Below are 51,345 nucleotides of genomic sequence, written 5' to 3'. Positions count from 1 at the left end.
GTAGACGACGTAACTGGGGGGATTCCCGTTAACCAGGGAGAATGACAATTACCATCCAGCCACCTTTGCCCAGCAGAGAAGAGTACGGACAAGGAGCGATGGCCAATGAGTCACCAGGAGAGGAATCACGGTTTAGCGTTCTAATGAAGCTCATGTCCACTGGTGATAAATAATGGAGGGCAGTACTACGTCTCTGGGGAGGTGAGGAGGAAGTGGAGGTAGGCACGCCGGGTGACGTAGGTTCACTTTGTAGACACAGTGTCCACATGTACGCACCGGACATAGACACCCCCTTTGTCGGGGATAGTTATACTCACTATGTCTCTTCGTCTGACATCTTATTTCATTAGTCTGTTTCATTTCCCCCCCGGCCCTCTCTACCTCTGTCTATTAAATTTGTGTTTCCAATCTGCCCACTTACTGTCCTCTATTTTGAAGTCTCTGTTCATTCCTTTCTGTGTTTTCTCCTTGGGCTCATTTAGGGTCAGCCATCTTTTTCCAAGACTTCCAAATGCTCTGTCTAGGTCATTTTTAACATTAGTATTCACAGCAGTCATTTGCCTCAGTGGTTCTCCTTCCAGTTCTGGAGAGTGTCTGGTTTCAGCACCATGGAGAGCGCCACAGACTTTTACTTCCACATCAGAGAAGGAATTTTACAACCACATTTTTGTAGTTTGGGTGATCATTCCTTTGAGTTTTGAGAACATTTCAGTCACGGACTAAATTGTTGAGATCTGGTGACACGGAAACATTGCTACAAAGGCTTCAAGCAAGTCTGGTGTTACCACGTGAGGATAGCAGCACCACACCTGCACTCCTTAAACACTAATTCTAACTCTGAGTTTACAATTTTATTTTCTACTTGTGGCTTTATTCGGCTTTTCCTATATAGAGAATACATTAGTTGTGGCATAGGGGATTTATAACTGATAAAGAAAATCATTTTTATAAAGTATCTAAACTGCACATTTTGCTGTAAGAGGACTGGCAAGCACCACTTTCATACAATATGTAGTTTTCAAAGCAATAACAAATAAGGACAGTAAATGCAGCTCTTAAGAGGCCAAATGATTTGTGACCCCAATTTCTAGTGCATCTGTCCAAAGAAATTGCTAAATCATTAAATATATAAAAGGAAAAATATCGACATCTGCCAAAACAAACGTCAACAAAGATGAACAGCAGTCACAAGTTAAAGGATAAAACATTGATATTCTAAACAACAGCCTTTTGTTAGCCTTTTCTAAAAAGCAATATCATTTTAAACATATTTGTGACCCATTTCTAAAGATGTACGTCTTCAGTAGGTTTTGAGAGATGGCCTTAAACGCTTTGGATACTGGGATACGAGAGATTCAGCATTTCCGGGGGTGCTGAAATTGACTTGCAGTGTTTGCGATGTTGTTATTTTACTCCCTGCATGCAGTTGTTAGTTACAAGATACAAAATCAAACAATTCCAATCCAAATGAACAGAACACCTCTTCTGCCTGATGGTGAATATGAAATAATATTGAAATGACAATGTCATTTTAAATAGAGCAATTTGTCAAAAGCACCATTAACATAATTCCCAATTACTTATTTAGACAGACCAAACAGCTCGTTTAGGCTGCTGCTGGCAGCTTGTCTGCTCTGTTTAGCGGACAAGTACAAGGTACTGACATCAACTACAAACTTGGGAGCATGCTACAATCACAGCCCTCGATAGGGATCTGCTCGTATGGCAGCTTATTTGATGCACAGCCTGCCTGCAAGTGCTCTTGGTTCGTTTATCAGCTACAGTGAGAGTTTATGCCAATGTAATTGTATTCACACAGGCTTCTTAGTGTGAGATTGATGTGGTGGCTAGACCATGTATGCAAAGGGGAATGAATGTCCCTTGGCCGACCTTGTTTCTTAATTTATTTGTCACTAGCTTTGTTGGCTCGAGAGATGATGGCGGAGCAGTGAAAACAGAATTACTGCACCTGAAAAGATGTGTGGTTTGGATTTTTTTCTACGCTTATTGTGTGGTGGAGCAATACATCAGAGTTAGGTCAGGAACAAGCATCACAGCTTTTTAGCATTCTAGGTCCTAACAAGGACAAGTCCTGACAAAAAGGCAGTTTGGATTTGACAAGCTGCAGGGTGACATTTTCTCACTTTGTAGGGAAGATGTACATGTTTTTTGAAGCTAATAGAGTGTAATATAATTTTGTGATATGTTCTTGTAGTCCAAACTGAGACTTGCCCTGGTTACCCCCTGGTTAAACCTCAGACACACACACACACACACACACACACACACACACACACACACACACACACACACACACACACACACACACACACACACACACAAACACCATCTCGCTCCCACGGATTGCACTATCCATCATCTGCCCATGAAAATCTCTCCTCCTCCACCAGCACACTTTCTGTGCCTCGCTTTCTGTCACTTTACTGCTTCCATCCCTCTCCTCTCGCCCCTCCCTGCTCTGTCAGGTGAGCTGGGTCTTCACTTACACACAGATATGCAGTAGAGTTTTGATCCCCTCTCTTTGAACAGAGACGGTGATTCTTGGAAAATTAACACTGACGTAGATGTCAACCTTTTCTTCTATCTGTTTTAATATTATTAGTTTTCTTTCTTCTCGTCTTGTTTTTAACCTGCATTTGCCCTCCAAGCTGCATTCCTCTTTGCTTTCTTCCCATCACGGTCTTTCTTCTCCCTCATCTCCTGACAGCCTACCTGCCTCAAGAGAATATGGTTCACTGCAGTAGAATACTCCAATGTTATTTTATACTATTTTAATTCTGCTATTTTAATTCTGCTATTTTATCTGCTATTTTAATTCTGCTATTTTTATAATGGTACTTCAGACTCATTTACATCAACACTGTGATTATTGTACTGTAAATGCTCTTATTCTGTCCTTGTACTAATTGTTATGTTTTTGCTGTGAAGCACTTTGGGCTGCGATTCTTTTATGAAAGGTGCTATACAAATAAAGCTTATTGTTACTGCAAAATCCTTGATGTTATAACGGAGTAAGATGTAAAGTTTGTGTAACAGAAGTGCGGCACAGCACCGCCAGATAGATATCAGTAGCCTATTTGCTTAAAGGGTTAGAAAAGCTTTTGAGTTTGTCCTTGATATATGAAAGCAGTGGGAGTGGTAATGGAGGGACTAGCAGAGCCATCATGCTTCTCCATTTCCTCACTTCAGCGGCTTATGTGTTATACTAAGACTATACTAAGAGTCTACAGCCATGCTAGCAGCTCAGTAGGGCTATACTGAGGCACAGTGCTGTTAGCTTAACGCTAGCGTCAGCATGCTAATATGCTAACAATGACCATGCTAACATGCTGACGTTTAGCAGGTGGAAAGTCTATCGTGTTTTCATTAGCGTGTTAGCATGCTAACTTTTGCTAATTAGCACAAAATCTAGGAAGTTTGTGGCAACCCATTTAGTGCCAAGATTAACTCTCTGGGGACCTTTAAAGATATTTCAATCAAAACCCAAACTGTTAACCCCAGGGGGTCCGCGGAGGTACTGCAGGGGGGTCGTGAAATTATTTGTAGATAAAGCAATTTTTTTTGTTTTTGCTTTGCGCATTCGCATTCGCATTCCCTCCTACGCTGTGTTTCGCGAAGGGCGGGACTTCGCTCCTGACAAACACACCTACAGTCAGAGAGAGCGGAAAGGGGTGAACTAAAATAAATCTCAATAATCTCAAAGTGAAATTTACTAACAATTACTAGTTACATTTCTTCTTGTTAATGTTAATTAAAAAAGGTTATGAACTACTTGACTATGAAGCTGCGTGCAACCATCCTCTCTAATGGTCCTGAGACTTCATTAAGCGGTCATATATAGCAAATGAGATTATAATGTCCTATCAAAGTTCATTGTCAATGGGAAGCATCATTCTTTAATGCAGTTTCCACCCTCTAAATCATCCTCCTTAAATTAAACAGTATATTTAAAGAAACAAGGGCTTCAGTGTTATTAAGATCCCATTGGGTCGGTATCAAAGTTTAATATCATCTCACTTAAAGACTTTCCAAGCTTTAAGAGTCTTAATCCACTCTTAAGCTTTACTACACCCACTATCCATTCACACACACATTCATCAACCCCATCCACCAACTTTATCCTAAAATTTCCTCAAAGTCTCCAAAAATAGGCCACGTTCGCCTTTACGTGTACAGTTTAAATATGTGGACTGGTACATTCACAATTTCTCACTTCTTCTTCAGCTCTGTCACCCAAGTTCTTCATGTGATGGTATTTTTATCAGCGAGTTTGCACACATTCTCTCACTGTCAGATGGAGTGATACAGTCTCAGATAAAAGGACTGATAGCATGTGACCGCGAAATGTGTTGGGACTGTACTAGTTTGATAAAGCTGAAATAAAATAGAGCTGGATTTTATGACTTCGGAAAGTGTTTTATGATCCCAAAACAACAGGACTAAGAGTCTTAATGGTGTCCCGGATACAGTTTTTGGGGCTTCTGAGTTTCAGTGACAAATATTCAAGGATATTTGAAACGTCAACACTTTTTTTAAAGAAAAGATTATGTAAATATTGTATATCTGTTCGTTTCATGTATTCATTTGAAGAAGGTTACCAAAGTCATCAAAGCAGCATATATGTTGTCTTTTGTTTACGACGATTGCGAGGTAAACAGTAGAAATATGGTGTTTATGTTACAAAGTAATTCATGAGGAATGAGCGCATGCATGTGTGTGATTGGCCTTGACTAAAAATGGATATACTGGTGTAAAGAATTTTATTTCTTTTCATCACTGTATCAATTGTACATTGGTAAAGTTAAATCACACTTTGCATATAAAATCACATACTATATTTCAACTTGTTTTTATTGAATGAATTTTCATTCATAAACTAAATCAGTATTTTTCAGAAAAATCTGAGCGTGTAAACCGATTCTGTTGTTGTAACCTCTGCGAGTCAAATATTGATCTCCTTTGCAATCAATCATCCAGTGAGTGCTTGTCAGGGTCAGAGGAGACACTAATATGTTGGGCAGATGTGGATTTATGGCTGCATATGTCTTTTCTTGTCCTCCCATTTTCACTGCCTCTGATGTGTTTTGACGGTGTTTGTTGGTAGCAGACACAAAGCTGCACTCCTTTCATAGAATGAAAAACCTGAATGGCTTCTTTCATTCATCCTTTTGTATCTCTTCCTCGCTGCCATTCCCCTACATGCTGTTCTCGCTCTCTTTTCTGTTTTGGATCCCTGCCATCCATTCACCCCTCCTCCTTCCATCATCTTTCTCCTCTCATTTTTTCTGTCCCGTGTGAAGAGCTCCACCGTCCTGTCCTCCCTCATTTCATTCATCCCTCCTCTCGTGCTCATCTACAGTCCATCCACACACGTTCACCTCAATCTCATCAGAGCTGCCTGGAATTATTTACTGCTTAATGGCCAACAGCAGCTCAGCCCAGCCCAGTGGTGCTTTGCTTTATTTATTGATTTTCATTCCTTTTGTCTTAGTTTGTGTGTGCGTTTGTGTGTGTGTGTGTGTGTGTATGTGTTTGTGTGTGTGTGTGTGTGTGAGAGAGTGAATGTGTGCGTGAGCAGGACAAGCACATTTTAAAAGATATAAAGCTCAAGGACATCCCTGCACATTGAGGCTGCTGGTGAAATGACCTGTGTATTGAAAGATTGACTGGTTGGATGTTCGAAGGCTAATCGGGCGTTACTGGGTGATTCATCTGCTATCTGTGCTTCTGTTTAAATTATGTGTGCATGTGCCATGTGTGTGCGTGTGTGTGTGTGTGTGTGTGTGTGTGTGTGTGTGTGTGAGTGCGTGCGTGCATGCGTGTAACACTCGCTATCTTCTATCATTAACAAGTGATTAATTATCTCTGAGCAGTGTGAGTGAACACATTTTCTATACCGCTGGGACTTTTGCCAACATTGATTTCTTTAAAAATAAGAAAAAGAAAATCAAGCTGTATAGCACAGCATTACATAATGAAAACATCTGCATATAGTCTATATTCTACTACTAATTAAAATACTATATGTTTAATATAAGATGGTTTAAATACGCAGTGGCTTGTAATTTTATTGCTGATGAGGTAATAAGTCTTCAGCAGTTTAACCCCTTCTATATCAAACCACACCTTTGTAAGATAAATCAATAACTTTTCACCCTTATAATTTTATACGATTTCCTTAATAGTTCATGTAATTATTTAAGGGTTTAATGGATTTTTAGATGTTAGATCATATGTTAAGTAAGGAATATACACATACTGAAAGGTTTATGGATGAAATAATTGATTTAAGTGAGAATAAGGATGACCTGAAAAAAGAAATCATCCATCGATTGAATGCACTCTAAAAAGAGTTGGAACAGCTTATGGATCCTTGTCCAAGGAAATATTGATTTTTCAGATTATTTGACTAAGTAATTTAGGAGGCCTGAAGAGGTAAACTGATTTTCACAAGGAGAAAAAAGGGACAGAAGTCACAAAAAATAAAAGTATTTTTGTTTCGTAGACATGTTTTGTCCTCTTTTCTATGCCATCAACAATTCACAACTCTGACAGCTTGAAGAGATCACCACCAGGTCACAAACTACTGGTAGATAAGATACTCATCTAGAGATTAAATAGTGACAAAGTATACTTTGTCAGATGACTTTAAAGAAACATGTAGGTATTTGTAATTGCTTTAATTAAGTATTTGTCAGAGAAGTCAAGTCATAGATCATCCGTTGGGAGCATTGTGGGTCCATGACTGAAGAAGGAAACCTCTCAAAAGAGTGCTAATCAGTAGCTGCAAGGTAATTCTGCCCTCTATGATCTGTCAGTCTCCTGCACTCTTTTGAATACTGATAACAATGGCTTGGAGAAGAAGAAAAAAACATCAAACCGCTGAAAAAAACATCTCAATCTAAAGCTTTTGTTATCAAGCTATTTGCTGTGATGCTCACACGGCACTGCAGCGCCTCAACCTCACTGCTCCCTCTGTCCTTGGCTGGCTATGAGAAGTATTTTTGACATATGTGTGTGTGCGTGTGCGTGTGCGTGTGTGTGTGTGTGTGTGTGTGTGTGTGTGTGTGTGTGTGTGTGTGTGTGTGTGTGTGTGAGAGAGAAAGAGGCTTTTACCAAAATGACCATTTACATAACACGAGGCAATAACTAAAAGAAGACACACACACACGCGCACATACATAGTGGTCCAAAAAAAGGATGAAAGGGAGAGGTTTCTATATGTGGATGGCACCAGTGTCCCTCCACGCCCCCCCCTGTGATGATGATGATGATGATAACACCACCGCACCATCCTCCCATTGCATTTTCAGATCAATGAGAGAGAGAGAGAGAGAAAGAGAGAGAGAGAGAGAGAGAGAGAGAGAGAGAGAGAGAGAGAGAGAGAGAGAGAGAGAGAGAGAGGTTTGTGTATTTTCAGCCACACGCTGACAGCTGTGCAGCTACCCCACGTACGTGCTCATATCCTGAGAAACACGGAGAGGGAGGCAGATATTCCTCTTTTCTGTGCATCCTGTGCTCTGCAGACGCGTGCGTGACATATCTGCTCCTGGATTTCCCTTCAACTTTTTTTCTTTTGTTGTTGCGGTTTTTATACTGTTTTCATTGTCGCATTCCATCCGTGTCTTTGGAATGAACTGTTTCCCCGTCTGCGTCGTTTCCATGTCAGCATGGGAACCGCCGTGTCCAAAAGGAAGAATTTAAAAAACGATGCGATTTCCTCTGTGGCAGCAAAAGTTAGGTGAGTGACACACATGGTTCTCCGCCTTTTAAACACGTTAAATCAGAAGCATCAGTGAGACATGGCAAGCATTTTAGCCTTCAGGTGAAACCCAAGCGAAGTTACCCATGTGTGACAGCCGAATGTTCACTGCGCTTTCCTGGGTACAGCCAGCCCTTCTTTGTAATGCGCAGAGAGGCTCTTTGCGCTTTTCGCACGTCCGTCGACTGTCCCGTCTAGCCCCGGGGTGTGCATCTGTGCATGTGTTCTTTAAATGAGCCTTTATTCCCTCCAAACTGCACCTGTGATTAGCAAATGTAACCAGCTATATTGATATTATTGGTTGACCTATAATTCAACGAGACTGTTATATTTGGACTAAATATAGCTGGAAGAGGATATTTGCCCGGAGCTTTTACTGATGTTGTGATTGAAGCATCATTGTGTAATGAAAGTCATGCAGAGGTAAAGCGAGGGCTGTTGTGACTCACGGTCCCCTTCGTACATTTTCTCACCTAAAATCGGCTATCATCTGCTGTGAAACAATTGCCTGCCATCTTATTGTTAATGGTATTTTAAACAAAAACGGCTTTCTGTCTGGCCGCATCGACCCGAGCGCAGCGCGCAGCGACGAGCCTGCCTTCACATCCCGACGGGCAAATGATTCAGCCGCCAATTAATCAATCACTGAATCGATTCGGTCGTTTGCAGTGATCACCTATCACGGTCAGTTATTGGACCGGTCACAGAGGGCAGCACTGGTAAGCGGCTGTTAATTTATTCAGCCTGGAAATAGAAGCGGGACTCAGACTGTTTGGCAGGTGTCCAGACCGTTAAAAGCTGTTAACGACTCACTCTTTCACTGTATGAGGCTGTATGGATTTCTTTTAAGGCTAAGTCGGCATCCAGCTGTTGAAGTACCATTTACACCCTGTGCTGGCTGCATGGCTGAGGTTGAGCTGAAGCTGCAGTTTGCCGAAGAGAACGTGTGACTGTTCATGTGTCCACACATGAAGTGCAGACAGCGAGCTGCGATCTTGACTGAGATCAGAATACAAATGTAGCTTTTCTGCGCCTCAGCAGTGGCCTCGCTGCAGGCCCCGTTGTGTGACTTTAATTCAATCAATGAATGACCTTGACTTGTGCAGACTCCGACGTGGGCTGATGTACTATTACGTCATTCTCTCAGTGTGTATGTGTCTTCTTTTACATTGGACAGCCCGTACATGAGCCTTGTTTGCATGCATTGCATTGTGTTTCTTATGTGTGTGTGCGTGTGTGTGCCACCTTGAGATGAGAATTTGATGCTCATACACAATGGCAAGTGACTACAGAGGGTGCACTGGGCGGGTAGCCTACAGTAAGTGTGTGTGTGTGTGTGTGTGTGTGTGTGTGTGTGTGTGTGTGTGTGTGTGTGCGTGTGTGTGTGTGTGTGTGTGTGTGTTACGATCTTAAAGCTGACAGTGTTTTTTTTCTTCATGTCTTCAATGGAACTACTGAAATACTATTACACATCTGATACAACTGGTAGCTATTGACACACACACACCCACACGAACACCTTTTGGATTATTTATACTCCCCCTCTCTCTTTCACACACAAAATTCAGAGTGTAATTTTCTCGGGGTTAATGGCAGAATGGACCTTGCCTCCTGTAGATGAGGAAATGCAACTGAACCACATCCAAAATTGATCAGCCTTTCACCCGCACACGACCTCGCGAATGTGGAAGCAAGCTTTCAAAGGTGGTTTCTCTGCATCTCTCCACCTCACACTCAAACATATCTATATGTATTCAGGCAGCCAGGCACGTGTTAACACACACACACACACACACACACACACACACACACACACACACACACACACACACACACACACACACCGCTCTCTCCATCTCATCTACATATGCTGGCTTCCTTTTCACATTCTGTCTGAAGGGCAGGCTGGACTCTAAATCTTCTCTGCAGATTTTAAATGCTAGAGCTCTGTCTGCAGCGTCAAATCTATGGACTTCCTATAGATTTCTATGGACACCCCCCCCCCCCCCCCCCCCCAATACAGCCATTTATGTTGCAATGTACTTTATATTATAGCATTATACCTCTGAAACACAATTTCTCATTCAATTTAATTTTCAAGAATATGTTGCATTTGCATACAGTCTGTACATTTTGTGCTCACCTTGTGTAATACCAGAATAAACTTTGGCAACAGAAAAATTGAGCAGCTCAGTGAAACATCTGGAAACATCTGGAATATCTGCACTGTAATTGTTGGGATTTAAAACGATTTTCCCTCTCCTCTGTTTTAGGCCAGACAGCTTTTATTTTCTTCTTATAATATGCAGTGAGGCTGTTACCAGTTTACTGCTATTTGGTTGCAACTCATGAGGAAAATAGACTTTTATGTTTGTGAAATGATTTTTGGATTATAGCAGGTCAGACAGGCAGAGCTCTATCTTCCTGCATGCTGGGAATTGTGAGGCGAGGTGCATATTCACGCACGAATGGTGACACAAGGTGGACACACCCACACACACACACACACACAGACACACACACAGACACACACACACAGCTGAGTTTTTTTATTACTAATCAATATGTCATCTGAAACTGCAGCTAGTGTCCAGTTAGCAACATGATACAGTGTCACCTCAGCTTTCACATCACATCATTATATAAATCACTGCTGGTTGAGTAGCGAGACTCAAGTTCACACACACACACACACACACACACACACACACACACACACACACACACACACACACACACACACACCTCTCTGCCAGTTAGAGCTGCAATGTTTAGTCAACTAAACGATTAGTAATTTTTTCATGCACAAATTGCAGAAATATTATATCATATCATAAGTTAATATCTTCGGGTTTGGGCTGACAAAACAAGATATGTAAAGACATCCCCTTGGATTTTGTAAAAACTGGGATGGACATTTACACTATTTTCTAATATTTTATAGATTAATGGATTATTTAAGAAAGTCATTCGATAATGAAAATAATCGTCATTTGCAGCCTGACTGGTAGTGTAACCTCCTGATGATGCAGTTTGGCTCCTTTCTTTTTCCTTCTCATTTTTGCATACTGTACACACAAAGACACACCCACATTTTCCTGTGCATTCAGAGTCCTACAGGAAAATGACAGCAGGCGTATGTGTATAAAAGTCTGAGTAATCATCCTTTGCCAACACATCCAAACATAATTCCACATTATAAACTTATTTTTCTTCTCTTCAACTTTATTCAATCTGTTTCATAACCATAAGCACTTCAGGCATGACCTTAACCTTTTGACATCTAAATTAAGTACCTCCCTAACACCATGGCCTACTTACTTTAAACCAATTCTAATTCTAACACTAACTCTAAACCCAAGTCCTAATCCTAGCCCCTTAAAGAAATGTCCTCCCTCTGCAGGTATAAGACTCACACAAACACACCCACATACTGCACATTAATCTACACAGAACATAAACTCATTTATCATTCCACAGCTTTTGTAATCTGTTTCTCTTGCATAAACCTTAGTCTGACAGAAGCTCATGAAACATTTGATTGAGTTTCTGGAGGTCACGGCATGGACTGAGTTAGTTACGCTTCAGTTATTTGCACAATGAACCAGCCAGTGCACTGCTTACTGTGAAGACAGTAATTGCCGTTTATTCAAGTGGCTAAAAATATGTCGTATTTACTGTATGTTTTCCTGACTGCTGACCCCTTGTGGCTATGCAAAGAAAGACTGTCCTCTCCCAAAGCAGACAGAAAGTAGGCAGCATGTTTGTTCAATTTTCAATAGCAATTAGGAAAATAACGTGATGTAAAATATATACCAACTCAAATTTAATCTAGATATTTGTAGAACTGAGCATAAAAGCCTCTGATATTTTAATATGGGAGACCAGTGTTTGCATCCTGTTTTCTATCAATAGTCCGTGTTGGTTTCTTTAAACCATGAAAACGATGTTTTTTTTCCATCCTTAACCATGAATATTATCTTTCTTTAACTCCAGTCAAGAAGTTCTCGTTACCAAAACCAAACCACTCGCATGGATATCTACAAATTTGATGGCCGTCCCGTAGTTGTCAAGACATGCCACTAAAACAATGAAAATATCAACCTGCTTGCTACAGGTTGAGTCAGGGGATCACCAAAATGAGTAGACTTCACCATCTGGGGACTACTAATGGCTGTACCAAATTTGATGGTAATCCAACCAATAGTTGTTGAGATATTTCAATGTGGACCAATGTCAATATCCAGAACGTCTTTGTCCTACCGATAGGTGTGCCAGATCATAAAACGATCATAAGAATCATTTAGGAAAGCGGATGACCATTTTTCATTGAGGTATGAGGACTTGTTAGCGGACACCACACAATAGAGAATGAGCACATTCATACGAAGGCATACAAGCAACACACAGGAAACACTAAAGTGACACAAGCTTCTTGTTGTGTTCGTGTGGCATCTTATGCATGTTTGTAGATTGCTGGTTATGAAACAGGTCACACTCTCCCCTCCAGCAGCTCATGAGAAGTAGCGAGCGACTGAGAGTGAGGTGGGGGAAAAAAAGGATGAGATTACCTCCAATTTACATACCAGAATTCTGCGACATTGAGTGAAAAAGCAAACGCTTTGATCTTCCTATCAGCCAGAGAGGAGGGGCTGTGCTGTGGTTCGGGTGAAGGGCTCCGGACAACAGTGTTCACAGAGCTGTGGGGGTGTGAAAGATGAAAGGATTGGTTTTTATGGACGGATGCGAATGAAATATAATGTCTTATTAGTTTAATTATTTTATTCAGGGAAATCGACAGGTGGTACTCTTTGTTGTGTAGACCTTCAGTCACTCTGTTCGTGGGGGTCGAGGGCTGTTACGTAACAGTTTTGTTTATTAAATAATAAGCTCAACAAAGGGAGACTGCGTCTTTCTTTTCTAAAGTTCTTCATTGTGCTTTCTTATTTTGCTTTTTACTCATGTTTTCAAAAATATATACACTGTGTATTTATTTATTTATTTTGTAGTATGGACCATAAATATGCTGAGGAAGATTTTATTGATGTCAGTCTGAAGAATGATTAGGGCTCCAGCAGTGTTGTGAAATAGTTTGCGTGAGTCCGTCTGCTATCGCGCAGTTTCATTCTATTTTCAATGTATTCTTTATACAAAAAAAATCAAGTCAAGTCAACCCAAGTTGAAATGTTCCTCTTTTCTGAGCACTTTTCTACAATGCAGTGACAACTGAGCAAGCGTCATTTGCATATGAAGACATTGTGATATCACCAAAAGCTCCAGAACGAGCGAGTAAGTGGACCTTGAGTAAAGACTGTATTGTCAATTGCAAAATATTTATGACATTTGACAACTTTTTTTCTTTCTATAATTTAAAAACTACTCTCCTTTTTTATATAAAAAAAAAGTCAAAATATCTGCTGTGAAAAAGGTCTTTTATAATTTTTTTTTTTAAAAAGCATGTTAAAACAGAAGAGTGGTGTGTGTGTGTGTGTGTGTGTGTGTGTGTGTAAATGCGCTGTACAGTACACGGTTGTGTCGCATCACTAGTGTACTGATATTTTAATCAGCTCCCACGATCAGGTGTTTCGTTCCCAAATGTCCCATAATGCATCACACTTTCAAGACTTGTAATTAACATTCCCAAATCCCTTTGGCCCTCAGCACACACACAACAAGCCTCAACAGGTTCTCATCACCCGCTGTGCATTTATGTGTGTGTGTGTGTGTGTGTGTGTGTGTGTGTGTGTGTGTGTGTGTGTGTGTGTGTGTAGGAAACCCAATTCAATTAAGACCATCTGAGAGGAGGATTCGATTAAGGAGCATTAAGAGTGAGGAATCTCTTTGCTTGGCAGCCCATTGTTTACAGTGGAGAGACGCCCAGGGAGACATCAGCTCTGGTGATATTCAAACCGGTGGGAACACTCCTACGGGGAAGTGATGGCCTGTTTTCAGCTTCGAGCCGCTTGTCCTCTAAAGATATATGGTCACAGTGTTAAACTGCATGAGAATCGACAGGGAAAAGGCATTATGATTAGATATGGGTCAATAAAGGAAATAAATACTGTATGTAGCAGGCGCAGCATTGTACTACATGGCTCTCCCATAAGTAGCATTATGTCTAAGAGTCTTCAGGGTCAGTTTTGCAGCCGTGGAGATCATTTGGTCAAAAATTATAGCTTAAATTTAATGAATGGCAAAAAAGCACTGCCTTCTTATCTATTTGTCACATGAAAGGGTTAAGATATTTTTCTCCCATCTTATTATCTTAATGAAACTGGGCTATATTTTACATTTAATTTCATTGACTTTCTACAATCCGCACATTACATTACATGTCATGTGTCTCCATGTGGGTTAGCATTTCATAGTTGTAAAAGCACCTTAAAAAAACAGGACAATTGGGAAAAAAAACTGTCAAATAAGAAGAGAATAAAGTAATACTGGAATAAGTAATGAATAAAGTTTCATCATCTGTCTCTGCATTGGTGAGCACACACACTTGAGAAAGATGAAGGGTATGTTTACAGTTTTGTAATGTTCCCATCTGTCAAGTAAGTTATGCATTGTTCTGTGTAGATCCATTAAAAACAATGAAATGCTGAGGTGTATCTTCCTGTTCTTCAGGATCCTTTTATGCGTCTGCGAAGTGGTAAGTGGAGTTTGCGTCAGAAAGTGTTTAAGGAGGAGTAGAGTGTGTGTAATTGTGTCTGACTCATTCAGCTCGTGAAATGCTAAGTACGCTTCAGTATGTGTTGAACTGTAGACCCAGACAAGATGCAAAATATGCTCATATTCACTCTCACTCGCTCACTCAGCAGGAGCTCCAGGTTTCACCCACAGTAGTTTATATAACAAACTTAGAGTTACTCTTGGAGAGGAGCTCTGTCCAAGAGAATTAGCTCCCTGCATGGCATCGTAGTTGGAGACATGTCACCAAATGACCAAAAACGGAAAATGTTTACGTTATAGAGACCGAGCTTACTATATATTTATTTTTATTATTTGTACTTATAACTATTTTTTTTCTTCTTTTAATGATTATAATTATTATAATTATTATAATTATAATTATTATAATTATTATTAAAATAATAATAATAATGAATAATAATAATAATAATAATAATAATAATAATAATAATAATAATAATAATAATAATAATATATATTATATTATTATTATTATTATTATTATTATTATTATTATTATTATTATTATTATTGGGACAGGACTAGTGGCTGTAGTTATTATTACTGTTGTCCATCGCAAGTCAGGTGACGTTATCTTTTGAGCAACAAGTCTACATACAGAGATGAGAGAGCTCTGTATGTTTCTCGTTTCCCGCTGACTGTTAATATTGGTTTCTTTTAACCACAACCACGACTGTCCTCTAACATTAGCCAAGTAGTAATTTGAACCCAAACATGATGTTTCCCTAACCAAGTGGTTTTTGTGCCTACACTTAACAAACCACAGTGTTACTGTCACATGGCAGATAGGTGCATCAGATGAGACATTTCTCATTTCGAAGGGCAATAACAAACAAGGTGTTTTGTCATTTCATTTGGGGACTCTTTCCAAAAACCTCTGGTTGTTGTGTTCAAGGACGCTGTGACATCTAAGTTGGCAGCTGAAACGCATTGCAGATATGCTGTCAGGATATCTAACTTTCATTCATGTGAGACAAACAACAAAGCAAACATGGATGAAATGGAGAATGTGAATTATTGTCATTATTGTAAAAGCTAGAGTTCTGGGCTTTTAAACTAAATAATACAGGTACATGGTACACCAGAGTATGGACAGTATCAGTATCAGTATGTGAACAAAACCCAACCTTACTCACTGCACTGTGGAAAAAGTGCTCAGAATTTTAACTTTCAACTTGGGTTGAATATAAAATAAAATAGATACGCGTGATAGCGGACAGACTCAGACAAACAATCACACAACACTTTTGGTTTTGTGTTTCCCATGAGCTCATAACAAGCTACCATGGAACATTTTTAAAACATTGTCGCAATAACACTTCAAGTCTTTGCAAACAGGGAGGAAACTCATACAACTGAGTTAAAGGTTCCGTTAAAGGTTACAGATTTCACTCCCACAGAGCCTGTCTCCTCCATCACTGTCAGAATATCTAAACTGATCTGATTCCAGGAGACTGAACTTGAACCTGTTCCATCCATCTTTGTCACTCCATGTTTAATAGCATTAAGAAATTGTACTTAACAGGCCCATTAGGAGGTGAAAGGACGCAAAAGGATTTTCGGGTGGAGTTGATTTACAAAGATGCAGTTATGAGGAAGAAACAGAGTCTGTTGTCTTTCTTCTTCAATGTCCTGACTGTGCTCTCTCTGTCTGCCTCTGTTTCCTCAAGTTTACTCCACCTTTCATTTTTAATATGCCCCCATTCTCTCTGTACACGCCTCTTCCTCTCTGCTATAATCCCGTCTCTCCTCCTCAGAAACTCCCCTCCCTAACTCGTTTCTCTCCCCAAACCCCTGTCACATGTCTGAGAGCATGCAGGACACATTTTTATTTATTCTGCCTGTCAGGCCCTCTTCTTCTTCTCCCTCTCTTACTTCTCCTCCTTTCTGTTTCACAAGTGCACAGGGTATCTCTCCCTTGCCGCCTCATGCACCTGAGTCCCCATTGTGCTCACATATCATATAGAGAGTGGGTGCAAAACAGTGCTATGAGACAACAGAGATAGAGGGTTTGTTTAATGGATGGATTGTGAGGCGTTTTGCTCTATCCGTTTCCAACTCAGTTTCCTCTCATGTATAATGGATGATGTGAGTCTCTTGCACCATTGTTTTCTGATTCTAATCAGAGTGCCTGGCCTGTTGAATAATAAAACAGGAGGGCAAAATGACAATTTCTCAGAGCTTCAGAAGAACACCTAGCGTAGACAACATTTATCACAACTGTCCTAATGGGACTAGTTGCTTGTTACATTACTGCATGCAGACACACAAACAAGCAGTCTCTTTTTCTGTCCTTTCTTCTCTTTTGCCCTTGAATATATTATAAGGAGACAGACTCTCTCTCACACACACACACACACACACACACCCAAGTGCCTGTACACACACAAATATCAAGGCTTGTAACTTTAAGGTGACACCACAGACTGTCGGTGGACGTAGTCACCGTGACGTCAGCCGTTGGTTTGTGGACTATAGCTTTGAAACCTCAAGTTTGTTTTTTGGCCGTCGCCATCTTGTTTCTTTGGAGACAGAAGTGACCATATTTAGACGGGAGCGTGGAGCTGAAGAGGAGCGAGTTAGTGAGGTCATGAGCAGCTAATGCTAGCACTAGCTAGCTAGTGTGGTTAGTAAGGTGCATCCGTAATCCATGTTAACTGTGATATTATCTGGGTACTACATACCCTGCTTTATAGTCCGTTTTACACAACATAGGACCGAAATTCACTAAATTAATGCTGTATTGAAGAAGACTTGAAACTAGCGATTGAGACCACAAACTGTTAGGAAGATGTTTACAGGAGGTATTAAAACAGTAGGGTCATTAGACTACTATACAATCTGATATATTATGGATATATTATTGTGGACTCGCCCCCTGCTGGCTATTAGAAAGAATGCAGGTTTAAGGCACTTAAGCATTCGATTAACTTTTCAGACAGGTCAAATCTGGTTTTAAAACCTAAAACAAAACAAAAAAAAGGCTGTGTAGGTCAAATTGTATCTCTGTCAACAGGGTTGAGTTAGTAGGAGAGAAGGAAAGATGGCGCATCAGAGAAATGTTTAAAAGAAGTCGGTTCTCACTGCACTCCTGCTCTTACTGTGTGTGTGCCTGCTGTGTTGGACAGGCTTGAATAATTGACAGAGCTGCCAGGAAGGAAGCGTTCACCCACTGATTCTCCTGTATTCAGTGGACTCTCCTGCACAGTCACCTCCAACACTAGCTGCATGAGGAAAACAGGCCACCTTCCTGAATGTACTGAAGGATCTAAACACTTAATTGGCCCTTGATACTGTATCTGCAGCTGTGGACACAAAGGTTAATTTAAACTATAGCACTAATTAAATAACAGACAAAAGCTGCAGAATTCCTCTGAAAGGTAGTGGAGTGAAAGTATATTGTCTCACCAAATGGAAATAATGAGTAGCACCAGTGCCTCACAAGTATACTCAAGTAAATGTAGTTTGAAAGAGATTGTGCTTGATTGTCAGACCAACTGCAATTGGAGAAATCTAATCATGATCATTGCAATAGGAGAAACTAAATTAATAGCATACGGTATTAGAGTTTCTCACATTTTCCTCTCCTCTCTCCACTCGTTCGTAATTATAGTCATGAATCGTTATTCCTAATAGTTATTGCTGCGGTTCATTTCCTCTCAGTTCCAGATTGACATTGAAACCACATCTTCGAAGTTATTTGTCTTCCTTTTCCCTGTCTCTCTTGGCTCATTTTCCTCTCCTGTCACACAGAGGAACATTAGGAGGTCAGTGTCATTCAATTGCGAGACCTGGGGCTATTTTATTAAAAGCTGGAGCCCTCTATGATATTGAGTTTTAGCTATATGTGGCTGAATGGAAGTCTGTAGCGTATTATTTTCTGAATATTTCTGTGTGCGAGCAAAAGAGACCGAGAGAAAATGCAGTACTGTGGTTATGGAGCTCACAGCATGTATTTCCAGCACATTGCCAACTAATGTTCTTCAATTCTTGTCAAGGTTAAGTATTTTTCTTGACACAGTATGTACAGTATACATACACACATAAATTCTGTGTGCGTATGAAAAAAGGAAACAAACACACTTCTGCCAACTGCAATTACATCCACCGACGCAAACTCAGGTTACACTGAGAAATGAAGTCGAACAATTCTTCACTGTATCTCATCCGGCTGTCTCATATTCTGTCTCTCTTTCAGTCTGAGGCTGCCTGAAGTGTGGAGATAAAACAGCTGCATCTCTAATCTGTGGGTGGCAAAAGCCTACAAAGAAGGCAATTAGGTTTATCATTTACAATTCCCTTGCCCTTCTCTCCTCTCTACCCTCCCATTTCCTCTCCTTTCAACTCACCCCTCCTTTCCACCCATGAATTAATGTCTTTATGTGTGCCATGTGTGTGTGTGTCCCCACAGAGCAGCGCGGGCATTTGGAGAGTACCTGTCCCACACACACCCTGAAAACCGAAACGGATCAGGTCAGCGTCCCAGCCATCCAGCCATTTGTCCATCCCTCTATGCTGCTCTCCCTATTCCTTTGTGCTCTCCGTCCTCCACCTGCTTCACATTGTCCTCTGTTTAAATGCCAGGCTGCGATCATCGTATCACCGCAATAGCTGATAACCGAAGAAAGATGATTCTCTTCTCCTTGGTGTCTTCGTCATACTCTAAACACTCATATTTGTCTTTTTTGCCTTTATTTTAGCTCATCTTCTGTGTGAAACCTTGGTGGGTCCCGACCCGGAGTCGCCAAGTGGCACGATTGGCCCCAACAACAACAATCACCTCCATCCCTGCTCCAACACCACCAAGGGCTGTGAGGACAACCGGGAGCCCAGCCTGGTGAAACCCCCGCTGGGCTTACACCAGCCACCTCCCCCTTCCATCACCATCTCTACCAAAGCATCCCAACTGTCCCTCGAGCGCAGCTTCTCAGCGGAGGAAGACCAGCAGAAGTGCGTCGAGTGCACCCTGCAGCCTGCCCGCGTGTACACCATCACCACCCAGCGCGGTATGCTGATGAGCAGCGGCCGGGGCAGCAAGGAGAGCCTAGAACTGGACGTCCTGAAGGAGAAGTCGGGGAGTGGCGGGGTGGGATCCAGAGGTGGCTTGATCCAGCCTTCCACTTCCCCTTCCTCCGCCACGTCGTCTCCAACCCAGTACCACCATGCCAGCAGCAGCCGTGGCAACAGCCACCATCACAGAAACCATCACGAAACTCATCACGGGAACCATCACGAAACTCACCACGGGAACCACCACCACCACGGCGTCTCGGGCACCAATGCCACCTCCAGTAGTGGAGGAAGCAGCGGGGCGAGTGGAAGCAGCAGTAGCAACCAGCAGCAGTCTTTAGCAGTCGCTGGATCCCACTCTCATCATGGATCACACCACCACGGCCACCACCATCACCTGTCTCAACCCCCACTGCAGACCTCCGTCAGCGCTCACAACATCCGCAGCTGGGGCGAGGGTGGAAAAGGGGAGGCGGAGTGCAGCGGGCTGGCCTGCGAGTCATGCACCAGCGCTCCCTCGCGGAGCCAGGGCTCCCTGGACCTGGAGAGCGCGTCCCGAGAGGCAGGCAAGCAGCACCGACGCCTAGAGCGGATGTTGAGTGTGGACCGGATGACTGGGCTGGAGAGAGGTGAGAGGGCGGAGGACACAGAGGAAAAGAGAGGCGCTGAATCCCAAACGAGGGCGGGAGGGGGCCAGGGTATGTTCATAAGACCCCGTGGAAGGGTTTGGCGGGTTTGGTATTGGACCAGAGATGAAATAGCATTTGACTAAATTCAATCACTTGCCTGAATGCTTTTTTAGATAAAAAAATTAAGGATTTAAACTTGCTTCCCCATTAGTCTAGTATTTGTGACAGTTTAATTATATTTGTTTACAAGTAATGACTCTAGGCTTCGTTCAAGGACCACTTCAGTAAAAGCATCACACGTAACCCTTTAGTGAGCATTTAGTGAGCAATGACTAAGACACTTTGCAGTCAGTTTTTCATTTTAAGTTATTTTACTGTGAAAAGTCAGTCTAATAAAATCACTCAGATGTTACACCTAAGTGTGGTTTAGTTAAAGTAAAACATATTTTAAAGTGAGTAAGTATTACAATTCAAATCTATTTCTTCTCAGCTCTGGTGGGGATTGAGGGTTTGTTTGTTGGATGTGACGTGGTGGTCTGTATACCTGACTCGTCCCCCCGTCTCTCTCCTCTGCTGTCTCCTTCTGTCTGTCTCCCTCTCTCCATTTGTGGAGTGTTGGACTGTGAAGTGCTGGTGCCGTCGCTGGTTTTGTGATTCCATATTTCTAATATATTTATGACAATGTTAGCCAATATGACACATAGAATATTTCAGTTGTTTTCTACTTAACCCTGGATTCATAATGTTTCTCTCTAATTGCAGAAGACACTAACTGGTTCCCCAAGGAAAATATGTTCAGCTTTCAAACTGCCACAACAACCATGCAGGCGTGAGTGTCCAACCTTCAAGCACTCATAAGTCTTACATGTACATACAGTCATAATTATGGTGTATGGTCAGTCTGGTGTGTGAGTCAACGGACCTCACTGGTGTTTTTGAATGTTTTAGGCCATTAACTACAAACTGCATACTTTACATAAACAGCAAACCCTTTTCCAAAGCTTGCTACTTTGGATTGATTTTTTACCTTCCAGGCTGCCATTGATTTTCATTTCAGTGAGCTATAAAAACAGCTTGAAGACCCTTGAAGTTTGCTCAAGGAGGACAATCCATCATAGTGAATGTTTTATCAATTGTAGTTGAATAAGTGATGCATGAAAAAGTAGTTGTAAGCTAGGTTTGTTTGAAAGCTCAACTTGAAGGTCCATTCGACATCTTAGATTAGCATATCTCACTATCACTGCCACAACGTTTGATTTGCAAGTTACAAGTATCTGCAAGTTGATTTTTTTTATAACGTGCTTTAATAAACCAATGATTCCCTTAAATCTGATTAAAAAAACAAAAAAGACTAAGAGTCTGCAGCCATATTAGCGGCTGTGTGAGGCTGTACTTAAACATAGTGGTGCTTTGAGGTAAACAGTCGTATCTAGATGCTAACATGGTTACAATGTGGCTGTTTAGGAAGCATAATGTTTACCATGTTCACCATCTTAGTCTAGTGTGTTCACATGTTAACATTTGCTAATATCAGTAGCAATATATGCAGGTATGTGGTAATGAATAAAAGTATTGGATGTACTGGATGACCTGAGGGTGGCGCTAGATGAAAAGTCACAGGATCACCAAAGTTATTAGAATTTATACATACAAAAGTTTTGTGAGATATTTTAGTCAAAGTGGTGGATCGAACCATCAACCGACCAACATTTCCTCCCCAAAGTTATGTTACTAGCATGGCTAAAAATGTGAACTTGATTGGCAGTAATGTAAAGTACATGTAGTTTGCAGTTCATGGGCTAAAACATGCAAGTGTGTTTCTTTAAATCAAGTATGTAGTAGTAGTAGTAGTAGTAGTAGTAGTAGCAGTAGCAGCAGTAGCAGTAGTAGCAGTAGCAGTAGCAGCAGCAGCAGCAGCAGCAGCAGTAGTAGCAGTAGCAGTAGCAGCAGCAGCAGCAGCAGCAGCAGCAGTAGCAGTAGCAGTAGTAGTAGTAGTAGTAGTAGTAGTAGTAACTTGTGTGTGAGAGTGAGAATGAGTCTGTGGGTCTGTATAAAAGTGCTTGAACACAAAGGCAGACTCAGTCAATATATAAAAGTGGTTGTTCATCTGGCCAATTAAATAAACTCAGACCAGTAGCAAGGTCAACTATGACACATACTTTTTGTCTCATTATGCCTCTCCCAGTTCTTCCTTTCTGTTTTTTTGACTCATTACTCACTGGTGCCTAAAATGTGTTGTTTTTCTCTCCCTCTCCCCTCTTCTTGCGTGCTAATTAATCACGGGACACTCAAACAGGATCTCGTGAGTATACTTCCCCGTCTGCTTCCTTTTCTTCTTAGCTCGCTTACCTCTTGTTCTTACTTACTGCTGTTCCTTAACTTTGATGTCTAGCATTTAACCTTCATTCTTGGGCTGGGTGATTGAGTTTCAGCTGAATACAAACCATTACAAGGTAGAACCAGGAAGTGACTGGATCCTTTTTTTAGGGTTATTCGTCAGGTAGAAACCTAGGCAGCACAAATCATTTATTTGAATTAAGGTTTTTTTAAAGGCAAAAAGGGGGAAAATTGAGTTACGTGATGTTGATGCAACAGCAGGGATATAGTCCAGTGTAATACAGTGACCAAAACCCAGCAGTTCTGTCAGTTTGGCACACACACCTGCCCTCACACAACGCTAGATAAGAGTTTGGCAATTTAAGATTGTTGTGGCAGTCATGTTAGTGCTCTAATCTGGCTCCTTCGCCATCGCCAATTATCACAAAATTTGTGCTGGCGGACTTTAGGCGTTTTTGGAACTGACTGTGGTAATTGGCTCTGGAGAGATTTGTTAAGAACAAGTATTTATAGTGCTAACATGTGATCCCTAGTGCCTTCTGGTAAAACTATAAATCAGTTGTTGCTTAAAGAAGTGAATTATCAGTCAAATTTCAGCTATCAACTCACAGTAAAGATGAAGTTATACAGACTGACAGGTAACTTGTAATTGGACAGTTTTGGTGATTGTTATCCTTCATCATCAGGAACCACGCAGGGAAATCAAAGTCCGGTCACTTAAAGAAGTTTATGCAACACTTTATGCTTCTGATGTGAATATTTATGCCCTTTTGCTGGTGCGGACAGGAGCGCAAAGACGCATGAGGCATCTTGTACATTAATGATTCAGGGCTTATTACTGTGGTATCACTGTCACACTTTTTAATGGACTTAATGAACTGTGTAGGATACAAGCACAGCAGTTTTACCAGCTTTTAAACCTTTTAATCAGGGAAAATACCTGCTCTGACGTGCATAGACTATGCGTAGATGTGCATAAATAGGTTATATTCATGGCCTTATACAAAATCAATTATGAGATCGCTTCCTGAAAAGATTTCACGAATGAGGCTTGGAAGCAGACTGAGACCAACCTTTTCAGGCGGTCTCAGTTCAGTTGTTTGGTCATTACCAGGGTTGGATTGGCAGCTTTCACTCCAGCCCCAAATTAACCGTTGTAACTGAGCAAACGGACCTGAGTTTGTTTTAATCGAACCAGAACAAGTTAGGTGTTAAAGGTTTGTACAGGCGAGCTGAGAAATCGGTTAAACAATCAGATACATGGAAGTTGATAACAGCAATAGTGTTTCATGCCTAAACCAAACCAAGTCTTGACATGAACACAATCGCATCTCGCCTAACTAAACCCAACTAACCCAAGCAGCTTATAAACGCTTTCAAGTTCTTTGTATGTTGACCAAGCTAACCTCTGGCTGCTAGCTTGAAGTAAGTGTTGAGGGTTTATTTAAGATTCTTACAATAATAAAAAGGATAAATCTGGTGATATTCTAATATTGATATATTAAAGGTGATATTCTATGTTGTTTCCGAATGTGAACAAATCCCATGAAAAGACCAAAACCAATTATCTGTGTTGCCGATGCATTTATTCCTCTGTGGTATTCATTGTTGACCAACAAGACCAAAGGTCAACTGTCATGCTAGTGGTTATATGAGGCTATACCATGTATATATTAGAAAATCTGGATACTGGGCTCCAAAATGGCGCCAATTTAATTGAATAAATTTGTTTGCCAAGCACATAAGCCATAACGTTTTCTTACTTACAAGTCTACTTCAGTGTGGTGCGGCCCACTGTACATGAGCTTTAGGGTTCCTACACCTAGTCTTGCCCATGTATTAACTTTCGCCCCATAGACTTTACATTGGGAGGATGTTACACACTTTAAAAAATGGGAAACTTTTACAAATATATAACCTTTGTGGATTAAAGATCTCTTTTAAAATAGTGATCCTAAAACTCCATGGGCTATACTTAGGCCCATTGGTGCTTTGAGGTAAATGTTATGGCAGGATGGCAGCATAATGACAATGCTAACATTCTGATCATTAGCAGGTTTAAAAGTTACGTCGTTCATTATCTTAGTTTGTCAATAGTTTTGAAGCTATTTAGTGATAAATCAAAGTATTGGACAAATTACAATTTTGACCTGATGATGATTCAAAAGGCAAAAAGCCACAGGGCTTCATCTTGTAGCGACTATGAATTTCTGTACCAAAGTTAATGAAGATCCATTCAATAGTTGGTGAGATATTTAAGTCTTGAACAAAGTGGCTGACCAACCGACAGAGTGACCAAACAACATTGCCATCCATAGTGCCAGGCCGTTTGCACTACTGGCTGAGAAGTCAGGAAGTATTGAGAGACGGACTGATACATTGTTGGTTTTAGTCTTTAGTAAGAAAATCAAGAAGAATGCCAGCTTTGACCTTTAGGAAGAAAATGTTGTTCTTTGGGGAATTTTACAGGCTACTTCCTACAATTTACCCAGAGTCAGTGAATTATGTTTAGCATGGTTAGAGACGGTTTATCTGCAGCTCCGTCTCTGCTATGGACAAATCAGCTTCACAGGATTGTTGGGTCACATCTTTCCTGGTTAACAACAATAAGTAAGTCTGTTGAAAGCATAATCACACATCGACAGTGATGAACTTCGCACCATGTTTGTACTTTGACACGTAAAGTGGTGTCGCTTTCTGCTAGCCAGAAGATTTTTGATATAAATGAACGGCAAGCTTCCACAACAACGCAAGTGTCTTTGCTGTCGAACTCTTGTTCGGCTGATTACAGCTGTAATATTCAAAGTTTATCCATGAAAATTGAGCACCAGTCTGTGAATAGGAAGTATTAAAACCACAGCTTTGGAGAATGTGCATTATTTCAAGTTGAGCTGCTGGTTGAGCCAGCAGTCCTCTAGGGGCAGAATTATACACAAATGCAACATTCCTTTAAACTGCACATACGGATATACAACAAGTATTCATGACTGATTCTGAGAAAGTATCAGGAATCATAAAATTCCCCAAAAAACAAACTAAATAATTATATCTCAAGTTGAACTACTGAAAAGACACATAAGGTGACAAGACCATCGTCTCTATTGGAAGATGGATTATACCACACGCAGACTGACACATTTGTTGCAGGTGTGAATAGAATATGCGACCTGAGCAGTGATGTGATTTGACTCTCTGGTCTTTATACTCAAAGCGAGCTGCTGCCTATACCTACAACAGCCTCCACTTCACAGCCAAATAAACCCTGCAGTTAAACGCTCCCCCCCTGCACTGTTCTACCCCTCGCTACGCCAGCACTCTCGCTCTCTCATCCCTTTAATACTGTGCCACGTCCCGGGAGAGCTTTACGGGGATTTGTGCAGAGAAAAAGAAGAGAGAGGGAGCAGGATTCGGCAGAAGTCTTACAGAGGTATGAAGCGGCCCCTGCCAGGGTATGCTTTGCCTTCGTGCTTTTTTCTGGCTATAGCTCCGTTGTCACTTATTTACAGCTGCGTCTAATCCTACTAAGCCAAAGAGTCACAACGTGGCACAAGGTGAGGATGTCAGCTTTGAAAAGGATCTACTCAGTGCCCTGCCACAGTGCCCCAATTTCTAGGCCTTATTTTTAATGCCACCCATGGATCTTTATTCTTAGACAAAACTAAACAAACTCAGATACATCTTCTCGTATTGTACTCAGCCACAACCTAAACTAACTGCATGAGTAGCAAATATTTAGTTTGACAGTCAGCAGACTTCATTTCTGTCCTACCCTTACAAAACAGGATGAATTTCTATTTCTCTAAAAGTAAAATAAATATGGAGTGAGATTCTGTAACACTTGCAGGAGTAATGACATCAGTAACAAGTTCAGAAAGCGTCCCACTCGGGGCCCAGATGCTCCGTCACACAGGGGCAGATGGCGAATATGACACCGAGCAGTACATCTCAATTCCTTTCACATCTCACTCACTGTCATCCATCTGCAGTATCAGCGCATTAACATTGTGTGCTATTTAATCAAAATTAGTGATTTGAAAATGAGGAAGAAATAGCAAAACCAAGTTTTAGGAACACTTTGCCTCCTTGCACAAAAATCCACTGGGAAAATAATCCTGCATCCAACTGAAACCATCACTTGAAAAGTCTATGGAATAATGCAGGCGGGATCTTCATTCTTGTTCAAATTAATATATTGAGAAGATGGAACAAGAGCAGCCAGTAGAGAATCAAATTGAAGTAAAATGTGAAAGTTGAGGTGAAAATATAGATCATATTAATAGGAAAAATAACATAAGAAGAGGAGAGGGAGGACCTGTCAGATTATCTTTCTTTGAAAGTGGAGGAGGCAACGGTTTCGCTCACATTTCTTCTCTTTCTGTCTAAATCTGCAGCTGAGGTTTAAGCTCAGGACATTCAGGGTGACCGTGTATGAGTGTGTTTAAGATCTCTTTTTTAAAGTGCAACGTAAGTAATAGTGAACAGTCACCCGTCTGTAATCAATACTTAGTTATATTTGCTCTTTATTACACCATGTTCTGGCATGATGTAATTTATGTTTGCTCACAAGATTAGCAGTGAAATGCAACGTTTAATGTTGCAAGTTAGCAGTTGTTTTGTTGACATTTCTAATAAGGTAAACCAAGGACAAAGACTCCAAACTCTATTAATTCATCCTTTTATGTTGCTTCTATTATTATGTGCTTCTCCACCACCAATAATAATAAACATGGACGCACACACACATACATAAACCACATGCTGAGATCATTAATTATAAGTCGACTGGTAGCTTTGTGTACTGAAACTGTGTAGATGCGATATGGGAGGGAGGCAGAGAGATAAAAGGATGTTTATCTGGGGCTCTTGCATAGAACATCATGTCAGTATCAGGCAGGAAGTCACGGGGAAAACTATACAAAGACTATTGCTTTGTGGTTAAATACACTAAATGGATTTCAAGTGGAAGATGGTAATGCAAAGCCTCTATATTTAATTACCTATAGACTACAAATATATGATGCCGTCAGAGTTTTTTATTGTTGCTAGGAGACATGAAAACACTCAGACCTTTAGGAGGCTAATGCACGTAGCGAAACCTTGCAACAAGAAAAAAAAAGAGAAACTATACTCGAGTCTATAGTCAGCTTTAACACGGCATTTTATTTGATAGTTTGATTCTGTCATGAGATGTGTGTGACTGCGATAACGTGTCCAAAATATGGAGGTTCAAAAGGTAATTAGTATGAATTTAAATTGTTTTACCCTTTGGCAAATGTGTATAAAGCTTATCTTTATGTAGTCAGTGTAAATTACAGTGTTGCTCTATCCGGCTGACACCACAGTTCTCAACGGAAAAACATTTTTTTTCCATTGCACAGCATCATTAGCTCGTGATTAGCCTCAATGAGATGCAGGAGTTTGGGTTCATAACTACATTTGAATAATGAGGAAAGCCTGCTTTGAGCATCAAGGTTCTTTTAGACCACAGATGTTAAATGTGTTGTTTTTCATCCTGTAAACAGTGACAGACTCAAATAGAGTCTGTTACTGGTGTAGACAGAAAATTAGCCGATGTCTTCACAGATACACAAACTGGTATCGACAAATCCACCAGCTGATTTATGTGCTGTGCTCTCCAGTTTTTCCCCCCCGACAGTGGAAGTGCAGTTGTTCACAGTCGGCTGTCGCACCCTCGGACAGATTAAGGTCACTAAGGTGAATGTCGGAGCACTGGTGCGAAATTGGTTATGACACAGGCTTTGGGAAAAAAATAACAAAAGTGCACCGCTTCCGTCTGACCTCCAGTGTAAATATAAAAGTGCTCAAGAAATACATAATGTAGCCCAATAAGAATCTGAAACAAACGTGGAATATATGTGCTGTACCAAACTAGTAAAAGATATGCAGGACGGTGGCTCTTCATCTGTCCTGTGTAGGTAGGATTTCATGGTTCAGATGAATAATAGTGAAATTTATTTTATGGAGCGGAGACTTGTGGTTTTTGTTTGATTGTGGGAGCAGCTGATGACAGCGCAGAACAGAAAAGTCCTCTTGGCATCTGTTAATACAAGTGTTTTAAATTATAATCTTTAAATTTAATGACATTCAATGATTATATTTTCACTATGTAGCAGGATCTACAGGATCTTCTAAACGTGTTTATTAACACAAGTCTTAGTCGCTATTCTTCAACAACCATATCAGGGCGATCCTTATCAAAAATGTTTATGTAAGGCATGTTAAAAAGAAAAGAGTAGTTGATATATTGCCTTTGATTTTCAGTTTGAAATGTGTCTTAAATATTGCTAAATAACCTCCCTCTGATGCATCACAACCTACAAAATACTAAAGAAGGGTTTCCCTTTTGGCTGCTGTTACATGAATGAATCTCCTGTGTCTCATAAATCTATACTGTAAAAGGATAAAAAGATTTGGCAATGTGGTACACTACACCCACACCGCGCCTGTGAGCAGTGTTTTCCACTCACATTGACAAGTAAATTAGTATATTTACCTATAATTATCTCTTTTTTAACCTAGAAAAAGAAGCTTGACACTAAACTCTCCTATTTGTCTTCCCTTGCTTTGTCATTTCCCGCTCACCCCTCCCTCTTTCCTCCTTCTTTATGTTTTGGGTCTTTCTCTGTCCTCTTTTATCCCTCTCTGCTTTAATTTCTCTACCCACAGGAACTTCCGGAAGCATCTTCGGATGGTGGGCAGCAGGAGGATGAAAGCACAGAGTGAGTCAGAGATAGTGTGTGTGTTTGTGTGTGTGTGTGTGTGTGGTTGATATGTTTGCTCAAATTGACTGTGATGTTGTTCACCTCGCCATCATCTGTTTTTCTGTTTGTTTTCTGGTGTGTCTTTTGCACGCGTGTGGCACCAAAGCGCTGCTGCTTTTACTGGGATTCTGTAACGTTCTACTGCATTATCTTGAGGATTATATATTCATCAGTGTGTGTGCTGATAAGCCAGCGATACTCTGTGCATGTATGTATGTATGTATGTATGTATGTATGTATGTATGTATGTATGTATGTATGTATGTATGAGTGTGTAGGGGGTCTTTTCCTGTTGCATCGCTTTGAATGTTTGGGGGTTTGTTTGTTCGGTTAGTTGTAAAGTTTGAAGACAAAGACGCTAAATTATATATATAATTTAAAAAAGGCAAAAAGCGATGATGATGATGATGATTGGTAATGATGGAGGGGTGTGTGTCTGTATCCGAAGAAGAAGCTGAACATTGAAATGTATAGATTCATTGTTCTGGATTAGATGTGGCTTTAATGGAAAGGACAAACTAAGATCAGCTATTAATCTACTGTATGTCCCGGCGAATTAAACATTGGTTAAATAGCTTGGAAAGGTGATACGTGTTAAAATTATACAGTATGTGCAAAACTTGATGAAAATGTCAAAGCTTTATAAATGTAAACACAAATTTTCTAGTCCATTACTATAAAAGGTCAGAGGTAAATGTGTAAGAGTGGCGTATGATTATATCAGGTGTGAAAAACATTATTTTGAGATTTGAAAAAAACTGTTTTGGCAGAGGAGCCTGAACCCAGTTTCACTTATCATTGCACTTACTACACTACACTTACTAAATTCAGTACCATAGCAGATTTTTGTACTATAGAGTAGTCTTATAGTGACATAATCTGATCCTAATGCCAATCAAATAAATGATCATTAAAAACCATGTGGTTACGAAATGTTTTGACGTGTTAACAAGTTATTTCTAAAAGAAAACCTTGCAATATCTACATCACAAAAGAAAGTTTATTTTAAAAACAATAAAAAAAAGTTGACCTTATAAATGCTACGGCTAATGAAAAGACATTTGTACTTGAAAAGAACAAGTTGGTGTCAGCAGCAAAAATGCTGCCTTCAGGGACACTGTTGATTAACCGTGTCAAACACTTTCAAGTAGTCTAAAAATATTCTAAGAGCACAGTGATTACTCTTCAAAGCAGAGCTGATTTTATCAAGGCTCAGTAAATCTGTGAAACAAGGATAGACCTTTTAAATCCGTCCTGACGTTGAGCAGCAGGATCCTTCATAATGTTGAAGACTGTTAGCATACTGTACGTGTATGTTTGCGTGACATTTGTTTGTGCGGAGGAAGGATGGCATCGTATGTACACTATATTTGTGAACTGCATCCGCCTTTCCACGTATGTGCTTTAGGTGGTGAGTGTGTAGAGGAAGCAGCCGGTTTGCGGGTTTGTTGGTGTGTGTGTGTGTGTGTGTGTGACTATCTCTCCCCGCCTGCACTAGCATTCGCTGAGCGTAGATCGAAGAGTTTCAGCCGCTCCTGGAGTGACCCCACCCCTGTCAAGACTGACTCTCAACATGAACCCAGAGACAGTGAGTTAACACAGACTCACGCACGTGCATCTACACACCCACACACAGACGCTGACATACACACTTACAGTCGCAGTGGAAGGAAAAACTTATGGAAGGAGGCTTTAGCTCTGAATTAACCAAATCACATGTGTATATTTATGTGTAAATTGTGCGTTTGTATTGCTAGCATGCACCGAGAGAAGGATAAGGAAACATTTGGCCTTTTAAATGATGTCAAACGACTTCAGTGCAGTCAAATTTAATTTATCTAAATATCTCAATAAGTGCCAGATACAAACATGTCCTTTTAAAAGATGTTCAATGTTCTCAAGTGTTTATAATCTACCAAAACAGCTGCAGTGAGACTTGTGTGAAGTTATTATAAATAACCCATGACCCCTTTGTGGCCTCACATCGACTGGCAGATTGATTACAGCTTAAATTTGTTTTGTGCTCACTCAGTACTTTTGTCATTAATTAATTTCCATACACAGATGGCTCTTTTGGAGTGAAAAGCCACTTAGCGGTATTTGTCAGCTATAAATAAAAGTTCTGGTAATCAGCACTTTGATATACGACCAACAGCTGGAATGAGGCCAAATCATCTGTAGTCTTAAATGAAGGTCAACCTGTCAAAAATAACGCAAAGTACAGTACACAAGGGACAAATACTGTCAGCTGTGAGTACTTTGTACAAGTAAGTACAAATTGTAGTTAGCACTTAAGTTTTTCTTTTCTTTTCTTCCTCAGCTGATTTGAAATCCTGAAAATCCCAAAGCAGGAGATTTTCACCCGAAAGCAAAACTCGTTTTCAATATGAGTTCTAGTTTTAATTTTGACATTTAGATATATCTTACACATTAAGTTTAACATTTTGAATGTAGAACTGGGTAATTAAATGCTTTTTGATCATGATTTCTAATTAAACTTCTTAACTTCTTTCATTATTGGCCAACTAGATGGTGGCCTAATATGATTTGTAACTCGGACGAGGAGGTTCTGTTTTCTGTTTGTTGGTTTGTTCGACAGCAGGATTGTGTGAAAACTACTGACACGATTTTCATGAAACTTGGTGGAAGGGTGTAATGTGGGCCAAGGAACAACTCATAACATATTGGAGTGGATTTGTATCACGTGTTATTTTTTCACTTATGGAAACGGCATTGGCGGAGGTCTGCGTTCTCCGAGTGCCCTTCTAGTTATCTGTGTTTTCAATGGTGATTTGGTTATTTGAAAGTTAAAGCCACTTTTCATCAAGTATGTATCAACAGACACATAGTTACTTCTCTGTCAAAGTAAGGCGACATGTTGTCATCACGGTTTTACAGCTCAGTTCCTGGTTTTGGCAGATCAACGCCAACTAACATAAACAAAACATCCAAAGACACTTTCACACAAAGGAACACCGTCACACAAACAAACTGACCGTCTCTGCTGTTGACTCCGACCCTGTCCATCTGTCTCCCTCTGACCGTGGGTCTTTCTTCAACTGTGTGGTGCTCTCTCTTTCTGTGAGTATGTCTTCCAAAATGGCATGTGCGTCTCAGTCCGAGTGTGTCCACTGGTACAACTGTCAAGGCAAGGAACGTGTGTCTACGTGTTTTTAAAAGGCTTTTGAATACGAGTATCAACAAACACTGTTTGCACGTCTTGTTTGTCTATGTTGGTGTCGGAGTATCTGTGGTTTTATGTTTTTTCTCCACCTCCATCTTCAGTGTTTCTGTGTTTCAGAGTGTGATGAAAGATAAATGAACTGTTGATGACAGTCTAATGGTGTAGCTGATGCCTCATTCTTCCTCTTTCCTGAGGGAAAGGTATTGTTCTCTGGAGGAGTGACATTAATCGTCAATCTTACTTGTTATTTTTCCCTTTTTCATACTCTCTTTTTTTCTTTACTCTCTCTTTTCAAAATGCTATTTTACCCTTGGTACTTACAATTTTTCTTTATTAGCTGGTTTTCAAAACCTATTGGCAAAATCTTTTAACTATAACTTGACTGATACAGGATTCTTCAGGCTGATACAAACATAAAATGACATAAGAGAGTTTTTAATACATCCTCTTATAGCCAATAATTACTTTAACCCTTTGTCTGAAATGGTTAAAATATGAACAAATATAGATCCATCAATAACACACAAGGTCTCCAACACTGTAGGTAACACATATAAAGAACACACACATATGGCCATCATAACTGTCGTGCCTTAAGCTCATATTGTAATTAAACTACAGTAATGGAACATGGAAAATGAATTTATCAGCAACATAACAATTTGTCAACAAAAACACATTTGAAATAATTATCAAGTGAAGAAGTAACAACTGCGTCACATCACCTGGCCATGGATCAAAGAAATACTGACAGCTCAGAGATAACAAACCCCCGTTGGCAGTGGCAACGGCTAAAAACATCAAAACGAAGTCAAGAGAACATCTATATAAATAACAAGGCAAGTTTATTGTCTCAATCACAAGTCTTCTGAAGTACAGCATGATGTTCATTTAGTAAATAATGGTTCCAGTTTAGAGTAAAATGGACGATAAAGCAGGGTATGCATTTAAGATTTGTCTTGTTTAGCATTCGGTTATATTTAGCTCGACCCTCTCGTGCCACTGCTGGTTCCAAAAACCAAGATGGCGACGGCCAAAACGTCGAACTCGAGGCTCCAAATCCGTAGTCCACAAACTAATGGGTAAAGTTACTACGTCCACTTCTTATATAAGGTCTGTGTGTCATGTGTGTCCATGTAACTCGTGGTGCTTCAATATAAAAACAAGTCCAAAGACCATGAATCAGACATTTTGACTTAAAAAAAGAAGCCCAGGTGTAACCAATAAAGTGAACTATTTCACTATGACAAATCAAAAACTCTGCTGTTAATAAGTTGTATTCTCATCTTATGCTAAAGTTATAGAATTGTTGTTGTTTGAAACCACATGAATAAATCGCCCTTGAGGTGTGAAATAATTCAAAAGCTGTCTCGTACCACTTTCCAAGGTTATACAGAGGCCCCACAGAGTTTAATTGAATGAGAAGCTAATATGCTAATGAGTGCCTCTGCCTCAGAGACGCCCTAATTACAGTTCATATAAAGCAATAAAAGTACACAAAAGTTACAGTATACATCAACAAATTATACAACAAACAGGCTAGGGACAGAAGAGACGACTTCAATCAAATAAAAAACACATGCAGTCCCTCCGCATGTGTCGGTCAAAAGGGATTTATAATGAAGTCTTCAAAACAGATGTGGATTAGCGTTTGACACTTTCTTCTCAAACATTCAGATTCCAAATATTACGCAATTTTACAGCGTAAATCTAATGAGTTCTTTGATATTCCTTCATTTTCATAGTGAGTGACACAATTATATTTGAGTATTTTGAGTAATGTTGTAACTCAATCAAATTACTATTCAGTTGAAAATTAATAACATGTTTAAAATATGAATATATTGTGCATTATACACATTATAATTACATGTCAAAGAAGGTCGTGTAGATGGTATAAAACACTTTCCCTTCTTAGAGTAGCTGCCCTCTGATCCCGGTTTGTTTACTCCTGTAAATGGTGCAGCCACACTCACTATCAGTCACTCTTCTTTTTCTCCTTCTGCCAGCTGTCTCCTCTTTCCCCTCATCCATCTGTCATTTTCTTATGTCACCACCATTATTAACAACTTCATCCTGTTTCCTCTCCTCTCTCCACTTCCTGGAAAACGTCCTTTCTTGCCTCCCATCTAACACTTCTGCCTACAACCTATTATCTCAAGTCTTTTTGCTCACGGGTGTGCTATTATTCTCTTCCAGGCGGAGACCTGCAGAGCTCTTGTGGTACTTTGGATGAAGGAGGCCAAGATGATAATTTAGACTGGGAGGAGGAGAGGGAGATGGAGAGGCTGGCTTGTGAAGGAGATGACTTCGTACCTCCCAAAATCATGGTAAAAGATCAGAAATGTACACCGATTTAGAATTACAAAAGTGGGCAGACTTAAAAAAGGAAATAGTTTAGAAAATTGTCAAAATCAAAACAGCTGAGGACGAGATATCCTGACTTTTACTCTTAAGTATATGCTGCCTTTACACAGGGACATGTTTACCGTGTTCACGAGAAGAGTCCCCCCCCACACACACATAAAAACTATCCCTAGTAACGAGGCATAATATATTTGGTTGTTTTAGGAAATGGTTACTCTTAACATTACACACTGATGGCAGATCTAGGTTAGAATTAGCTTAATCTCAGGAAGGTAAATTCATATGCAGGTTCAGTATCTTAAATGCACCGAGTGCATTGTCTACCATCTCACTGTGAATATTATATAGAGCTGTAGATTCCCTGCAGGCAATGAAGTGTGATAGAGTTTGCTCTTTTCCCCTTTCCTCTCAAATCTCTGAAACTCTGCCCTTCTCTTCATTTTCACCTCACTTTGCTCCATGTTCTCTATATCTTCTACTCTTCCCGTTCCTCGCTTTCGACTTCTCCTTCCCCTTCAGCTAATCTCTTCTAAGGTCCCAAAGGCGGAGTACGTTCCCACTATAATCCGCAGGGATGACCCTTCCATCATCCCCATCCTCTATGTGAGTGGCACATTACGTGTGCATTAAAATACGGACATACCAAGCTTACACGTCGTTAAAGGCAGATTGTGAATTAAATTAAAGCGTTTTCCAATTTTGAGTGATTATGGTTTATGCAAATGTGTTTTTCCTCAGGACCATGAACATGCGACTTTTGATGATATTTTGGGTAAGTAAACATTCCTATTTTCTGTTAGTATCAGCTTTTATTATTATATATTCAACATAAATGTAATTGCAACAGTGAATAAAATACTCTACAATAAAATATATGAAATATATAAATTGATGACTCTAAGAGCAGAAGATGAAAAATATAAAAGGGACAATTGCATTGATTTTGAGGCAAGAGATAAATGTAACTAACTAGTGCAAGTTGTCACATAAAGATCTAAATGAGTTGAACATAAAGACACGATTATTCTAAAAAATATAGAGCCAAATTTATACACAGAATATTTATAAGACTCAATGTCTAGAAAGTCAGCCACCTTTAGTCTCGAGCCTGGACTGTGCAGCAGTTTGCCTGAGGGGGGGAGTGTGAACTCTGACTTTAGCTACAGGCTAAACCTTACCTGCAATAAAGTGTCTCTGAAATATAGCTTAGATGTGACATAATCACTCTTTTCATTTCAAATCAGGTAAAATGCTGCAAAATTACTTCAATACGGTTTGTGCATTTAAAAAAGTATCCTTATCAGAGGTGCATTTCCCGAGAGCTTCCCAAGATAATAATGAACTCACACAGAGATAGTGAGAGTATGACAATGAATAATTCACACATATAGATTTCAGGTTTCCATTTTACTGTCTTCCATTGACCTGTGAGTGTCTCAGCTGTGGATTATTACACCTGTACTTGAACTCACCCCCGAGAAATTTCCTTTGTGTCAACTGTTAACATTTCTCCCTCTCTCACTATACATTGTTACTTAGCTCTTTTCATTTTTGTATTCTTTCTGTTCTCTGTCCCTGTCGTTCACATCAATCCAACTCTTTTTCCTCTCCCTCTCAGAGGAAATAGAGAAGAAGCTCACAGCTTACAGGAGAGGAAGCAAGTTCTGGAGGATGCTCATCTTTTGTCAGGTGAGGAACAAGGAGAAACAGAATGAAAGTAATACTGTATTTCCTGTAAGATTGTAGGTTTTGGGCGGGGAAATGTATGGGGTTATGTGTTCATTCATGCACTGCATATGGACCTTAGTAACCAGTACCTTCCTTTGGGATCTAATCTCTCAAGATATTAATTAAGAAGTAGCAAAATAAAAGTCATGATGGTCGTAATGTGTGTTATTCTTGTGTGTATTTCTTAGGGAGGCCCCGGTCACCTGTATTTACTGAAGAATAAAGTGGCCACTTTTGCTAAGGTGGAAAAGGAGGAGGACATGAGCCAGTAAGTTACGACTGAGTCCATCTCTGTTTGACGAATATTAGTTTGTCTCGTGTGACGGCTGAAGTCAGCAGAAGGCTAAGCAACATTTTCTCCCCATCTCTGAAACGCTTCGCCGATATTGTAGCATGCTAGCGCCTCGAATCAATTTGTCATCTTAAATGTATGCGATCAAATTTCAAATTGGAGCCAGCATGATGACATTTTGATGTGTAACTTTAGGTTAATTTTCTGAAGGTGATCCGTGTTTGCCTCCAGACTGTCCTTTATTTTGCTTCCAGCTAACACCGTGACGTAATCATTTGTCAAATATCAAAGACAATTCACATTATTCATGTCTTTAAAACATTGTGATGGTCCCTCACAGGACATGAAAAACATGACAGAGGCTTTATCTGGCTGTGAAAAGATATGTATTAGGGAAGTATTTCTGAAAGAGATTGGAGACTATAAGGTGGTGGCAGGGGGATACGTAGCTAGGCAGCAACGGATGGAGATCTCTAAGATGACTTTGGAGGATAAGAAGAGAAAGAGAAGGAAGGCAGAACCAATGATCAAATGGTAGAAGTTGAAAAAGGAAGACTGTAGTGTGGAGTTCAGGGTTAAAACAGGCACTGGGTGGTAGAGAAGTACTGCAGGAGTGTTTAGAGAGACTTCTAGAAAGGTACTTGGTCTGTCATCTGAACAGAGAAAGTAAGACAAGCAGACTTGATGGTAGAAAGAAGAAGTACAGGAAAGTGTACAGAGGAAGAGGGTGGTAAAGAAGCAGTGGGATCGTCAAAGAGATTAGGAAAGTTGACAAAAGTACGAAAGGTATAAGGCAATCTTGGAAAGGGACAGGATGCCTGAAGAGTTGAGAAGAAGTGTAGAAGTACTGATTTTAAAGGGGTGATAACTACAGCGGTATAATCAGCCACAGCATCAAGTTATTAGGAAGAGTAACAGGTAACAGGTGAGGTCATGATCGAGAAAAAGCAGTATGGCTAACGCCAGGAAGGAGAACTACAGATGCAATGTTTGCTCTGAAAATGTAGATGGAGAAGTAGGTCAGAAGGAGTTGCATTGTGTCAGATAATAAATCAGAAGAAGGGCTCCATCAAATAATAATTCCTCTTGTAAAAAGAAACTGGCTCACTCCCAAAGAAATCTTTGATTTTAAGCATTCAAAGGATTAAAAATTATTCCAAATACGTTATGTAAATGCTCTTTACTCTATTTTCAGAATATGAATACTATTCCTGTGAGTACTTGATTTAAATGAAAGATGTTCCATTGGGACGATTCAACGCTCTCTACATTTGCTTGTCATTCATGAGCACAGTCTACTACTTTTTGGAGTTATGTATCTCTCCTAGGGGGGCCATCTTTGAATATGTTTCAGAGATATAAAGCACAAGCCTTCTGTTCAGTGTTGCCTCAGTGCTAAAGTGTAGCAGTTAACCAATAAAAGAGTGACAAGTGCTTGACGCATACTTATCTTTTTAAAAGTTACATGTTGTGCATTTTAATTTCAACTGTTGATCGGATTGATAACTGAGACCTTTGTCTTTGTTCAGGTTCTGGAGGAGGCTTAGTCGCTTCATGAGTAAAGTCAACCCGGAACCCAACCTCATCCACATAATGGGATGCTATGTCCTGGGCAACCCCAACGGAGAGAAGGTATACAGACACACACTCACACACACACAACTGAAAACATGAAGGCTCATCTTGAACACCACTAACAATTCAAACCAGACAGGCAAATGCCAACATTTGGTGTCACGATAGTCAGATTTTCTCTACACGGTTATCGAGGCCAAATTAGTTCACGATAACAATATAATCGAAATATAACATCTGCCAACACATTTTTTAAATATTACGTGGATACCGGTATATCGCGACACCCCTAGTCACTCAAGCACGCAGTATTTCACAGAAGATATTATTATTATTTAGGGGTTAATACATGCTTCAGCTATTTCCTGGTCTTACTCATGGATGTATTAAAAGAACTGGATGGAGGTCGGGCCCCGTTCATTCCTATGAAAGTTGCTCAGTGGCGCATGAAGCCAAAATGGCTCAACTTATGAGTATAACATGACCCGTTCTTCCACATCCAGCATGCACACTTACGTTTTCCTAACGCCCTGCCTAACAGCCGCTCCCGTCACTCGCCGGTCTCGGCTTAGTCACATGAATGGAGAAGTGAAAATAACTCTGGATTCGTCTATTAGTGCATTTTACAACTTTTAGGAACTAATGATTTAAATAAGGGCTATGCAAGTGTTTGTACTGGGAAGATGATTTACCTAAATAATTAACTGATTTACAGATGTAAGTCAATGGGGGAAAGTATTTTTGGGCACCGTCGCGTCACGTGACACGGAAGCTGTAATTTCACGGTTTGGCCACTATGAAAATCTGCTTTAAAGCCTGGCGCTCTTCCTGGGGGCTTGGTCTTACTCCAGTGTCCAGATTGTGGCATAGCACTTATCCTCTGTAGCTAATGTGTACCTCCTCAAAAAAGTAACCACATGGCAGGACTACGTAGATACTACATGGAGGCCGCAGGAATCGGGATTGGTCAACTTTGGCTGCTTGACTTTTCTCCAAGGAAGTCCAAGGCTCTTTACTCTTTCCCTTCCCAGTAACATACAAGCAGCAAAGCTCGTTCAACTGCAAACGTCCTTCACTGTTATCACAGTGCATGAAGGAATGTCCTGTAAACAAAATGACTTTGGATGCACAACAGTAATTGCATATTTAGTAGTGAGACAAGGCAAAGCTTTATCCCAAATTGAATAGAATGTAAACACAATTTCACAGAGCGGTGAAATGTGATGCAGAACTATGAACCAATTCCTACGCTGGCGGGACTATCGCACACCGTGATGCAAGAGTAGATTTCCAATTCATTTACAGCAAGGCCTCTGTTGATTTACATGTTCAAAACGTAAGATTTATGTGCCACACTAACTAATTTAGGAACTTAGGATGCTCGAGGTATACAGACGTTTTTGTTCCGTGTCTCTTATCATTAAAGTAAGCATTTCATCTCTCTTTGTTCTCCCTGCTCGTTTCCCTGTTTGCTGTCTTCTGCTTTCATATTTATTCTCACTGCGTCGTGTTAGTCTGATCACACCACATTATCCTCCTGGCTGTCTCAGATTCTCCCTCTCTCTTCCTCCACATGTGTGACTCTCATCTCACTCTGCGTGATGTTACTGGGTAAAGCCGAAAGAGCATGCATGCCGAGTGATGCTGCACCGTCTGCATGATATGAACAAACAAGAAAACACAAAAAAATCAAAACACACAAACAAACAAGTTGGCAGACACACACAGATGCACGACGTAGCCAGCGGTGTTTGTCTGACCCAGCTGTCTGTTCCAGTCATGTCTGCCAAAAATGCTTTGTTATATAAAGAGGATCTCTCCAGGGTTGATGGACAGTCTGCAGATTGCACATCAGTGATATCTCCACCCCTACACACACACACACACTCAGACACATTAGTTGTCTCAACAAATCTTGAATTCCAAAACCACAAAATTGGTCCCAAGATCCCAAAGTGATATGTTCACACTGGCGGCTGGATGATGTCTAAACTTCAGTTAGAAAATAGAGCTAGTGAGATTTTTCTCATACCTTTTCCGAAGAATGTGTACACACATACACTTTTTCAGCAATTTTCCCAGCTGTGACCTTGTTATTAGTTCTTTTCAATAAAAACTTATTCTCCATTGGCAGCTACACTACATGGCCAAGTGCATATGGACACTCTAACATCACTCACAGTTTAACATGCTGCTATAACAGTATTTTGTAACCTGGCTTCAGGGATCTGCTGACGTTCAGCTGCAGGACAATTAGTAATGTCGGCAACTGGATGCCGTGATACATTTCCAGAGATGTAAAATCCTGTCTCATGGTTTATATAAACAGCTGCCTAATATGTTTAAGCCTCCAAACTAATGGATCCAACTCTCAAGATGACTTTCTGGATCCTATTTCATGGTACTCATTGTTACCTGAAACTACATGCCCCCCATGGGTCGCCACCAACGCTAATGGGCCTAGCCCAAACCAGTAAAAAAAACACAGAACACAAAAGTATGTGTCCAGATACTTTTGACCATATATTGTATTACTACTGTTCCGTTTCTTGTTACTTTCTTAACAATCATATAACCTCCACCCATAAACAGTACTTCCCTCCCAGCCCGCCTCTGTCTGCCGAAGTTCAAATGGAGTCAGCTCGGGACCCCGATCAATTAATGTTCAAACTGTAAGATTAAATGTTGCCAAATGATGCACTCCAGACAGCATAGAACCAAAGTTCGCAAACAACGTACGACAGTGACGGACAAGAATGAAATGAATATGATCCAGAAGGGGTTATGTGACTATGTGCAGTTGAACTTCAATCTTGATAAATAATTAAATGTAGATTTATTTAAGCTTATAAATATGGACATGCACTCAGCATAATGGTTAACTCATGATTAATAAAATGACTCAGCAAATATGATGTTGCGGCTCTGTAATTACTGAAGAAAAACAAAGTTATAACTCTGCCATGTGAGATGTGGAGCAGAAATGTTCTTGTTTCTTTTAAACAGAGTTTTGAGGATGCAGGGATGGAAACAAAGGCTGGGGATGGAGAGCAGCAGGGGAGCAGGTTAGAGAGCCAGTCTGACCCAGTTTTCATCCAGAGAATTTCTAAGCATGTTTCGGTTTTGTCAGCACAGAATCTGCATCAGTCTTGGCAACAGCAGCCACTGAAGACAGAAAGCAAACTCTCAAACATTATTTGAGATGTTGTGTTATTTGCCCCCAGCTTTCTTCCGCACTACAGACACGGCACACACTGCCTGCGTCTCCCCTAACATCCTCTCCTCCACATCTGGCATGTCGCCATCTTCTTTTAACTTTTTCAAAAGGACTGCAAACACGAGGAATGAAAGCTGCTCTTTTCTTCACAGCCTCCATTTTAACATAATGAAGTGAGAAACAAAAGCGCATTTGGCCTTTGATTTCTCTGACGGAGGGGTATCGGGATCCCTCATGACTAAAGTGGAGCGAGAAATCAGCGAGCTTCAATTTTTAATGTGCACAGCACCGCGCCAGCTAGGCACTGCGGAGGATATGACTGAGAAACAGAAAAAGTCATTATGTAATTAGGGCTGCTATTAATTATTATTTTCATTGATTAATCTTTTTTTTTTTTTTTGACGGGTTCAATAATGGTTTAGTCAAAAACAAACGCCAATCAAAAGTTCCCGGAGCCCAAAGTGCTTGTTTTGTCCAACCAACAGTCCAAAAACCCAAAATATTCCATCTACAATGATACTGAGAAGAATGAAGTTCTCGCACGTGAGAAGCTGGATGCTTCACATTTTGACTTGTTGTGTCACACATTCATTCATAAGCGACTAATCATTCAGCGCTACATTTCATATTGTGATACGAGAAAAACACTTTTCAAGCTATCAGCTGTTATCTCAAATCTGTCTAATTTACAGATAAATTCACTGCTTGATTTTAATCTTATTTCTCTTCATTTCCTGGACATGGATGTGACAGGGACTGGGGTCATACTCTAAACCTTTTACAAGCTCTCCTTTTTCAAGGAAAGGCAGAGAGGTTATATGAAGACATGCAAGAAAAATTAACCTTTGCAACTTGTACGCTCACCTCATTTCCCGTCCTGCTCAGGAAGAATGTGCAAAAGTCTCTTTGACGGATATAATGAGCACAATTCATGGCCGTTCTTGAGTGTGGTTTTACGTTTGTGTCTATGTGTGTGTTGTGCCTGAAGATGGAGGCTCCCCTGCTGCGAGTGTATCCAAGTGCTGTAGGATTAATTGGTGTTTGTTTCCTTATCTCGACCCAACAGCTGTTCCAGAAACTGAAGAATCTGATGAGGCCTTATTCTGTTGAGTTTGGGTCGCCGCTGGAGCTGTCTGCACAGGGTGGGTCTGAACAAACGCACCCAAAACATGCAGATCAGACAGACATAGCGCTTTCCCCTGCGCATATACATACAGTATGATTCGAGAGTGAATAATGCGGACAAACCCGTATGTGTTGCATTAACACCTGGAGGAGGGATTTACTCAAAACAGCTGCTCCCTTATTTAAACATATCATTTATTTTAACAGTGTGTCACTTGCTGTTTCCTTCTCCTCCTGCTCTTGTACTGTACACTCTCTCTCTCTCTCTCCTCCATATTCTTCCTCTTTGGGTGGTGTTTCGACACAGCGTTTCATATTTTCCGTGTGAACTTTCTTTTTAATGCAACTGATCCAAGTCATATAGACTTCAGACCCACCACCCAGTAGAAAGTAGGCATGTTACTTTGCACTCTTCTCCTCCCGAGCTGCAGGTGGGAGTAGGGACGTACTGTATTCTCTACTCAACACTATATAGTCAGTATTACAAAAACCTGCCCTCACTTCCAGGGACAACTGGAAACTGTTGTCCGTTACATCTAGATCCAGACTTCCTCTTCACTTTCATTAAAAGCGTCTCCCTCCTGTACTCTTAGAGGCCATAGGTCCCGACCTCTGCACCCCTGATGATTTACACTTTACACTTAAATCAATAACCATAAAACAGAACAGAAATCAATCTGGAAAGTTGCTTAGTGTTGATATTCAATGTATTTGCAAATAAATCATTCCGCTCTTGCAATACAATATCCGCTCATAGCATCTCAAGCATGATTAATGTTTTTATGGTTATGTTTAAGCACTCACAGCTCTTGGTTAGGGTTATGGAAAGGGTCAATCCATACCAACTGACCTAGACCTCCCAGTTCATGTCATGGACTTTATTGAAGAACTTCATGTGAAAACTTCTATTAATTTCATGGGACCTTACAAAATCCTATAGCTCTACAAATACTTTGTAATTATGAAAAAAAAATTTCAGAAGAATATTAGATGATGGGGTAATTTGGGGTATTTTAAATATCAAAAATTAACATTAAGTTTCTAATAAAAAAAAGTTTCAATAAAATTTCAAGAATTCTCAGCTCTGAAGCAATATTTATGTGGCACTCAATTTTGTATGCAGGACCCAATCATTTCTACATATGATATACCTATATTAATGCTAAAACTGGTGGCGATATTAGCTTTTACAAATTTAAGATTCTTCGTTCAGTTAAAGAAATGAATTGTTTTTATTAATTTGATTACTGTAAAACATTCAGCAAGAACTATTTACATGACTTCGCCTACATGTTTCAAATCATTCATTGGTTTGGTTCAATATTTCAAGGTCCTATGAATTCACTAGAAGTTTTTTAATGAATTATTTTCAAGGCAATCCATGACACGAACTGGAAGCTCTTGGTGAGTTGGTATGAAATTACCTGAAAGATTGTGAATGTTATATTCTTCTTCCTTAATGCGTGATTCAAACTTTTCCTGTCTCATTTACCAATCAAGGCAAAGAGTTGATTGAGATGTACTTCGACTTCCGCCTCTACCGGCTTTGGAAGACACGCCAGCACTCCAAACTCTTGGACTACGAGGAATTTTTGTGACAAAGAAACATGGATAATGGGCGCAGCGGAGCCCCCCAGTGCCACGAGGAACCCATTTAAAACCGGTCCAATGACCAATGAACATTGCTCAACTATAGTGCTCGACCCGTCAACTCAATATAAAAACAGTCATACCTGCTTTCATCCTGGAGAGGACTGGCAGAGGAGGAGGAGGAGGCTGAAGACAAACTAAATTATGCTGTGCCTCAGCTCCTCCTCATTTCAGGATCAAAGACTTACAAAAAGGGCCGAAATAATACACGTAAAATAAATAAAAAATGAGGAAAAAGAGGAGACAACTGGGCTGTCCACCTTGTAGTCACCAACTCCCTTTGCCTCTTGAAAGCAAAAGGAGAATCAAAAATTCAAATGTGTAAAAATGCATCATTTTAATCACCCCTCTATTTTTTGAGGCTAAAGTGCTTCAGAAAAATCGCTGAAAACTCATTCTGCCATAATGTGGTTCTGTGTTTTGACTGGACCTCTCAGATGATCTCAGACCCCAGAGACATACGTATACATAATTAATCCATATGTCGATGTGTGTATATACCACATGAATATATTAGCATAGCTTTAGTCAAGCAAATAATACTCTGTATGAGAATAATGATGCATCATTTATTTTTGATGTGCATTGTTGTGCAGTTTCATATGGAAATACTTTGGAATAACTCAGGTTTTAGCCATGAAGTAATTCATCCGTTTGCCCATCCTATCAAGATATTGTAATCTTCATCACCATCGCTTGGAATGAATGTATTACCTCTTTGGAAATGTATCTTCGGTTTGAGGAATTGAGCTTCATGTTTTGGTTTAAAAACAAAAAGAAAAAGAAAAAGTGATGATTTTGTGTGTGTGAATGGGTGTTTTCCATGTAAAAAAAAGAAAAGAAAAAAAGAAAACATGCAGATGTGTTGAGTGTATTTTCTCTTTCTGCTCCTTTGTTAAAGCAAAAATAATTGTTTGTCACCTTCACCTGCCATTCTTTCTCCCATACGCACAAACACAAAGACAGTCTTGCATGATTCATGATGTCAAGAGGGATGTAACAGCCATCCACGAGCTCCTGCCACTGCAGTGTAGGAGTTGCCCTATTGATCGCTCCAGCTCTTTAGCGGAAGGTTCGGGCCACTTAGTTGGCCCCTGTCAACGGCGCCAGCTGCTCTCACTATCTGCCAAACACTCTTGGCTTCTCTTAATGGCAGCCAGACGAGCTTCCGCCACCTCGCACTTCACTGGGCTGTGTTCCAGTCTGAGTACTCGAGTTCGATGAATTAAACAGATATGCCATGGGTTTAAGCTAATAACAGCCTTCTGCTGGCACCTGGCGGTTTAAAGGCCAGAAATATGCACTGAGTGTGTGTCTGTGTCCGAGACCGTTGCACCGCCTGAGTGATCTGAGCGCTCTCATGTAGATTACGGATGGTGAAATGTGGAGAGCAGCCACTGAGCCGACTGCTGGACAACAATCTGAAACATTGCACACAGTGCTCACACACACACACACACACACACACACACACACACACACACACACACACACACACACACACACTCACTAACAAAAACACTGGGGCTGAGACGAACAGACATTTAAGAAATCAATAAATCAGGTCAAAATTAAAGATCCACAGATTTTACAAATGAAGGTCATCATGAGGAATACTACTCAGCCTGTGAAAACATTTATATGATGTCTTCTGTGTCATTTCACCTTCAGCTTGAGATGCTTACCATGCATACTATCAAGCTGTAGGACTTTGGGGCTCGATTTATACAAAGGACTAAAAGTCTCTCAATCCCCCAACTTTATTGAAATGCAGAACTAAATCATTGATGTAAACTGGGGGCAGTGACACTCCAGAAGCACAGAAAATGTCCATTCTCTCGTTTTATTTGATCTCTCAGGTTGACATGTTTCTGCTCTGATTGGTGTTGGGCTGGTGTAAAAAATGTCAAACCGGTTTCACATTAAGCCAAACACCAAATTTGACCACTACGTGTCGCACTTGACTCAGCAGCCGCTCCAACAAAACTCGCAGGAGCCACCTTAAAGAGGTCTGTCCACCTTAAGTGAGCCTGAGACAAAGCTGTCGCTAACTTCAGGAGTTTTTATTCACCAAGAAATAGCCTAACCATGCACACTGCACTGCTGCGTTCACAGCTATAACGTTACTGCTAACTTCATACTTGAGTTATTCCTCAAATGAGTTTGCTTCTTGTATAACACATCTTTGTAAAAAAAAAATATCTTAAAAATCAAACATTTTAATACAAAACCCTGAAAAAAACACATGAACCTTCTAGTAAACGAACATATTGTGCACATCTGCCCACTTCTAATGACATTTAACCTCCTTCGTGTTGCCGGCCTCGGCTCTGCATTAATGGCTTTGTTAGTCCTTTACAAACAAAAACAATATTGATGCATTGCTGTCGGCATGGTTGCCGATTAAGTCTTCTTTTTAATTTGCCAGAACGTGTCATAATAACAAATGCCGGTTAAAGCTTGAACACCACACCAGATGTGCAAAACCATAAAATCGACCCAACTCTATCTCTGATGGAGGCAGATTTGCCTAAATGCCTTATAAACTGAGGTCAGAGTATTTAGCTTGTGTGCTTGTAGAGTGCTGCAATCCCAGTTGTTACGCGTCCATACCTTCTAATGACACGCTGCCGCATTTTAGCCGTAGTTTTACGAATGTGGCAGCGATCCAAGGAGACACTGCTAAGTCACGCCACGGCTCACTGCTCAGCCAATCACAGTAGTGTCCCACAATGACAACGGCCCCCTGAATGTCAGTGAAACATCACTGCAGAGCAACACTGTTGAGTGCGATCTCAAACCAGTCATTGAGTGATTGGCAGAAAGTTTACAGAGTGTACAAAACACACACACACACACATTTGCAAACACAGGCAAAGATACTCTACATCTGTGTACGGTAAATACTTTTCCATTTGTCATTATTTGTGTGGATGTGTTAATATTTGGAGCACTATGTGCAGGCTTTTTTTTTGTTGTGTTAAAGTCAACCAGTGTCACTGGAGTGCTCTCTATCTCTCTACAAGCTGAACTCTGCTATGTATTTGCTTTTGCCCTCTCTCTGACATTGCAGCGCTGGCCTACAATTTGTCTGGCACAGACAAGTGCTCTCTCAGCCTGAGTCACGAAGTACATGTTTTCACTCCAGATTAAAAAAAACCCGACACCTGTCACATTTCATTGAGCCATGTTAATTCCAGCAGAAGCATTAAGCTACCGAGTTTTATAAAGATTTTGCCCTCAACAGCTGCTGCTGCTGCTGAATATTTCTTTCTGAACGTTACACCCCAGGTATAATTTTCAGATCAGAGACATGGACGATTTAAAAACAAAGCAGCGATGTGATGGATGCAGTCGATTCAGAAAAGTGTTTTTCTTATGCCATAGAAAACATGACAGAAATAAAATCTCATATCCAGTCTATAAAGAAATTGCTAGTCATCCGTCTTCTGTTTGAATTTATGGGGCTGAACTGACCGTGATGTGAAGAGCACTCTGACTCAGGAGTTTGAGAGAGCGTTCTCGTTTTCTTCTTCAGCAAAAAACATTTCACCGGAAATCTAATTAAAGATGCAAATGTGTCTATTTGTCTGTCTCACTCTGTGTGCTATTATTTGCCTTTTCATTTCATTTCACATACTAGGAACAAACAAAAAGGAGTAAGGTCTCTAAAAGCCTCCTGAAGACCTTCAGTTTAATTAAAAAGGTTCTAAAACAGACTGAAGCTTAAAGACATGGGAGAGAGAGAGTTGTTTCTCATATCAACCACTTTCACTTCCCCAATTATCCAAAAGTGCAAAGATGATCTCTACTACCATCACTAGTCTTACTCTTAATCTTTTCAGCTGTAACAACCTGATAAAACCTAATAACTTTATTGTTCTGATTTACAACAATCCCATTTTAAGTTGTAGAGACGTTCTAACACAAAACTGCTCCTTATTGCTTCAACTGTCCAATTAAACACATACGTTTAACTCCCAGTCGGTGTCTTTGCCACAGCAAAGCATACAGTACAAGGAAATCCGACATGTGTGCATTTGTGTGTTAAAATTCCACTTTAATTGAAATATGGTCAGAAAGGAGACAATGCACAGATCAAATTAAATCTTGGAAAGCCACTTTAACTGTATTCTAAGTCCAACCTCGACCAAGTGGCTTCATTTACCGTACAATGAGTCATGCAAAGCTGTAGCAGAATGGAACAATTGGTGGCTAGTGGATAATGAATAGGAGAGAAACACTATCATAACACACATATTTCTTTCTGTGTGGAAAGAAAAATCAATTCAGCCTCAGTGCCAGAAATGTTATTGGAAGCAGAAGGGATACAGAAAGAGAGATATGTGGACAAAAACAGATATTTTTAGTTATTGTGTCTTATGTTGCATTAGTATGTAACAATGCAGATAAGGCAATCCTGATACACAGAAAGGAGTTTTGAGGTACCTTATCTCCCCGTCCCAGAAACGCCTCCATCACTAATCTCCTTGCCTTTCACACACTCTGCCTTGTGCACACTACTTTTCCACCTCCATCTCTGTTTCTACTCACCACTTGAATAAGAATAGAGTTTGATATGAAGAAGAAAAAAATACTTTGCAAAAATGACATGCAGTTTCTTCATATTCAACTGCAATCCATTCAGCACAGTCCGCAGTAAGTCCTGATTGTCGAGAAGCTTTAAGTCCACTCCTTTCCTACGCCAACACCACATTTAAACAGACTTACCTTTCACCTCCCTCTTGTTTGTGGCAGACACAAACGTGTTCCCAGAGTAGCTCAACTCAAAGACGCTGTTATCTGAAGCTCTTCTCCTGAGTCCTTCAAGGTCAAAAAGTATCTCTGCTTTGAAGCTTGTGAGGCTACAAACTGCAGAGTGCATGAAGAGGCCGTGCCTGGTTTTACATTGATGAATATGGTACATTAGGTAACAGGACAAGTGTTTTTTTAGGTCATACAATTTGTATTTACACTTACCAGTGGTGGAGGAAGAATTCAGATCCTTTACTTAAGCGAAGCAACGGCAAGAAGTAGTTTAGTACAGAGCAGAAAAATATAGTCCCCCTCAGGATGAATTGTAATCACTTTGGTGAGCCCTTAACTAATGCCATCATCAGTTCAAAATGTTACCATTGTAGGTGAAATCGGACATTTACGAGAAAACAACTTGAATATTCTCTGAGATTATAATATTGGATTTACCTCATCACACCACGGATGCCACGCGCACAGGTGAGAAGCAACAGTATGGAACATGGCAATATCCTTCCTTATCCAAATCAGCATGTTGTTTTCTTCATTAATAACAATTAAAGTCTGGATGCTTATGATAATATGGTGATTCTGGGCTGAATGACTAGTATGTCATTACTGCTGAATCCCATTGCAAAGCATATTTTTGACGAGGTAATAATCCATGGCAAGCGGCGGTGTCCGTGGTGTGATGAGGTTGATCACACCATGCAAAGTGAAGGGATGTGGTTCTTGACAAGAAAACTAACACTATTTTTCTGAGTTATTGTCTTGTAAAAGTATGACTTTAATCTCAGAGAATTGCTAAATTTATCCAGGTTTTTCTCGTAAATTTGTGAGTTTTTTCTAATTCATTTACTACATTAATCTCAAATTAATCTTTAAATCTTTGAAATTCATCCTCCTCTGGCACCATAATAGTGCATTTAATGAAGCGTTATTCTCATTCAAAAAGTCATAACCAGCACTTTTCTCTTCCTCTATATAAAGTGATGTACCACTAAAATAGAGATAATGATGTTACAGCACTTGGGGCGCCCAGGACTCCTAATAGAAAAAGGAAAAAAGGAGACATTTTATGGAACTGAGCATTTAATTAAAAAAATACAGTTGATACTTTGCATCTTGTCTCTGAACTAGTCACTCTGACAAGCATACAACAAGCACAGCACAGAAGGGAGTGACAGAAATAAACTTCCTCGCAAAACTACGATACAGAATCCGACAGCAGCTGTGTGGCAAATCAACACCAAAGCATGTTCAAACCACACTGCTATACTGCTGCAGATGCATACATCTTAACACAGCAATATATTTGATATGCAGCAGCAGGCTAAACAGCAGATCATTAGGAAATGAAACAGATTAAAATCACAAAAAATGAATCCTGGCTTGGAGCAGACAATCTCTTCTTATGAAATGTTATGTAGTGTGATAAGCAACAGGTGACCATCAGTAGGTACAAGGATGAGTGCAACTCAGTGTACCAGTAGTATGATATGAAGAGCAGTACAGCAAGCCGACAACAAACATTCAAAGAGTGAATTGTGTGATATATATATATATATATATATATATATATATATATATATATATACGACTTTGTAGACAGTATACGTGTTCAAAATCTCTCTTTCATATATAAATACTACATTAACATGAATACTTTATTAAGTGAACAAATGTGAAGTCTGACTGAGATTGTGCTTCACATGTTTTATTCCTATTCAGCAGCTACTTCCACACTAAGACTCTTTGAAATAATGTGTCTTTAATTTTCATGACTGATGTCAAGTGCCTGAATTGAGGTCTTCCCCACTTTAAAAAGCTTTTTTGTATCATAATTCACGAGTGCAGCAATGGCAGCAAGATAATGTAGTTCAGATCTGCTTCTAATTGAACGGTTCTTTTGTTCTTTATCACACTTGTATTTAACTCCTGAAGCTTTTGATGTTATGAACTTTCTTTTTGGAGACGAAAACGCAGTCAGTTTTAATTGGGCAGGCAGTGTACTAAAGCAGGGGGGGGGGGGGGGGTACAAATGAACTAAAACATCTCACCTGCAGAAGGGGGTCTAAATGTGCAGTTTTTACAGAATGCTGAGCAAGCCTTTTGATTTACTGTTTGAGTGCATTTTGTTGTGTTCCTACCTCTGCAGCCTGCAGCAGGTAAACAATTAACTGAGCATGAAGATTGAAGG

General features: G+C 40.2%; 1 protein-coding gene across 4 annotated transcripts; it reads left to right on the top strand.

The window, feature by feature from the left end:
- Positions 1 to 7,513: 7,513 nt before the first annotated feature.
- Positions 7,514 to 47,975, top strand: nsmfa (NMDA receptor synaptonuclear signaling and neuronal migration factor a). 4 transcript variants are annotated; one of them, XM_029445114.1, is made up of 15 exons: positions 7,514 to 7,762; positions 18,906 to 18,967; positions 19,195 to 20,070; positions 20,896 to 20,962; positions 22,430 to 22,435; positions 29,158 to 29,210; positions 30,751 to 30,840; positions 34,636 to 34,766; positions 35,323 to 35,406; positions 35,542 to 35,575; positions 36,422 to 36,492; positions 36,720 to 36,799; positions 38,353 to 38,455; positions 42,682 to 42,757; positions 44,241 to 47,975. In XM_029445114.1, exons 1-15 carry the CDS (start codon positions 7,692 to 7,694, stop codon positions 44,336 to 44,338), a joined length of 1,902 nt encoding a protein of 633 aa, XP_029300974.1. In that variant the 5' UTR covers positions 7,514 to 7,691; the 3' UTR covers positions 44,339 to 47,975. The 4 variants fall into 4 exon arrangements, with proteins under 4 accessions (XP_029300974.1, XP_029300970.1, XP_029300973.1 ...); XM_029445110.1 differs by having other exon boundaries at positions 19,195 to 20,202; XM_029445113.1 differs by lacking the exon at positions 18,906 to 18,967 and having other exon boundaries at positions 19,195 to 20,202.
- The last annotated feature ends 3,370 nt before the right edge of the window (positions 47,976 to 51,345 follow it).

Source organism: Cottoperca gobio, chromosome 12 (assembly GCF_900634415.1).
Source record: "Cottoperca gobio chromosome 12, fCotGob3.1, whole genome shotgun sequence".
Taxonomy (NCBI): domain Eukaryota; kingdom Metazoa; phylum Chordata; class Actinopteri; order Perciformes; family Bovichtidae; genus Cottoperca; species Cottoperca gobio.
Note: the sequence above shows the minus strand (reverse complement) of the source record. Positions and strands in the feature narration are given on the sequence as shown.

What these genes read in the sequence shown, in the direction of transcription:
- nsmfa (XM_029445110.1), top strand. Translation starts at nt 7,692, where the DNA reads ATGGGAACCGCCGTGTCCAAAAGGAAGAATTTAAAAAACGATGCGATT. An exon ending in CAGGAGGATGAAAGCACAGA is followed by an intron (nt 29,211 to 30,750) that starts GTGAGTCAGAGA and finishes CGCCTGCACTAG; the next exon opens with CATTCGCTGAGCGTAGATCG. An exon ending in TCAACATGAACCCAGAGACA is followed by an intron (nt 30,841 to 34,635) that starts GTGAGTTAACAC and finishes ATTCTCTTCCAG; the next exon opens with GCGGAGACCTGCAGAGCTCT.